Source organism: Dasypus novemcinctus, chromosome 1 (genome assembly GCF_030445035.2).
Source record: "Dasypus novemcinctus isolate mDasNov1 chromosome 1, mDasNov1.1.hap2, whole genome shotgun sequence".
Taxonomy (NCBI): Eukaryota; Metazoa; Chordata; class Mammalia; order Cingulata; family Dasypodidae; genus Dasypus; species Dasypus novemcinctus.
The window spans coordinates 120,995,914-121,068,002 of NC_080673.1; the positions used below are offsets into that span (position 1 = coordinate 120,995,914).

Below are 72,089 nucleotides of genomic sequence, written 5' to 3' on the forward strand. Positions count from 1 at the left end.
CCTTTTCATTTGCCTAGTATTTCTTTGCCTGCCATTTTGTTTCCAGTCTTTCATTATCCTTTGTTTCAACTACAAATCAATATTTTCAATAAACTACTATAATATCTCGGCATTAATGTTTTTCTAACACTTCACAGTTTAGCTTTCTAACACTGACCTCGCTATTTTCTCCCTAAAACACTTTTCCCCTCTTTTTCCATTTCAATTGTGGTGGAAAGCTCATTTCTAGCCAACCTTGTTCTGGGCCTCCCCTCTTCAGCCCAAGACTTCTGGATGATAGTTACTCATCCCTACTTCAGGAACTGTGCCTGTGACATGGTAAGCAACATGCATGTTAGCTATTATTATTTTCCCCTGCTCCAGGGTCTGGGACAAGCCTGGAGCTGTTGGCAGCCCATGTGCCACATAGGGTACATAGCATCTGAGAAGGAATGAGGTCAGCATGATGGCAAGCAGAGCCAAAAGGAGAGACGTGGGACCTGAACACAGAGGAGCCCCTGGAACAAGTTGGTTCTAAGATTGGTTGCAGCAAGGATTTTTCAGTTACATGAGCCAATACATCCCATAGCAATTTGGTATGATTTATGAATTCCAAAAAGAGATATGGATTATGCTTGTAAACAGGTCTGTTCCTCTGGGTATGATCCCCTTTGATTGTATTAGATTCAACTGAGATGTCCTTGGTTAAATTATGTTAAGACTAGGGCTTTGATTCAACCATGGCAGTAGGGTATAAGTCACGGTTGAGTCCCTGCCCTCTTGGTGAACTATATAAATGGACACTCACACACACACACACACACACACACACACACACACAGGAATACATGGAAGAGGAGAGAACATGGTCATTTCAGTCCTGCCATGTGACAGAAAGGAGAAGGCTCAAACAGCTAAAGTCCCTGGAAGAGAAACAAGCTCTATGCCAGCCTACAGCTGAGACTGGAAGAAGCTGGACCCATGGAGCCTTAAGGGGAAGAAGGAAGGAAAAACCAGGTAGATATCACCTGCCATCTTGCTTCAATATGTGGCAACAGACTTTGGTGAGGAACTACAATTGAGTTAGGCTCTTTAGGGTGTTGTAACTGTAAGTTTCTACCCCAAATAAATACCCTTAATAAAAGCCAACAGATTCCTGATACTTTGCATCATCACCCCTACGGCTGACTAATACACATCGCTTTTTTTTTTTTTTTTTTTTTGCTTCAGCCAACTTTAGTTAATTATTCTGTGGAGAGCATTAGAAAGAGTCCTAACTGATACAACTGTCAACCAAAGTTTCCCAGGCTGGAAATTTGGGGACCATCTCCAATTCTTCCCTCTCCCTTTCTGCCCACATCCTTTTTTAACAAGTCTGCACATTCCAGTTCCTTAATTTCTTTTTACTCTGATTTCATTCTCCCCTATCTCGGGGGGTGGGGGAATGAAATCAGTATGTGCTGAGTACTCATCAGGTGCTATGTAGACCATGCTAGGGCCACGATGAATGGCTAGCCTCAGGAGCAACACCTCCAGGGCCCTGTTTCTGTCAGTATCTCTTATGACACGGGTCCACGTGCCTAAGTAGCCCTTTCTGAAAATGGCAATGACCTTAAAACAGTCCAGACAATATCAAGAGTCAACACACACCCATCCTGGCAGTTTTCTTGGGGAATCAGTCATTAACCACCAACCTCTTCTCAATCCCACACCTTGCTGAGCCTGTTGGAAAAGAATGACACAAACTTGTTGTTGCCATGCCACACCCTTTAATGGTTAAAAAAAAAAAGACAAACAAATGGCCTGATGATTATCCCAACACAAATTTACACAGGCACACACACTCACTCCAGTCTGCCCATCTGTCTCCTTCAAAATATAGCTCTCTGGGGAGTCCTTCCGGAAGAGTACCATAGAACTATCCCTGCCATCACTTGTGCACTTCTCTCATTGTCCTTTAGAATACTTTCAGCTTGTCCTTGGGGAAGTGGGTGTCCCCTTTCAGTTCCTCAAAACTTTTGACCTCATGTCTGGGACTTTGCCACTCTCAATGCTTTCCACACCACCAGCACCTACTCTTTGATCTCTGCTTATACCATCTCTTCAGGGAGGCCTTTCCTGCCCACCCTGAATAAGGGCTAAGGTAGACCCCTTCTCCATCCCACCCCCTTATTCCAAATCTCAGTCCCTTGATAGTTTGTGTCAGAGACCTTAGAACAACAAGTGACTGTTTTAGTCATTTGTAGGTTTACTTGGTTTTTGTTTAGTCTTTTTCTTTAGTCTTTTTCCTCCATGAAAATGAAATAGAATAGGTATCTTGAGAGCAGGAACCATGCTTGTTACCATTCCATCCTAGCTGGATGCAATATATATTTGCTGAAGGCATGAAAAAAAGAATCAGCAACTAGAATGTGAGACCTGCAGGGCTGATTTTACCCCAGTCACAGATGACTTTTAAGCTGTTTGATTGGAGTAAATGGATAAAAAGGGTAAAATCCCCCAAACCTGGTACCTTCACCATTTGCCAGAATTCAAGTGATGCCTGAACGACTCTACATTTTTTTTCCTATTCTTGTTGTGACTATCTTAGGTCACAACTCTAAAGATATTTTACGTCATCCCACGGGATGCTTGATTTCTTCTCAGGCCTTTGTATGGCTTGGCCCCAATACCAAAGTCATGCCGAGGACAAAACCCCGTGCCTATCCTTCAAAGGGCTCGGCATGTAGCTGGAGAGGGAAGCAGGTCAATATCCTAGTGTAGAGGACAGGGTTACACAGGGGACAGAAGGACCTCAAAAATAGAGCCCTGTCCTGAGGAGCAGCAGGGATGACAGGGGAGAAGGGAACACCTCACCACAGTCCTGTGACACTGATGTTGTTCCCACCAGTTTTTGAGAATCATTGGAAAGCATGAACTTTTGTGTCACATAGGCCTGCATTCAAATTTTACCCTCACAAATTATCAGCTGTAGGGCCCTTGAGTAAGTTATTTAACTTCTCTGGGCTCAGTTTCCTCTTATCTACCTACCTACCTACCTACCAACCATCGTTCTCAAGAGATGTTTGCCAAAATGAAATGATTTTTGTGCCTGGCACATAGTAGGCACTAAGTAAATTACAACCCTTTTTATTTGCCCAAGATGAATGCAGTAAGCAGCACAGAACTTGATGGCATCTTGCTTTGTAAGATCCTCGGATATTTTCCAGACAGGTTGGATGGTTCGCCTTTCCTCCCAGGTTGTGAGCTCTTCCAGGACAGGGATTCCGTTTCCCACCATATACATAATGTTTGTGATCTACACACTAGTCACCTGAAATAGATAGCATTTATTACGCCGATTTTGAGTTTTTTCATTTGACACTATGTGAGACTATTAATAGATGCAAACAAAGGCCACTCTGAAATAAAACAGTGCTGAGGTATCCACTTTCCACTTATCTTCCACCTGTGGAACAACTCCCTCTATACACATGTTGCAGGGAGAACATTTTGCAATGTGAGTCATTAGAGTATTATGTTCAAACATCATGAAAGAAAGCACAACTCATTAGCGTCACAATTGATAAGGAATGAATGATATTTTAACCCGTGCTAAACTAACACCTTTTTAGTCAGCAATCCCAAAACAACTGGATTTCTCTACAAGATTGTGTATCTACCCACATATGTCATGATTCAAGCGACGCATTCCCTCCCACCCTTCCACCCAATGCCTAAGAACAGCCAATTGTGCCTTATGATTTTCTGTTAAATCCCTCCTCTCCCCTTCCATCCCTGCTCAGGCCCTTTGAATCTTTCACTCTCTATGAAATTGCCCCTGCAGTGGTCTCCAGGCTTGCCCTTCTGGAATCTGCAGCCACCAGACTGATGGCTCCAAAACGCCACTGGCCACATTCTCATTCTGCCCCCAACCCTTCAACATCTCCCCTTGTCAATACATGATACAGCTCTTAGCTTGGAACACAAGCCTCAGTAACTGGCAAGAAGGAGAGTTGCCCATTTCTCTAACATTTTTGAGACCCAAGACTAATTGTCCAATTCTTACTCTTAAATATGTTTCAAGACCCTTCAAGGATTTGGGAAATAAATGAAATATAGGAATCCTAAAATAAATAAACAAACCCTGGACTTTCATATAGTGAGGGATAGTGCATAACCATAAGTACATTGTGCCAAGGGAGCAACACTATCAGGAGAATGTCACATAAATAAATGAAATGAGAGAAAATCTACTGTCCACTTCCCTAAATGGAAAACCATTGACCCAGGGGGGTAAAAACAGCCAATGCAAAATTCTTTTCTTCCAGTCCCACCTCCTAACTTTCCCCACCCCCGTAGCCCCACCCTTGCTGATTACAGCCCTAAGCAGCCTATTTAAATTGCTGGAGCCTGCAGTAGTTCTGAGTTCCTGCCCCTCCACGGGAAGCTTCCCTGGCTGCTCCAGGAGTGAGGCCCTCCGTGGTTAACGTGAGTACGGTAAGTCTTTTGCAATGCAAAATGCTTTCCCATGCTGCAAACCTTTTGTCTTTCTCTCCCCTCTTTCAAAAGAAAAAAAAAATTTTTTTTAAATATGCTATAGAGCCAGTAAATCTTACCATGAAACCAACACGAGCCAAGGAAGAATTGAATGGTAGATTTTAATTTGCCCAGGCGAATCTTTTAAAAACACGCATGTCTGTATCATGAGACTTGTCTTTTAAATTTGCCAGTTGTGATTCTTAAGAGCATGTGCATGTTGTGACTTTTTCCTAAAAATGTGCTTCCAGATTTTTTCCCTAAGAGACACACATTTTTACTAATCGTTGAAGGAATCCTTGTGTCACCATTGAAGTTTGGTGTGCTTATTCTAAACTCCTTCTAGAAAATTTCTGTTTATTATTGGTTTCAAGACTTGTTATTGGTTTTTGTTTTGCTGGTAGTGGGGCATAATTTCTGTTTTAAGCACTTCTGGGTAGTTAACTGTTCCCAGTTTATTATTATTTTACTGTCAGAAGATAATTCTCAGTATCTCTGTTTCTATATGATAAAAATATTTGAAATAATTATGACTGGCCATTTGATTTATAGTCTTGCTATCATTGGTACTATTCTCAAAGCAGCTTAAAGTAATTTACATTGATGAGGGAATGATTAGCCTTTCTTACTTGATGATTTACAGAAAGGCAAAAATAGAAACTCTTTCCCCCACTTACCTCCAAAATCCCTAATACAAACACATCTCCTAAAGATGGTTGATGGAGGTGGGGGCAGGTCTGAATGTCTAGTTCTCTAGAGACTCCAAAATTGTGCATGTGTGTGAAAGACTTGCTGTTCCTGTCTCCATGTATTCATTTTTAAACATTTATTGAGCATCTACTTTGTTCCAAACTTGTTAGGATAAAAAAAATGAATGGCCCATGCTTGAGAAGCTCAGACTCAGGTGCGGGAGAAGGACCTGAAAACAGCAGACCTTAAAATACAACCAGACCAGGCAGTTAGTCATCCTTAGAACTTTTAGAGCTGAAAAAAAAAAAAGTACGGCATGCTACCAGTTCACATCTGTCAAGAATTACATTGATTGGTGGGGGCTAAATATCTTCACAAAGTTTTATTTCATTGTCCCATCTTTGGTAGTGCCCAAAGCACGGGTTCAGTTTCCCTCCTGGGAGCTCCAGCTCCGAGTACAATCCTAACCGCTAGAAAAGGTATAAGCAAAACGCAGAGGAAGACCTGAGCAGAGCAGCTCGTCCTGGCCATCTTTCTTCATCTTCCATTTAACTGAGAAATTAGCTCTGAATTATAGTTTGGAAATTCACTTACATTTTCTTGGGGGAGTGAAAATGGCAACAAATGTTTGTGTGTTTAGAGCCTGACCCTTTTAGAACATTAGCTGAAGAATATTCTTAAAGAATGTTCTTGAAGAATATATCTGTAGGTTTTTAGGAAAAAGAAATCTTTTATAATCAAGTGTTTGCACACGCTGCTGCCCTTTTCCGAATTAATCCTCTGTTGTCATTTATGTCTTTCCTGGGTTTATATGAACACTGCAGGGTGACTTTATTTTAGCTGAAGTTTTGAGACCCATTTACACCAGAGAACGCAATGAAATGTTGTTGTTGTTAAGCTACCTATAAAGTATTGGATGGGACTTGCTCAAGTCATAGATTGCAGTGACCCCCTAAATTCAATGTTCTGTGAGGTTTTACCGTCTCTTTTATAGCTAAGGACTTGCACTATCTTTAACCTCTTTACTTCCATTGCCAGTATAAGAAGTTGGCATTTTTGGGAGGACCCTTTTTTTTTTTCCGTGATGAAACAAAATTTAAAATCATTTAACCAAGCTGATTGTTAACCAAAAAAGTTTAAATATACATATATATCAACCAAATCCCTTTGAGGTATCTTGGGCCATCACATATATAGCCCTTGGCTGGGCTAACTCACCAGGTAAGTAACCTTTTCCTGCCCACAAAACTCCAAGGGTGGATAATTGCAATTCAAATTGGGTTGCAGCAAGATTTAAAAGTGCAGTACCAAAAATAAAAAAACAAAGTAGAGCGCTGAACTTCATAGGTCTTCTGGTTCTTTGAGCCAAGGGTGTTAAATCTGAGAGATCTAATGGGCTGCTACTCTGTTAATGTGACCATACCCTATATGTTAAACAGGAACTAGAGTCAAGCCCTCTATCGGTCCAGGAGCTGGTGGTACCTCTTCTTTGTTTTTCCTTTCTTCTCCAGCACCTATTGGAGACAGATAGTTCCAAGAAAGATGTGAAGAGAGAAATAGATAAAATAAAGGCAAGGCATGAATTTAGAGAAATAAATAGTTGTATATGTAAGGCATGTGATTTTAGCAGAGGACTTTCAGGTTGTCTGCATATGAATTGCGACCTTTAAAGTAACCCAAAGTCTAATTTCACTCAAGAAATAGTATTTCAGCCTTTGATTCTGCAGACAGAAATAAACTGTGGCGTGAGCTATATGGACTCAAATTAGACTTTAATATGCTTACATGGATTCTGCCCTTTGATAATAACTCGAGATGTGGCAAGGGTCTCAAGTAATCAGATTATAATTCTGAGTCATAGCATAATGATTAGATACCACTTCTAAAAGAACAGAATGTTTATAGCCCAGGTGTAGCAAAAAGAAAGAAAAGCAGCCTTCCCTACACTACGGGAAACGTGGTTTTATTTCCACGATTGGGCATATCCTCAATAAAAAGTGGCCTTGTTAACCAATTATGTTTTAAATGGAAGGACATACATCTAAAATATCAATATTGATTAGCTTTGTATGATGCAATTGGTAGTGGCTTCTTTCCTTTGATTTGTGATTTTTAAATTTTCTGCATTGAGAACATAGTTTCATTTTCAAAAAATAAATTACACATTTGCAGTGAAAATGTAGGTGGTAGGGGAAATTTGAAATTAGAGGAGAAACGTGTTATTGTGTGAAAGGCTTGATAGACTACTTCAACGCCCAAAGCATCAGTTCACATAGACTTCCCTTACAGAGTGATTCTCAACCATCACTGCTTATTGGAATAACCTGAAAAGCATTAAAAACACTAGTTCCAGGGTCTCTCATTCCTCCACCCACACCAAATGAATCAGAGTTCTTGATGATAGGGCCAAATTGTTGGGTTTTTTTTTTTTTAAAAGATCAACTCATTATGTTATCTATATTTCCATATTGCAATTCTTCTGTCAGTACAGCTTTGACCAGGAAGTTACATTACTTAAAATTAGACTCCGTGGATGTTCTACTGCCACCTTTTATTGTCTCAGTGGGTGGATTTTGGTAACACCTGAAATACAGCTTTTCCAGGCTCTATCTTTGAGAACTTTGAGGCTCTAATCATCATTACGGTCGCTTGCTGATGCAGAGTCAAAACTGCTTTTTCTAAGGCCAGCGTGGACTTTCCTGCAGGTGCGCCTTTGGCTCACCTCCAAGCTGTGCAAGGGTGGCCCTCTACTCAGCTGTGGGTCATGGCTGCACTCCGTGTTAGTCTGCCAAAGGGGTGCCGACACAAAGTACCAGAACTCTGTTGGCTTTTATGATGGGGATTTATTTGGGGGTAAAAGCTTACAGTTGCAAGGCCACATCAAGGTACCAGCAGAGATGCTTCCTCACCGAAGTCAGCCACTGTTGATCCCTGAGCATTGCCACACGGTGAAGCAAGACGGACGCAGATCTCTGAGGTTTCAGCTCGGCCCCTAGGCTTCCTCTCTCACGCTCAGCGGCTCTGCTTTCTTCCCGATTTTAGCTGCAGGCTGGCCTTGGGCTTGTCTTATAAGGCTCCATCTCTCTCCTGGCCTAGGGCTTCTTTCTTTCAGGCCTTCTATACCAGTCCTCTCAGTTGTTCTGCTCTCTTCCTGATTTCAGCTGTCAGCTGTTCGACAAAACAGCTCATCTCTCGCCAGGACCTTAGCTGTTTGAGCCTTCTTTCTGTCATGTGCCAGGATCAAAAATGATGGCTTTCTCTCTTCCAGTGTGTGTGTGTGTGTGTGTTTATATCAGACCCAGCAAAGGGACAGGGACTCAATCTGAGTCACCCTTACTGACAAAGTTGAATCAAAAAACCCTAAAAGCAGCCTTACCAAGTAATCTCATCAAAGGTCCGGCAACTGAATTTAATGCAATCAAAGGGTATCACCCAGAGGAATCGATTAGTTTACAAATATAATCTTTCTCTTTTGGAGATTCATAAGTAATCTCAAACTGCCACACACGCCTTCATTTTTATAATAATATATTTGCCTTATGTGGCTTTCCTTCTGTGTGTCAATTCTCATATATAAGCAGTCCTAATTGGGAACCTGAGCAAAGGGTCTTGCCAAAGAGTTAGAGTTATAATTAGTCTCACTCCTGTTGCAGTTCTTATCAAGCCTCAGGCAGAGTGGCTATAGTTCAGTAGTTGAGCACCTGCCTTGCATGTAGGAGGTCCTGGGTTCAATCCTCAGTACCTCCTTAAAAAAACAACAAAACACCCTTAGCTGATGAAACACTATTCATGGAAGAATGTCAAAGAATATGCACCCACATGTTCCTCTAAACCAGGGGTTCTTAACCTTTTTATTCCACAGACCCCTTTTTATTCCACTGACCACAGCTGGTCAGGTGAAAACCACGGACCCCTTACTAAGTCTGCACTATACTGTGTATTAGTTAATAAATATGTCACCCCTGCACCAACGCATCCCCACAAGAATGTTTTTTTTGAATTTCAATTCAAGTTCATGGACCCCTTATTAAGAAACCCTGCTCTAAACACTATAAAGAATCTGAGTTTTCATCTTGAATCATCCCAGATCATCAGTGCACTGCGTACTGGGATGGGGTCATTTTAGTTTCTCACAGATTTATACTTGAACATATGCTTATTAAGAAATGCCTGCAGGAAAGTCACTGTTCTATTTATCGTAGAGATGCTCTTAAAGGCTTTCACTACTCTGTGTCATACATCATCTCCTTTTGGAGGGCCTAGCTGAGAAATTTCTCTAGGTTTCAGTCTGTTTATTTTATGGACATGGGTAATGTTCCCTCTTTGCTCTGCTTGGTAGGAAACTAAGAGTCTAATTTGCAACCCATGTCCAGCACTCTGAACCTTAAAGCATGCACTAAACTTGCTCCAGGCTTTATTTTCCCTGTGCCCAATTTCATCATTTTTTAATTTGATGTATTATTGCAGGTGTAAGTTTGTATTCAAATCTTTTTAAGAGCAAGATGAGGGTATTATGAATCACACTTGCTCAGCCTTGACACTATTGGGTTAAAGAATTCTTTCCTGGGATGAGGTAGGGGCTATCCTGTGTATTGTAGGATGTTTAGCACCGTCCCTGGTCTCTATCCACTAGATGCCAGCAGCACTGCTCCCCCAACCCCTGTGCCACCAGTTGTGACAACCAAACAAACACGTGTACTTGGGAGGCAAAATCACCCCTTCCCAGGTGAATTGAGAACCGCCAGTGTAGATGTATAAACAGGTTTTGGCAGGTAAGTATTTTCTAGGCTCAGGGCAAGCCTCTCTCTTTGGGAGACACAAAGATGACTGAAGTCCAGTTACCTGTCTGCAGACCCTCAGAAAGCCTACAAACAAGTTAACAAGGAAAGAAACAGAGAAGTTCTTAGAATGCATGTATCTACATGAAGTGGAATTCTGACCTTATCATCCATTAATATTGGGAGAGTTACGTCACTTCCATGAGCTTCAGTTTGCTCATTTAGGAAAGTATTTCTGTGAACTCACTTAGCACTGTGCATGGCATACAGTAGATAATATTTTTCAGTATCTATCCTCCTTTCCTTTGTTTGCCTTTCTAAACAGACAGAAATTGAGACTCCTTAAAGAAGTTTAGAGTTTATTTTTAAATTTTAATTCTTATTTGACATATTTTATTATAAGCTGATCTTGCCAAAATTAATTTCTCAACTAATGAAATGACCTTTTATCTAGAAAGGGTCCTAGAAATTATTTTTATGTGTTCTCATTTTTTCCACTTTTTAAAAAGATATGTTTTGTTTATCTATACCATTGTTACCAGTTTCTAGGTTTCTAGGTACTTGGTTTATGTCACAGAAAAGAAGTTAAGGACATACCATTGAGAAGGCAAGGGAGTAAAGAGTTTTTTAAAAAACAAGAAAATGAGAAAAGTGCACAGTCCATGAAGAGGCCTGGACGACAGGCCTACCTACTACTAAGTCACCTTGGGAAGAAGGCAGTAAAGATATTACCGTTATAATTTAGAAAAAAGGCAAATGTAGCCAGGGTCATTGCTATGATGATAGCACAGTGCCTGAACTACAAACCCAGTAGGCTCTCCGCCATATCATGGAAGAAGCCAGCAAGTTCACAGGAGAGGTGAATCCAACATGGCGGACCAGGGATAGCTTCGTAGAGGAGGTGGCATTTGAAATGAGATAGGTTCAGGGTTCAGGGGAGACAGAAGACATGTTCAGGGGAGACAGGAGACATGAACTCACAGCAGGAATCGTGCAGAGGGAATGCTTGCAGACTGGTGAGGAATCTGGCCTGTGAGAAAGTGGTTCCTGGAAGAATTGGGTGGAGCCATATTGGGAAGAGCTTCAGATGGCAGATCTAAAGAGTTTGGATATAAAAAACACAGTTGAATCTTCCCCTAGAACTACGTATGCCTGACACTGGTTTAACAAGTTCTAGAAAAACTTAGAGAAGAAATAATAAATTAGGTCAGCAGAGAGATTAGTAATGGTAGAATGAATGACAGTGGAGGCATCGAAGGACCCAATTTATCATCCACTCTATCTGCACCACCCACCCTGTGGTAGTGAGCCAAGTTCCCTTTACTTTCTTGATGAAAGGATGATAAACTGGACTCTGTTGAGAATACAAATACTCTTGAGTGGGTTTCTTTGGAAATTATTGGGTCTGAGCACCTTTTTAAATTTTTTTTAAGAGCATTTTCTTTTTTTTTTTTCCTGGTCAAATTGCACTTTTTTTTTTTTTTTAAGATACTTAGATTATACAAAGGTCACATAAAAAATATAGGGAATTCCCATATGCCACACTCTCCACACCTCCCACATTTCCCCACATTCACATCATCCTTCATTAGTAAGGTACATTCACTGCTATTGAATATGGCTTGGAGCCATGACACTAAGCATGGATTAAAGTTTACATTGTTGTTTACACTCTTTCCCACCCTGTAGGTTATGGCAAGATATATAATGGTCTGTATCTGTCGTTGCAATGTCATTCAGGACAATTCCTAAGTCCCTAAAATGCCCCTATATTATACCTGTTTTTCCTTCTCCCTGCCTTCAGAACCTCCAGTGGCCACTGCCTCCACATCAATGATATAATTTCTTCCATTGCTGGAATCACAATAAGTCTATAGTAGAATACCAGTTAGTCCACTCTTGTGCATAGTTTGTTTCCCAATCCTAAGGGTTCTGTAATGTTGATGTCTACTCACCGATGGATGGGACTTTCTTGCTTGTAGTTAATAGACTCTCTCAGTTCATTGATACGGTAGTTGTCCATCATCACCTCCTTGTATGGGTGAGTCCAATGAACTGGAGAATAGGTGTTGCAACTCTGTTGAGGCTCAGGGCCCACCTGGCACATGGACAGCCCAAAGATTTAAGTCTCTTAGACATATACCTGTCAACTCTAGTAGTAACTATTAGTTCAAATAGAAGGGGCAGCAGAGTCATATGTAGGGAAACCACAACTGAGTCCAACTCTGTCACACTGGGGAGCATAAACTCCAAAGTAAGACTCACTGGCAAGACACCAAACTCCTGAGGTATGTGCCCTGAGTATAGTGTCTGGATGTCTCCAGAGCCCTTAGAAGCCCCGCTATTTGGGGTAGTATATACTTTGGTAGTCAATGAGATTCTGCTGAGACATGTATAAGCATAAACCCTGGAATGACCTCCAGACTCACTTTGAATTCTCTTAGCCATATAAACTCATTTTTCTTTACCTTTTCCCCCTTCTGGTCAGGGTTTTATCCAGCTGAATTGTTAGTTGGTACTTGGTATTAATCTCTTGGTGCCAGGGAGGTTGAGCATCATTTTTAACATGAAGAAAAATGCTTTGGAGTGTCCTTTTGGTTTAAAGAAATTATATAGCTTAAATTAGGACATGCCATACCTACAGCAATACATAATCATTTTTAAATTTCCATATACCTGAGGGTTTTATTTGTTTAGGCTGATGTGCCAGAAACAATATATTTGGTATATTAGGCAGAATCCTATTGTAACACAGAGACTTTGCAAAGTTCTGTCTGAGTCCAGAGGTGCTGGGGGGTGGGGGGTGGGGGGACAGCAAATGGCTCCAGAATGCAGACTCAGGCTCAAACTCAGACCCAGGACAAAAAGGACAGGCTTGTGTGTGTGTGGGGGGGTGGGGGGGGGTGTCACTGGGTGCTGGGGAAACTGGAGGAGGGTGCTGCCCTGAGAGGTACTGGATCAGAATGGATCTCAGGGGAATGAGGCGGCCGGTAGGAGTGGGGGTCTGAAAACCAGATACTGTTACATGATTAAACTTCTTTCTTCACTCTTGACCCGTAAAAGAATGTTTCCCCGATTTGGGGCTAGCGCAAGTAACAAAAAAGGTAGGGCTTTCTCAGTGACATGATTTTACTTCCTTATTCCAGAAACTGAATGCAGGGCACTGGTGAGAAACCAATGGGTTGCTATGATCCATGGGATTATTTCTAGGAGGCTAAAAGCCAGAGAATGTGGACAGAGAAGAAAGGAGGGATGGAAATAGCGGGGTGGGGCACAAGAGCTCTAGGATGTACCAGGAGAGCTCTATTCATCTGTTTCCCCTTCTCCTGTTAGGACTGCTCCCGCAGGTTAAGAGGAGCCATGGCCTGGGGCATGCCATGAGTACGCCTGTTGAGGAGAAAACTCCTTCCACAAGGCAGGGAACCTAGAACAAAATATCTAGAAGACGGAGGTCAGCTTCTGCTAGACCTGGCTTTGGACTGGCCTATTTGCTTAACTTCTTTGAGTATCACGTTTCAAAATCAGAGGAAAAAAAGAGATTGCTATGAGGCTAGAATCTGATAGTATACCCAAAACTGCTTAATATAGAAATTGGCTGAAGAAGCTGTTTTGCTTCCTTAATCTATGAATAAACTATTGTATGTCCACAGAGGAAATGTTCTTTTAAGAATTTAAGATACAAATCAGATAAATCATTGCCATTACCAATAGAAATCCCTGGGAAAGTAAAGACTCAGTGCCCTTCGGCCTTTGACTTTTATGGAAGGAGTGTCTTGTACAGCTGTCAACGGTGTCTCATGAAGAAATGAAAAAGCATGCAGACCGGGGTTCAGGGGATCAGAGCAAATGCTACTGACAAGTTTATTGTACAGAGTCATAGTATTTGTACAATTTCAAACAATGTTCTATTTAGCAAAAAGGCCCTTGCAAAGCTATTATTAAACACTACGCACATTGACCTTAACATGTACCCATAAAATGAGAAACAAGAAGCCACTGTCTCCTTTCACTGACTTCTTTCCGAGCCATTTATTTCCATGCCAAATGGCGCATATTTCTATTTAAAGCAGTCATGTCAGGTATCCCAGCATACTTTATGCTGGCTAATACTCCAACATACAACCTTAGAGAGCCCCACTGTTTATTTTTTTTTACTTTCTTTTTATTATTAAAGAAGTTGTAGGTTTTGAGAAGAGCCATGCATTCAGAACAGAGTTCCCAGGGAAATACCACCATATAATTAATACCTTGCATTAGTGTGGTATATTTTTTACAATTCATGAGAGACCATTTTTATATCTACCCAGGAGAACAATCCACATGTACTTGAGAAGAATTTATATCTTGCTGTTTTGGGGTGCAATGTTCTGTATGTGTCAGTTAGGTCTAGTTCATTTATTATTAAAGATCTGTTTCCTTATCGAGCCTTTATCTATTGATAGGAGTGGTGTATTGAAGTCTCCAACTATTATTATAGAGGTGTCTTTTTCTCCCTTCAGTTTTGCCATTGTTGACCTCATGTATTTTGGGGCTTCCCAGTTAGATAAGTGAATATTTATGATTGTTATTTCTTCTTGGTGGATTGACCCTTTGATTAGTTTATAGTTTCCTTCTTTGTCTTTTGTAGAAGTTTTTTTTAACTTAAAGTCTATTTTGTCTGATATTATAGCTAACATAGCTCTTTTTTTAGTTACTGTGTCCGTGGAATATCTTTTTTTCAATCCTTTCACTTTCAGTCTATTTGTGTCTTTGGATTCAAGGTGAGTCTCATAAACAACATACAGTTAGATCATGCTTTTTATCCATTCTGTCAATCTGTGTCTTTTGATTGGGGAGTTTAATCCATTAACATTTGGCGTTATAACTGTAAAGGCAGTACTTACTTCAGCCATTTTGTCCTTTGGTTTTTTGTATGTCATACTATTTGTTCGTTTCTCTTTTTTTCCTTTATTGCAACCTCCTCTTCTGTATCACTGAATTTTTGTGATGTTTCTGACTGATCCTTCTCATGCTGGTTTCTTTATATATTTAAAATACTTTCTTTGTGGTTACCCTGGAGTTTGTATTACAACCTACATCAATAAACTACTAATTTAAAAAGATACCAAGAACACCAAGGAATATGGGGAACTAGGCAGACACAGGACTCTCTTCTCTCCCAGAAAAATTGCTAGATGACAGGCAGAAGCATCCTGGGAAAAAATCTTTTAGAGTTTGACATATCAGGGTAAGGCTGGACATCACCCAGAAGTTAAAGGGGCAAAGGAAAAGAATAGCGATGGCAAAACTGTAAGTTAAAAGCTGCAGCTGCAGCTGCAACTGCCTGCATCCTCCCCCACACTGTACACACTTTTGAATTCTCAGGACTTGGGACCAGCAAATGCAGACAAAAGGGGACCCAGGAATCACCTTCCTAGGAAAGGGGAGAAAGAGGAACACAGACTAAGGCTGACTCAGCTTTGGATTCACCAGTTTGGTCTGCTGTGTCCCAGGAGCCCTTGCAGACGGCACGGGGCCACGCCATTATTTGCCTTGGGAGCCAGCAAGGGAATAAAGAGATCCAATCTCTCAATCTGCCTTTCTACTGACTGGGGCTAGATGTTGAGGAACAAAAGGGAGTGGAATTATTTCCTACCTGGGGAAAGGGAGGGGACTGCCAGCAAAGGTTGAAGAACTGCCTCTGAAAAAGTTTGAATTTTGAGGCTCTTAGCTTCCAGGCAGGATCCTCCATCTCATTGCTCTGATCCATGTTGCCGAAAACACACACCAACTAGACTTTGAACTGAGGGGCTTTCAAATAGCGCCATCTGCTTGCAGAACAAGGAAGTACATATAAGGAAATTAAAAGTAAATAAGAGAGGCTTTTTCCAGCCTTTCCACCCTCCCTCCTCAAGGCTCTTAGAAGCAGGTCTGCAACCTATTACTGGGCCCAGGGCCCAGATTCAAACAACTAACTGGGGCAATCCTAAACACCCAAAACAGGTTAAACCAAGAATCAAAGAACAACAGTAACACACAGCCTCCTTCCATTAAATCCCTATGAAAGAGAGAAAATTTGAGCATCTGACTAAACTCACCATCCTAATCAGATGCCTAGACATCAGCAAAAAATTACAAGCCAGATTAAGAAAATGGAAGAAATGGCCCAAGAAAAGGAATATATTAAAGCCCCAGAAGAGATAACCAGATTTGAAACAACTAATCAATGAGACACAAACAAATTTCCAAAATCAAATTAATGAATTTAAAGACAATATGGCTAAAGAGATAAAAGACATTAAGAAGACACAGAGAGAGCACAAAAAAAGAATTTGAAAATCTGAATAGAAAAATAACAGAGCTAATGGTAATGAAGACATGATAGATAAAATAAAAAATGTATTAGAGACATACAACAGCAGACTCAAAATGAGAGAAGAAAGAATAAGTGATACTGAAGCCAGAACAGCTGAAATCGGAGAGATAAAAGAACAAAGAGAAAAAAGAATGGAAAAAATTGAGCAATGGTTCAGAGAGTTGAATGATAACACAGAATGTAACAACATATGTTTCATGAGCATTCCAGAAGGAGAAGAGAAGGGAAAAGGGGCAGGAGGAATATTTGAGGAAATAAATGAACTCTCATGAAATAAATGAACTTACATCTCCAAGAAGCAGTGTACCCTAATCAGAATAAATGCAAATAGACCTACTCCAAGACCCATATTACTCGGAATGTCAAATGTCAAAAAGAAAGAGCAAATGCTCAGAGCAACAAGGAAGAAGAAAACCATCCCATAGGAGAGACACCCATTAAGACTTAGTATAGATTCCTCATCAGAAACCATGGAAGTGAGAAGACAGTGATATGATATAATTAGGATCCTGAAAGAGAAAAACTACCAGCCCAAAATTCTTAATCCAGAAAAATACTCCTTCAAATACAAAGGTGAGTTTAAAATATTTACAAACAAACAGAAACTAAGAGAGTTCATAAGAAAGAATCCACCTTTGCAGGAAATATTCCAGGAGTCATATAACCTGAAAGAAAAAGACAGGAGAGAGAGGTTTGGAGGAGAGTATAGAAGACAAGAATAGCAGAAAGTATAACCAAAAGAGAAAAAGACAAAAATAAAAAGAATATGAAAACCAAAGAATAAAATGGTGGAAGTAAATAATACATTTACAGTAATATCATAGAATGTGAATGGACTGAACTCCCCAACCAAAAGACGTAGGCTGACAGAAAGGATAAAACACGTGAGCCTAGACCATAAAACTACTGGAAGAAAATATAGGCAAATATCTTAAAGAACTTGTGGTAGGTGGTGGTTTCTTGGACCTTACACCCAAAGCACAGGCAACCAAAGAAAAAGTATATAAATGGATCTCCTCAAAATTAAGCATTCTTGCACCTCAAGGAATTTTGGCAAAAGGGTGAAAAGGCAGCCAACCTAAAGGGAAAAATATTCAGGAATCACATGTCTGATAAAGATTTAATATCCATGATATAAAAAAAGATGTTACAACTCAATAATAAAAAGACAAATGACCCAAATAAAAAATGGGCAAAAGACTTGGATATTTGTCCAAAGGAGAAATACAAATGGCAAAAACGCATGAAAAAATGTTCAACGTCACTAATGATTAGGGAAATATAAATCAAAACTAAAGTGAGATATCATTTCACACCTATGAGAATGGATGCTTAAAAAGACAGAGAACTATAAGTGTTAGAGAGAATGTGGAGAGATAGGAAAGCTTATTCGTTATTACTGGGAATGAAGAATGGTATAGCCACTGTGGAGGTTAGGCAGTTCCTAAAGAAGTTGAATATAAATTTGTCATGTGACCTGGCAATACTACTACTGGGTATATACCCAGAAGAACTGAGAGCAGTGACACACACAGACGTCTGCACACTGATGTTCACAGCAGCATTATTCACAGATGCCAAAAGATGGAAGCAACCAATGTGTCCATCAACCAATGAATTGATAAACTGTGGTGAATACACTTGATGGAATATTATACAGCTGTAAGAAGAAATGAAATTGTGAAGCATATGACAACATAGATGAACCTGGAGGATATTATGTTGCATGAAGTAAACCAGACACAAAAAGACAAATACTTTATAATTGCACAACTATGAGTTAAATATATTGTGTAATCTCATGGAGTAAGTTGAATATTGTCACCAGAAAATAGAATGAGGTTAGAGAATGGAAAGCTGTGGGTTAACTTGTGCAGAATTGGTTAAAAGGATGTGAGTTAATCTTTGGAAATGAATGGAAAAGGTGAGCACAACATAATGTTTGTTATACCTGTTATATGGGTATGACAGTGGTTTAAAGGGAAAGTCTAAGGTCTTATGTATTAATAAAATGAAAGCTAAAAAATGTAACATGGGACTGTATAACATACATGTGAAATATAAATATGGTTAAAATTTCATATATAAAACCATTTTTATTTGAAACTGAAGTAATGTATGTTAATACTACAAGATGTTAATATCAGACAAAAAAAAGCACATTATGCTAAGTGAAAGAAACCAGAGACAGAGTGCTACATATTGTATGATTCTATTTATGTAAAATTTAAATGTAAATCTATTTTTAAAGATGAAATTAGATTAGTGGTTATGTAAGCCTGGGAAGGGATAGAAGGATTGAGAGGTGACTGCTAAGGGTTGTAGAATTTTTCTTTTTGGACTAATGGAATTGTTTTAAACTTTTTTGTGGTGATGAATGCATGACATTGTGATTATACTAAAAACCATTGATTATACATTTTGGATAGATCATATGATATGTGAATTTATCTCAATAAAACTGCTTAAAAATAAAGTGTGAGGTGGCGGGCTTGGCTCAGTGGTTAGGGCATCTGTCTACCACATGGGAGGTCCGCGGTTCAAACCCCGGGCCTCCTTGACCCGTGTGGAGCTGGCCCATGTGCGGTGCTGATGCGCGCAAGGAGTGCCCTGCCACGCAGGGGTGTCTCCCGCATAGGGGAGCCCCACGCGCAAGGAGTGTGCCCCGTATGGAGAGCTGCCCAGCACGAAAGAAAGAGCAGCCTGCCAAGGAATGGTGCCACCCACACAGAGAACTGACCCAACAAGATGACGCAACAAAAAGCAGCACAGGTTCCCGTGCCGCTGACAACAACAGAGGCGGACAAAGAAGACGCAGCAAATAGACACAGAGAACAGACAACCAGGTGGGGGAGGGGAAGGGGAGAGAAATAAATAAATCTTTATTTTTAAAAAGGCATACTTTAGGAAAAAAAAAATAAAGTGTGAGGTGGTATTCCTCTCTCATTCTTTTGGATATGGCTATCCTATTCTGCAAGCACCATTTGTTGAAGAGACCATTCTCTCCCAGTTGAGAGGGCTTGCTGGCCTTGTTGAATATCAGGTGACTGTGTATGTGGGGATCCATGTCAGAACTCTCAATATGGTTCCATTGGTCATTATGTCTATCCTTGTGCTAATACAATGCAGTTTTGACCACTGTTGCCTTGTAGCATGTTTTAAAGTCAGGTAGTATGATTCCTCTAATTTCATTTTTCTTTTTCAATGTATCTTTGGCTATTTGGAGCCCTTTGCCCTTCCAAATAAATTTCATAGTTCACTTTTCCAATTCATGAAAAATTCTGTGGTAATTTTTATAGGGATTGCATTAAATCTGTAAATTAGTTTGGGTAGGATGACATCTTAATAATATTTCATCTTCCTATCCATGAACAGGGAATATTCTTCCATTTGTTTAGGTCTTCCTTGAGTTCCTTTAACTATGTTTTGCCATTTCTGTGTATAAGTCCTTTACATCTTTAGGCACATTTATTCCCATGTATTTGATTCTTTTATTTGCTATTGTAAATGGGATTTTTCCCTTAATTTCCTCCTCAGATTCCTCATTATTGGTGTTCAGAAATGTTACTGACTTTTGCACATTGATCTTATAAACTGCCACTTTACTGATCTCATTTATAAGCTCTAGAAACTGTATTGTATATTTCTCAGGGATTTCTATGTATAGAATCATGTTATTTGTAAATAGTGAAATTTTTAAATTTTTCCTTTCCAATTTAGCTGCCTTTTCTATCTTTTTCTTGCTTAAGTGCTCAAGCAAGTACTTCTAACACAATGTTAAATAAGAGCAGTGAGAGTGGGCATCCTTGTCTTGTTCCTGATCTTAGAGGGAAAGCTTTTAAGATTTCACCATTGAATATGATGTTAGCTGTGGGTGTTTTATATATACCCTTTATCATGTTGAAGAAATTTCCTTCTATTCCCATCCTTTGCAGTGTTTTTATCAGGAAAGGGTATTGTATTTTGTCAAATGCTTTTTCTGCATCTATAGAGTTGATCATGTGATGTTTTTCTTTCAATTTGTTTATGTGGTGTATTACATTGGTTGCTTTTCTTATGTCAAACCACTCTTACATACCAGTGATGAAATCCACTTGGTCATGGTGTATAATTCATTTGATGTGTTGTTGAATGCAATGAGCAAGTATTTTGTTGAGGATTTTAGCATCTAGGTTCATTAAAGAGATTGTTCTATACTTTTCCTTTCTCATGGCATCTTTGTTTGTTTTGGGTATTAGAGTGATGTTGGCATCATAGAATGAGTTAGGCAATGTTACCACCACTTCTATTTTTTGGAAGATTTTAAGCAGGACAGGTGTTAGTTCTTTATGAAATGTTTGGTAGAATTCACCTGTGAAGCCATCTGGACCTGGACTCTTCTTAGTTGGGAGGTTTTTTTTTTATGATTACTTCTTACTTGTGATTGGTTTATTGAGTTCATCAATTTCTTCTTCTGTCAAAGTAGACAATTTGTGTGTTTTAGGAATTTATCCATTTCCTCTAAGTTATCTATCTTTTTGGCATACAATGTTTCAAAGTTTCCTCTTATGATACCCTATTTCTGTGGGGTTAGTGGTGTTATCCCTTTCCTCATTTCTTATTTTATGTATTTGCATCTTTTTTTTTTTTCTTTGTTAGTCTAGCTAAGGATTTGTCAATTTTATTAATCTTCTCAAAGAACCAGCTTTTGGTTTTATTTTATCACATGCTTTCTTTTTTTAAATTTCATTTAGCTCTGCTCTAATCTTTGTTATTTCCTTCTTTCCACTTTTTTTGGGGGTTAGTTTGTGTTCTTTTTCTAATTCCTCCAGGTGTGCAGTTAGGTCTTTGATTTTAGCTCTTTCTTCTTTTTTAATATAGACATTTATCACTATGAATTTCCCTCTCAGTACAGCTTTTGCTGCATCACCTAGGTTTTGATTTGTTATATTGCCATTTTCATTCATTTCAAGGTAGTTACTGATTTCTTTTGCGATTTCCTCCTTGACACACTGTTTGTCTAAGAGTGTGTTGTTTAACTTCAAAGATATAAATATAAGAGCCAAGACCATAAAACTCCTAGAGGATAATGAAGGGAAGCATCTACAGGTTTTGTATTAGGAAATGGTTTCATGAAATTTACACCCAAAGCAATGAAAGAAAAAGTGGATAAATGGACCCTCCTCAAAATTAAAGACATTTGCACCCCAAAGAAGTTTGTCAAGAAAGTGAATGGGCAGCCTACTCAATGGGAGAAAATATTTTAGTAACCATATATCTGATAGGGGCCTAATATCCAGCATATATAAAGAAATCCTATACCTTGAAAATAAAAAGACAAATAACCCATTTTGAAAATGAGTAAGTAATTTGAATAGACATTTCTTCAAAGAAGAAATACAAATGGCTAAAAAGTACACGGAAAGATGCTCAATATCATTAGCTGTTAGGGAAATGCAAATCAAAACTACAATGAGATATCATCTTATACCCATTATACTGCCAGCTATTTAAAAAACCCCTGAGGACTACAAGTGTTGACAAGGATGTGGAGGAATAGGAACATTTATCACTACTGGTGGGAATATAGAATGGTTCCGGCATTGTGGAGGACAGGTTGGCAGTTCCTCAGGAATATAACTGTAGAACTGCTATATGATCCATCAATCCCACTCCTGGGTATACACCCAGAAGAATTGAAAGCAGGGACACAACCAGGTATATGCACACCAATGTTCATAGTGGCATTATTCACTATTGCCAAAGTTGGAAACAACCCAAATGTCCATCAACAGATGAGTGGATAAACAAATTGTGGTACATACATGCAATGGAATATTACTCGGTTTTAAGAAGGAATGCAGTATTAACACATGGGGTAAAATGGATGAATCTTGAAGACCTTATGTGTGAAGCAAGCCAGGCACTGAAGGACAAATATGAATAAATTAAGCAAATTAGGCAGGCTCACAGAGGTATAGTCTGGAAGATAGGTTTACAGGAGACAGAAAGGGAGAAAACGGTTGTGAGTCAATGCCCATATGGGCAAAATCTATGATAAGGTGGAAGGGTGTAGTTGTGCAGTGTATGGGCCTAATAGTGACGCAGTGATGCTATTGGGCTGGGCAGTGCTGGTCTTTAAGGTGAGGAGGGTGGGAGGGGTGAGGAGGGTGGGAGGGGTGGGGAGGGTAGGTTAGACTGTCCATGGAATTGGGGGGTTGGGTTGAGGGAGGGAACAGGTGAACTATGGGGATTTGCAGGTATGTGATTGAAACTACAATCTTGGGAATGTTCTTTTGGCAAATATGGCAGGGGAGGGTTACTGGTTTAAGGTGTTGGATGTGGGGGCATGAGGAATAGGTTGTACCCAGGACAGGTTTCTAGGAGTATGTAGCGTTCATCTTGTCATAGTGTGCTGTATCAGGGGGTGGAGACTCACAGAATGAGCAGGAAGGTATTGGATCCCATCTTGGGGAATCCAGCTATGATCTCAGATAGAGGGGTAGGAGTCTCTTGAGAGCATAGGCAGTGCCTAATAGGGGAGGACAGGCCAGTACGTCAAGCCTTCAGTGTTGTTGCACGCAACATGTGTAATATGGTGGCATTTTTGGGACTTGGGAATTTTCGTGAGTGACATTGCAGTGACAGATAAGGGCCATTATATATCTTGCCATAACCTACAAAACTATGTGGAAGAGAGTGTAAACTACAATGTAAACTATAATCATCACTTAGTGGTAATGCTCCAAGATGTGTTCATCAATTGAGACAAATGTACCACACTAATGAAGGATGTTGCTAATGTAAGAAACTGTTAGAGGACTAGGGAGTGGGGCATATGGGAATCACGTATATTTTTTGTGTAACATTTATGTAATCTAAGTTTATTATTTTTAAAAAGCATAGTGTAAAAAATTATAAAGAGTGCTTCATGTTGTTTAGCACTAAGTAAATAAATAAGCAAGAATAGCCAGAAAGAGCAGCTGTGTGTGGCAGGGAAAGCATAAAGATACTGAGGGATGAAGAATTTTCTTGTTTCTTTGTTTTTTGCTTATTATTATTATTATTGAAATAATGAAAATGCTCTAATAATGATTGAAGTAATAAATGCACAACTATGTGATTATACCAAATACCATTGATAGATTACTTTGGATGAATTTTATGCTTTATTAATATATATCAATAAAATTGATTTGTTTAAAAAAAAAGATACCAACTAAGCTTCAATAAAGCACACGTTCTCAGGCGGCGGACTTGGCCCAGTGGTTAGGGCATCCGTCTACCACATGGGAGGTCCATGGTTCAAACCCCGGGCCTCCTTGACCTGTATGCAGCTGGCCTATGTGCAGTGCTGATGCGCACAAGGAGTGCCCTGACACGCAGGGGTGTCCCCCGCGTAGGGGAGCCCCACGCACAAGGAGTGCACCCCGTAAGGAGAGCCGCCCAGCGCGAAAGAAAGTGCAGCCTGCCCAGGAATGGTGCCGCACACATAGAGAGATGACACAGCAAGATGACGCAACAAAAAAGAAACACGGATTCCTGTGCCGCTGACAATAGAAGTGGACAAAGAAGACGCAGTAAATAGACACAGGGAACAGACAACTGGGGTGGGGGGTTGGAAGGGGAGAGAAATAAATGAATAAATAAATCTAAAAAAATATATACTTTCTCTGTTCTCATATCCTTCTGTTTCCCCTTTTATGTCATTTTTGATCCACATTACCTGTTTATATTTTGCACATCCATTTTCAGGAAACATGCCTTTTCCTTTTTCAATTGTATTCTGAATCTTACAGGAATTAAAGAATAGAGTTGTATATTAAGAGTACAGTACTATTAGTTTTGCATTTATCCTTTTAGTAATCCTTTACTGAAGGATCTTCATTTCTTCACATTACTTCAAGTCTTTCCCTCCTGTCTTTTCCTTTCAACCTACAGAACTTTCTTTAGTATTTCTTGTAAGGCAGGCCTTTTTTTTACAAACTCTCAGTTTCTGTTTATCTGTGAATGTTTTAAACCCTTCTTCATTTTTGAAGGACAGTTTTGCCTGATAAAGAATTTTGGGCTGGCAGTTCTTCTCTTTCAGTACCTTAAATATATCACACCACTGCCTTTTTGCCTCCATGGTTTCTGACCAGTAATCAGCACTTAGTCTTACTGAGGATCCCTTATATGTGATGAGTCGCTTTTCTCTAGTTCCTTTCAGACTTCTCTATTTATGTTTGGCATCTGACATTCTGATTAGTATGTGTTTCAGAGTAAGTCTATTCTGTTTGGAGTACATTGCACTTTTTGGACATGTATATTTATGTCTTTCAGAAGAATTGGGAAGTTTTGGGTCATTATTTCCTCAAATATTCTTCCTGCAGCCTTTCCCTTCTCTTTTCCTCTGGGACACCCAGGATGTGTGTTTGTGTACTTTGTGCTGTCACTCAAGTCCCTCAGGCTGCTCAGTTTTTTCTATTCTTTTCTCTGTCTGTTCGGACTAAATGATTTCAATTGTTCTGTCCTCTAGTTTGCCAATTCTAAAAACTTCTGCCTGTTCAAATGCCTCTAGTGTATTTCTGATCTCCATTATTTTGTCTTTCATCCCCATAATTTGTTACATTTCTTTTACAACTTTCAAATTCTTTTTTATGCTTACCCATTGTCTTCCTAAAGTCCTTAGTTTTAGCCACCGTTAGTTTTTTCTATCTATATTTTCTGTCATCTCCTTGAATTGTTTTAGGAGGTTTGTTTGAACTTCTTTGATTAGTTTTTGCAAATTCTGTGTCTCCTTTGCAGTTTTAATTGTTCCCCTGACGGAGCCATATCTTTACATTTCTTAGTATGGCTTTTAATTTTTTTGATATCTGGGTGCCTGATTATTTTGATGTGCTAACTCTGAAACTCAGTCTCCCCCTCTTGCCTAGAACTTTATTATATGTTACATGCTGTGTGTTAAAGCTTTCCTGGGATGCTTGGTCCAGCTTATACTGGACCTTTAGAGTAGACTGTGTTTAACTGTTCCGATTTTCTCAGCAATTCTGCACCTGATTCTTGCTCTGATCATGTAGTACAAATTTTAAGATTGCTCTTTTATGTGTAATTGTTTCACTTCCAGGAGAAAGCTTCCTCTGTTCCTTCTCTGAGAATCCTGACCTGTTCTGTTAGTTTTTGTGCACCATTTTCTCCCCAGTTTGTGTGATTTAACTTCTCTCCCTCACTCAGTACCCCCTTTTAAGTACACTTTCCAGTTTGGACACTCATCCTGCTTTACAACAGGTCAGTTTTCCCCTTTTCTATTTTCTGGTTGCTTCCCCATCCCAGTGATCCAAATGGGGTCAATCCAAAAATGTCTGTTTTTTCATTTAGGTGTTCCAGCAATCAGAGACTGGGCTGAGTGTGTGCACCTCTTGACAACAGTTCTGCCATGGTCTATTTTATTGCCTGGGGGCCTTTTCGTCTGCATAAACTGGTCAATCACTTGGGTCTCTATAGACCAGGGCCACTGTCCCTGGATATGTGTGGGGTTCTACCTTGATGCTGTTAATGGCTGTATGATCTGCATCAATGGCAGGGAGTACACAAGCCATGCCACATCTCTGTGAGTTATAAGCTGGGTGGGACCAAGTAAGGGGGTGGGGTCCAGGCTGGTAGGTCCAGGTCATAGATCTGCTATCATTTTTTGTTTTTTTTTTCCTTTTTCTTCAATTCAGCATTTATAGAGTCCTTCTCCAATCTCTATCATCATCCAGACATCCAAGCAAATGGAATTTGTCCTTCTATTATTTGTTTCTGAGAGGAGACTTTTCCAAGGGATGTCTTACATTATCATGTTGATAATGTCACCCACCCCCATTGTTTTTGCTTCTTTCCCATCATTTTTCATTCCCGTAAGCATGTGGTGAGGGCAATTATCCATTGTTGTAGTACTGTCATCAAAATCATACCCCCAACCCTCCCTAAATAGGGTTGCCAGATAAAATACAAGATACCCAGTTAAATTTTAATTTCAAATAAACATTGAAAAATTTGTTAGATAAGTGTAACTCAAATACTGCATGGAACATTGTTTTAGTTTTCTCAGCCTCTCAAATACCATGAAATGGGTCAAGTTAAACAATAGCAATTTATTCTCTCACCATTTGAGACTTGGTAAAAGACCAAATCAGGTATCATCAAGGCAATGTTTTCTTCCCAAAGACCAGCAATCTGGGGCTAGCTACCAGCAATGCTTGGCTCCTCCATCACATGGCAAGGCACATGGCAGCACCCTGGTCTCTCACTTCAGTTCCGAGTTCAGCTTCTTGCCTCCTGTGGCTTTCTCTCACTCTTTCTGAATTTCACTCTCTTATAAAGGGCTCCAGTAATAGGATTAAAATCCATCCTGATTGAGGTGGGTTATGCTGTAACTGAAGTAGCCACATCAAAAGGTCCTTCTTATAATAGATTTACACCCACAGAAATGGATTTGATTTAAGAACATGTTTTCCTAGGGTGTATATAGCTTCAAACTACCACAGATATACTTATTCAAATCTGACTGGGTATCCTATATTTGTTTTCTAAATGTGACAACCCTATTTTTATCATTTAACCATAAGTTCTAAATCATTTAACCGTAAATTCTAATTTCAGTCTTAAACCTAGATCTTTGCTTCTGAGATGCCTTAGGACCTCCTGGGTAAAAGAAAGGTGGTGCTTGTAACAAGTATTAGTAATGATGTGGAGGAACTAGAACTTTTATACATTATTGATGGGAGTCAATTGGTCCAACCACTTTGGAATATTATTTGTCCCTAGCTACTAACACTAGGAGCCAGCAATTCCACTCCTAGATGGATACACAACAGAAATGCATACGTATATCCATAAAAAAATTTGTGCAAGCATGTTCAAACCAGCACTATACTGTCCGTAATAGCCCAAACTACAAACAATACAAATGTCGATCAATGGTAGCATAAATACATTGCAGAATATTCATATAATGGAATATTGTACAGCAATGATAAAATGAATAAATTACTGCTACAAACAACATGGTTGAATCTCATAATCATAATTTTTAGCAAAAGAAGCCAGACATAGAAGAATAAATAATTCATCATCTATAAGATTCAGACATACTCAAAACTAGTTTCCTGCATTAGAATACAGAGCAGAGGACAATGACTGGCAGGGACATTAAGGACAGCTGCTAAAAAAAAAAAAAAAAGGACAGCTTCTAGGGTGTTGGTAGTGCCCTAGTTCTTTTTCTTTTTCTTTTTTTTTTATTATTTGATTTTTTAATGTTACATTCAAAAAAATATGAGGGGTCCCCATATCCTCCCACCCCACTTACCCCACTCCTCCCCCCGTAACAACAACCTCCTCCATCATCATGAGACATTCATTGCATTTGGTGAATACATCTCAGAGCACTGCTGCACCTCATGATCAGTGGTTCACACCACAGCCCACACTCTCCCACAGTCCACCCAGTGGGCCATGGCAGGACATGCAATGTCCAGTAACTGTCCCTGCAGCACCACCCAGGACAACTGCAACCCCCGCAAAATCCCCCACATCACATCTCTTCTTCTCACTCCCTACCCTCAGCAGCCACCATGGCCACTTTCTCCACACCAATGCCACATTTTCTTCGATTACTAATCACAGTAGTTCATGAATAGAATATCAGTAAGTCCACTTTATTCCATACTCTATTCCTCCATCCTGTGGACCTTGGAATGGTTGTGTCCACTCCACATCTATATCAAGAGGGGGCTTAGATTCCACATGGATGCTGGATGCAATTCTCCTGCTTTCAGTTGTAATGCCCTAGTTCTTGGTCATGTTGTAGCAACATGTTGTGGTGGTTCATATAATCACTAACAGGAACCATGAAAGAGCTTTGTGAAAATGCACGAAGCTGTGCATGATTTCTTCATTTTACTCTACATTTTACGCTTCGATCCCTGGTACCTCCTAAAAACAAAACAAATGATAAAACCAGTTCTCACTGGGGAGTGGATATACTTCAGTGATGAGTGCTTCCTTCCCATGCATGAGGCCTGGGTTCAAACCCTGGTACCTCCTTAAAAAAAAAAAAAAGTGGAAAAGTGGTAGAATGGGTAGGTTAAAGTTTTAAGGTAGAACAATAAGCAGAAGGGAGAGAAAAAAGGCAGATGTGTGTATGGGTTGGAGGTGGGGTGGGATGTGTGGAGAGGTGGGCCAGGCAGGAGTTTCCACTGGAAAGAGGAATTTCAGAATAGAGTGAGAACAAATGAATGGGGGTTGGGGAAGTGGGTCGTGTAATGATTCCTGAGTTTCAGAGTTTGTACTTCAAACATTTTCAACTAAGAAACAATGTGCTGGGGTTCATTCTTCACAAGGACTGCTTCTCGGATCTATTACAGACATTATTTAAGCATTTGGTGGAAACTGGATTAGGTGGCCTTTAATAATCCCCTCCAATGCCCCAATGTTCAAGTTCCACGATGCTCTATAAATCGAGGTTTCTCTATCTCGGTACTACTGATAGTTGAAGTTCGCGAATTCTTCGTTTTTTTTAAAGGGGGTGGGTGAGCACTGTCCTGCGCACTGTAGGGTGTTTACAGCATCTCTGGTCTCTAAGCCCGAGATGCTAGAAGTGCTCCCACCTTCCCCAGGTGTGATGACCAAACTGTCTCTCGGTATTGCCAGATGTTCCCTAGCAGGGAAAATTACCCTTGGTTGAGGACCACTAATCCAAATCTATTTTATGGAGTTTTAGGACAGGTTTTTGAGTGACTGGTTTCGAGACATTAAAAAATAATAACTAAGAGAAAGAAAAGCAGAGTCAGTTACAGACTGTTTAGCTTCCTACAGTCCCAAAATTTAACTGAGATAGGACAATCTAGGAAAACGCTTGCCTTTTATTCATGAGTAGGGCTTGCCCTTTTCTTTTTTTTTTTTTTTTTTTTATTGACTTTGTAATAATATTACATCAAAAATATATATGTGAGGTCCCATTCAACCCCGCTCCCCCACCCCCCCCTCTCCCCCCCCCAACAACACTCGTTCCCATCATCATGACACATCCATTGGATTTGGTAAGTACATCTTTGGGCACCTCTGCACCTCATAGCCAATGGTCCACATCATGGCCCATAGGGGTTGCCCTTTTCAGATGGCCAAGATTAACCCTCACTGACAGGCTTCAGGGAAAGAACAGGGCCTTGGAGGACCACTGGCCCTGCCACTCACTCACTCAGGACATGTGACTTATTTTCTGCTTCTTTCCCTTTCTTTCCTACACTTGTAGAAAAACTACCTATACCTGGAAATATCTAGGAGAGAGTAAAGGGGGAGAGGGGGGCTGTAATGTTTCTCCCTCCATTTTTTATACTTAAATACTGCCCTCTATATTCATAAAGTACTTACATTGTGCTGGGCACCATTCCAAGGACTTTTCAAACATTAATTCATTTAATCCTCCTGACAGCCTGGTGAGCTAGGTACTGTTAATATCCCCATTTCACAGATAAGGAAATGAAAGCACAGAGGTGTAAAGTAACTTGCCCAACGTCACACAGCTAGGGAATGGGAAAACTGGAGTATAGAGCCGGAGTCTGTGCTCTGGACTACAGATTAGGCTACTCGGTCCGCTGCCTCATCTTTTGGTTTCTGTAATATTTTCTTTGATGTATTCTCCATATTTCCACCCTATTGAGACTGGAAAGAGGCAGAGGAGCCAACATTCAGTAGAGTCATTTAACTTCGTTAAAAGGACCTCATTTGTGATTTATAAATTTGAGAGATTGGACTATTCATCATGAATTTTTACTTGGCCTTGCCACTTAAATTCTTTGCCTCAGTTTTCTTGTCTGTTATAGAGTATTATCAGACTTAACTCCTTGAGTGGTCTGGTTTATTGTGAATATTGAATAGTGCTTGATATTAAACAGAGATCAAGCATATGAAAGTACTTTGAAAAGCCTAAGTCCCTCTATAAGTGTAAGCTATTGTCATTTTATGGTCAGCATATCACCCTTGGGTTTTCACTATCAACTTTCACTGGCACTTGAGTGATCTCTTATGTATATGATTCTTTGCATCTTTCAAAATGTTCTTACACATATTTTCTTATTTGAGCTGCCCAACTATTGGCAATGCCTAAAATCCAAGCCTTCTAATTCCTAACCCATTGGTCATCCAGCCCCACTACACTGTCATTGTCCTTCTAGGTGCTGTGTCACCAGGTGCTTTTTCGTACACCTAAAGCCAGCATGGACCCTGCTATTTAACAGCTCTAAGTCAGCAACTGAATTGATTGAATTAACAGATACGTGACATATCGTAGGACAAATGTAATTTTTCATATATAGCAATTTCAGTGAAACATTTATCTATACCTGGCAGTTTCAAAAAAGCCTCCTGGAGAGATGTGACCATAAACATTGAGCCTTCTCATCAAGTCGTTTACTCTAGGTTGTACTTGGAAGATGTCTAATTCTTAATATCAATGTTTATGAAGAATTATGTCTCCCTTTGCTACATTTTCTACACAACTGACATGCACTTAAGAGTGGGGCATTTTTTTTAGAAGAGAAGTTTATTAATTGTTTTTTTTTCAAAGATTTTTTTTAACTTTATTTTTCCCTCCTCCCTCCATTGTCCGTTCTCTGGGCCCATTTGCTGTGTGTTCTTCTGCTTGTATTCTCTTTAGGTGGCTCGGGGAACCGATCCTGAGATCTTCCAGAGTGGGAAAGAGGTGATCATTCTCTTGTGCCACCTCAGCTCCCTGGTCCTCTATGTCTCTTTTTGTCTCTCCTCTGTGTCTCTGTTTTGTCATCTTGCTATGCCAGCTCTCTGTGTGAGCCAACACTCCTGTGCAGGGCAGCACTCCGTGTGGGCCAGCACTCCATGTGGGTCAGCTTGACACACAGGCCAGCTTCCCTTAGCCAGGAAGTCCTGGGTATCAAACCCTGGACCTCCTATATGGTAGATGGGAGCCCAATTGCTTGAGCCACATCCACTTCCCAAAAGTGGGGGAATTTTAATGGTTATTTCAACAAATGGCGATAAGTATTCCTAAAAATGTGAGACATTTTTAATAACATACTTTAGTTATACACTTAACAGATAAGGTGAATCTTCTATATTCTATAGCTTTAAGTCAAAAGGTAGATGGAAGTATATCTGAAATTTAATGCTTCCGGATTTTAGCACTCTATAGTTTCTACCACTGTCCTAAGAAGGAAACGAATATAACGGGCTTATTTAGTTAACAAATCAGGCACTAGTTTGAGTTCTTACAGAAAATTCACATTAAGAAATGCCACTGCTTTTTGCCGTGGGACCTTTTAAGAAGTTAGACCACAATTCTAAGTTGTTAAAGATTCATGTGAAGCAGGGGTGTTTTTCTGCATGTAATTGTCTAGAGATAAAAACAAAGCAACAGCAGGTTGGTGCTTTATCAAACTACCTAATGCTGCAGAAAACCTGACTTTGTATACATCCTATTAGGAATCAGGAAGACTGAAAGGTGGTTGAGAGTTGGTTATTTTTAAATGCCCTCATGTTCCGTGCTTTGTGCCAGCTATTACGGCAGGCAACTTTCGGGGGGATTATACTTGGCAGGCAACTTTCAAGGGGATTATACTTGGCAGGCAACTTTCGGGGGGATTATACTTGACAAAGTACACTCAAAGGTCCTCTTAAGGAGATTTCTCCAGTTGAATGGGACCTTCCTATATATAAAAAGTTCACAGGTTCTATTAACCTAAAGAGAAGCCATAATGTCTCTCTGCATGCCTTTAAGTTATTGCCCAAATTGTAAGTTCCTGTTGGGGATAAAAAAAGAGCATTGAAATAACTCAATGGCCTCCTGTATTGGCAACTTAAAATGCAAAGTATTTTATTTTAAACTTCTAAAAATTGAAAACAAGATGCTCTAGGGTTAAATAATATAGTTTCCTAAAGCTGAATGTGCTCATTTGGAGCTCAGTTTTTCTGCATGAAATACAAAAACAACCTCCTAAATCTCCTAGGTGGGAACACTACTATTCTGATGACCTGTGATTAGGTGAACTAATCAATCTCAGTTGGTAATATGCCTTTCTTTCCCCCTTGGTAAGGGTTTTAAAAAATTCTAGAATAGATGCATTTCGCTAGCCTTACACTGACAGTTTCCTTCCAGCTGTCTCCAGAGAGGCACATACCACATGCCCGAAGCCATCTTCATCCTTCTCACATTTAGACACTTGAGAAATCAGTATGGCATGCTCACCAAGCTGAGTCCTTTCACCAGTAAGGAAGAAGGTTGATTAGCATTCAGCTGTAAACATCTTCTAATTATTTTTATTAGTTCACTCGTGTTTACATGATCCAGTACAAGGAACTTTGTTTTATCTGGGACAAGCACCTGCTTCTCACCCTTGTACCTTCCTTTTATCACCAAGATTTTGGTAGGACGTTGCTCTGGGACAGGGGTTCTTAACCAGGGACCGTTAGCTTGAATTGAAATTCAAGAAAACCATTCTTGTGGGGACTTGTTGGTGCAGGTGTGATATATTTATTAAATAATATGCAATATGGGAAGTGGACTTGGCCCAGTGGTTAGGGCATCCGCCTACCACATGGGAAGTCCGCGGTTCAAATTCCGGGCCTCCTTTACCTATGTGGAACTGGCCCATGCGCAGTGCTGATGCGCGCAAGGAGTGCCGTGCCATGCAGGGGTGCTCCCCACGTAGAGGAGCCCCATGTGCAAGGAGTACGCCCCGTAAGGAGAGCAACCCAGTGCGAAAGAAAGTGCAGCCTGCCCAGGAATGGTGCCGCACACACGAAGAGCTAACACAAGAAGATGACGCAACAAAAGAAACACAGATTCCCGTGCCGCTGACAACAACAAAAGCAGACGAAGAACGCACAGCAAATAGACATAGAGAACAGACAACTGTAGGGGGGCGGAGGAAGGGAAGAGAAATAAATAAATAAAATCTTTAAAAAAAAATAACAATAATATGCAATATAGTGTGGACTTAGTAAGGGGTCCGTGGTGTTTGCCTGACTGACAAAGGGATCTGTGGAACAAAAAAAGTTTAAGAACCACTGCTCTGGAGTGGACATAACCATTCCAGGGTCCACAAAATGGAGGAATAGAGACTAGATTAGAGTAGACTGACTGATATTCTATTCATGAATTATTGTGATAAGTAATCGAAGAAAATGTAGCGTTGATATGGAGAAAGTAGTCATGGTGGCTGCTGAGGGTAGGGAGTGGGAAGAAGAGATGTGATGTGGGGGCATTTTCGGGACTTGGAGTTGTCCTGGGTGGTGCTGCAAGGACAGTTACTGGACATTGTATGTCCTCCCAAGGCCTACTGGGTGGACTGGGGGAGAGTGTAAACTATAATGTGGACCATTGAACATGTGGTGCAGCAGTGCTCAGAGATGTATTCACCAAGTGCAATGAATGTCCCATGATGATGGAGGAGGTGGTTGTTATGGGAGAAGTGGGGGGTGGGTATAAGGGAACCTCATTTTTTTTAATGTAACATTTTAAAAAAAGACAAACAAAACAAAACACACACACGAAAGAACCACTGCTCTGGGATAAGTCAGATATCTGATACTTTGTTTGAATGTGTGATAGCTGGAAAATATGATTATTGAAATTTCTTCTCCTGAGCAGCTTTGAAAATTCTAAATCTAATTTTACTGGTTTTCAGTTAATCTAATTTCAGAAGTTTACTCTTGGCACTTAATTCCCTGAAGGATATTAACCAGACCTCAGTTTTGCTTAGAGGAATAAGATCTCACAGCAAAACCAGAGAGAATGGTGTAAACCTATAATTTTTTCCAGAGACAAAAAGTTTGATACTCTTGAGTGGTTGTCCAAGAAAGGAGCCATGAAAGCCTTGTACTTGCACAACTATATCTAAACTATGGTTGCCTAGCCACTGAAATCAGGACAAGTTGGATGTGCGTGAGACAACACAGGACTGAGAATTTACACATACCCTCTTCACAAGACCCCTGGCATCACTTTTTTGTTTGTTTGTTTTTTATTTGTTTTTCTTCTCCACTACCCTCCTTTCCCCCCCCCCCTCCCCCGCCCCCTATTTCCCCTGTAAAAACCCTAGCTCCCATTTTCACTTCGAACTGGTTTTGGGAAGATTCTCCCAGTTCTTTGCTTGTGCACTTGCAATGAATCACCATGTCACTAAAAGACACGTTTGTCCTTGGTAGTGCTGGATGGGTAGGGCCTGTTTATTGGAAATATCTATCCTTACGGTAACAATTTGGTGACCGCGGCAGGACCCATACTGCTCTGTGATGCAGCACCGGGAGCAGCCCGGGTCTGTGTCTTGTAGGCTGCAGGGTTTCCCTGGATCCCTCAGCTCCGCGCCCAGCACCTGCCTGGGGATTTCCCTGCAGCACCGAGGCTGGAGTTTCTGGGCGAGGCTTCTGCGGTGGTTGGAAACTAGGCGCTTCGTGTGACGGTGATTCTGAATCTGGGTCTGTGCAAAATTCTCTCTTCTGTTCTGATCTTTGCTGTCATTCGCTTTGTTGGTCTGCTGGGACTGAGGAGACTGTTGGATTGGCTTTGTTGGTCTGCTCAACGCCAAGGGGGCTGTTGAATTTTGAGTTGATCTGAGTTTGTAAATACAGCCTGTGGGTTGTATTTATCCCATTATCCGAGATCTCAGATTTTGGGTGCTCCTATTGACTTTGCGTATTTGCACTTTGTATTTTGAAATTGGGAAACCTGTTGATTTTGAGGAACTCCTGTTCTTTTGTTCTGTCTTTCTAGCCTCTGTTGGTGTTGCCCACCCATGGGAAACTCTCAGAATCTGCTGGCTATATCTCCTCTAGATTGTGTAATAGAGAATTGGTCTAAATTGAGAGGAGACACCTTAAGAAAAAAAAAAAAAGATTTTCTATTACAACATTACCTGGTCAAAATATAAATTAGATAACAGTGAAAAGTAGCCTAAAAATGAGTCTTTAAATTTCAATACTATCTTGCAATTGAATTTGTTTTGTAAAGAAAATGCAACTGAGATTAGTTTAATTGCTGGAAAAGTGAAAAATCTTTGCAACATTAATGTTTTCTGTTTTGTTTTCATGTTAATTCTAATTAGATCTGGATAGCCACATTAATAAAATTGGTGCTGTTAAAGTTTATTAAGTTTTGAACTGGAAAACTCTATAAAGTAAAAGAAGAAAAAAAAAAAGAAAAAATGCTAGCTGCTTTTGTAAGACTGCAATTCAGTTATGGCTTAGCCTGCCAACTTGCCTGCAGAAAACTGTTTCAGAAATAGCTCTCTGAAATACTGATATAATATTATAGTAAACTAAAGATCCCTATGAGGTATCGATGGTCTAGGATTTCATACTACTAGGTATTCAAAATGAAGAGACGTTGTATTTGCATATAACCAAAATATAACCAAATTAAATCATTATTCTGACAAGTTTGTTTAATTTTGATGTATGTTGTAAGAAGTTTGCTTGAAGACAGATTCCAAAATCATTTGGGTAACCTAAATATGTGAGATATATAGAATATGGTTTTTAAAAAATTATTATTAAGGAAAAAGGAAGTAATTTTGTCCTAAGAAAATGATGGGTTATTAAGAAAAAGGCAAGTGTAGATTAATAGTTTTAAGCCTCTAGCAGCCAAAGGGGGGGACTCCTTAAATGATATTCTGTTCCCTCCTCCACCCCCCCTGCAGGCTTGATGGGGTCTTCTATTGCCCCTCCAGCACCGCCTCATGATCCAGGAGAGGGTGCAGCTGGAGGAGTGGCCTCCCTACCCCACACCTGTAGTGGTACACAGTTTGGTCAGGGAGCAGCCACTTCTGGGGTAGGGCAAGTCCCAGTGTATCAAGTCCCTTTAGGAGTTGATGATCAAGGACAGTCTGGAGGATTCATGCTGGTACATGCCCGGTTCTCAACCCCTGATTTAATAAATTGGAAAAATAGTGCCTCTGGCTATAGAGAAGAACCTGAACAAATGAGAGGTTGTTTGTATCTATCTTTGCCACACACACTTAATTAGGCAGATATTCAGGCATTATTGAATGTTTTACGGACTCCAGGGGAAAGACAGGTGGTTTTGGGTAAGGCTAGACAAGAAACTGAGCACTTGGGATCCCTCAGAATCCTGTTTTTGCTGCCCCAGGAGATGCTGTTCCTGAAACAAATCCCCACTGGGACCCAAACGAGCTGTGGAGGGTGCCTGGTTGAATCATTAACGGGATAGCCTATTCAGAGCTGAATCAGCAATTAGGCACAAAAACAAATAAGCAGATACTGATAATTTGGAGTAATCAGTCAGAGCACACCTAGAGCCCTTTTACAGCCCTTGGATTGCAAAATTGGAAAGGAATATTTTTGTATGTGCCTGAGTGTCCTATACCCCTATTTTATAAGAATTGTCTCACATGTCTGTGGGAATGGGTAAGTCAAAATTCTGTAGTGCAGGCCACAAGCTGGGAACTCTGAGAAGGTTTTTGATGAATTCCCCAGGAAAAGTTGGCTGAAGTAGAGATGGAAAATCTCTCTTCTGGCTGCTGAAATCATCACTTCTTTGAAAGCCTTCAACTGACTGAATGAGACTTCTCTCATCGTTGGAGGCAATCTCCTCAGTTGATTTTGTAGATGCAATCAGCCATAGATGCAATCAACTTACTGATGGTTTAAGTCCATGAAATGTCCTCACAGTAACAATCAGGCCAGTGTTTGCTTGACCTAACAACTGGACACCATCACCTGGCCAAGTTGCCACATGAACTTAACCATCAAAATGGTCACCCTCATCACCATCATTTCTCTCTGAGTTCTAAGGAACAAATGAGGTAATGTCTGTAAAATATCAATAGCTTTGTAAAAAGTAAATATAATCACTATGAACTGTAAACAGACTTCAAATGAAAAATGGACTTTGTTCAGGAGGTTGTCATGAAAACAGCAAAAAAAAAAAATTATCTTGCTGATAAGAAAAAAGGTATTGGCGAAAGGAGCAGAGAGAGAGAGACAAAGAAGAAGCCGCATCCCCCTACTTTCATCTTTTCAGTTCCCAAATATCAGCATTTGTCCAAGAATGCTCTGCTAGGACAACTGACCTGACCATCCCAAATCTGAAATATCTTCTCAGCTGGCTATCTGCCTTATAGCCAATCAATATAGATCATGCTTAATACTTTTGTTTTGTTTTGTTTTCACAGGCAGTGCCCTTCTGAGAGTAACCTTAAAAATGAATCCAGTTGTTACACAGCCAGGATATGGCACAGGGGGTGTGGCAGTTAATGACTGGCAAACCGGCGTGTTTGACTGCTGTGCCAACATAGGGGTTTGTAAGTGCTTGCTCCTTGATTACAGTGATGTAGATTAATGACATTATAAAAGCCACTTATTGTTCCTTTCAATGAGCTCCATGCTGCATTCTCTAACACGGAAGTCACAGACTAGAAGCCTATGTGGGTGTAACCCACAAATGTGGTTTATTTTTTATCTTCTATAGAATGAGCTCTCTTGATGTATTTCTTGTTTTAATTTTTAAATCATAGGAAACATAAAATCAGATTCCATATAAAAAATCTGTATTTCTGGCTTCTCTTGAAAATGTGAAAAATCTGGAAATATGGTCCCTTATTCTCACAAGACACATTTCAGTTGTTGCTGAGTGTTATCTCACTAAAAGGAGCCTTCACTCTCCAGCTTGCCCTACTTACATCTGCCATTCACTATTGTCTACTCTATGTTTCTCCCAACCTATTTCCTTAATGTATTTTATTTGCCTGGACTTGAGTGTTTGATCTTTGTCTAAATCCATCATCTCTTTTTTAAAACTTTTCAACTGTTAATTGTCACCATGTTTTGACATTTTCTTTGTTTATCTTCTGTTTCCCTCTTCCATTTTCTACAGTGATAATTCTATGTTTTCCTGCTTTCAGTGATACTCTTGTGACTTTTATGATTATTCCATTTTGGGAAGTATTGCCTTTTTTTTTTTCCAAGCTTTACTGACTTAAATCTTTTATGCTGCCAAGCATAATTCTGTGGGAGAAAATTTTCTTTGTTTCAGAGTCCATTGTCATCTGAGTTGAAGACACTCTTCTTTTCTTTGCACCTCTTGCTTCCACCAGTTTTGAAAACGTCTCCTTTTTTTTTTTTTTTTTTTTGTACAATGAAAGTTCCAAGTTCATTGAAGATAGCCTTCTGCCTAAAACAATAAATGAAAATCCACGAACCTTCTTATCTAGGGTACAGCCATATCAAAACTCCACTCCAGAGCTTTTCTGAAGAGACTTGTACTCGGAACAGTTTCTTATTCTGTTTTGTACAGATCCTTTAAAGTAAAATCGTAGTGAGCTTTTTAAGCTTTGGATATGAATATCTACTTGCTTTCATCCTCTTAACAATAATAGATCCCCACAGTTTTCCCTGAGACCCTCGAATCTGTTCCTTATTGCTTTTCTTACTTTTGGCCCTAATGATGTCTCCACTCAGCATTGTCAGACCTAAGCACTTTCCCATTGTCATCAGAGGGCTTCTCAGACATCCTGCTGCCTCAAACTTCCTGTGCAAACATGGCTCAAATGTAATCAAATGAGAGAAGGAAAGATCATTTGACTATGCTCAAACCAGAAAGGCAGGGGACTTTGCAATTAAATTTGATCCAGTGTAATAACCTGCAGATTTTCCCCAACTCCTGGACACTAGGCTCTAGAAGCAAGACAAAAAGAGCCAGACGATGCCACTGTTTTCTTGGAGTGTCCATTAAGGCCATTTGCTGAGCAAATATCTTTTTGAAAGCTATGTGATTTAGCCAAGATTATAGTGACTTTGACTAATTTCTCTATGTGGTTTCACCTGTCCCGCACCCAGGCCTCTGTGGGATGTTCTGTCCCCTGTGCCTCTCATGTCAGATTGCCTCCGACATGAACGAATGCTGCCTGTGTGGAGCAAGTGTAGCCATGCGGACCTTGTATCGGACCCGATATGGCATCCAGGTGAGTTCCCAAGTGCCACCGTGTAGCAGGGACACCCTGAGGGGTCTCCGTGACTGCTCTCTTAATCTTGAACCTAGTCTTTTCTCCACTACCACCTGAAATTTTTTAATTGGCTTACAGGGGCCATGCCGCTATCTATGTTTGGGGATATATTCCTAACAAAATGTTTCATTTGAACCAATAGTTGTATCTCTGAAAAAGCTGTTAAAGGTGAGTAGATGAGAGGTAGAGGTCAGCACAGGACCGTTGCTTTACTCACAGTCAGGCATCAGACCCCACAAATCTGCAGGAAGGATGACGGTTTCTTAGAAAGCCCCTGGTATAATATATGTGTGGTGGATTCTTTCAGAGCTGGTATATTTGACAGCTTGGTAAGTCACAAGCCAGTGTTCATTCATTGAATAAGGATTATTTACCAAGAAGGTCCTAAGTACTATTCTAGATGTTAGAGATACATCAGTGAACAAAGCAAAGCAAAGTCCTTGTCTTCTTAGAGCTTGCATTCATTTTTTTAGTAATAATACACTTTATTTTTAAAGTGGATTTAGATTTACATCTACAGAAAAGTTACACTAGAAGTATAGGAAATTCCCATGTAACTCCTCCACACTTACACACATAGTTCCCCTATTATTAACATCTTACATTGGTGTGGTACATTTGTTACAATTGATGAACCAATATTGAAGGATTGTTACTAACCAAAGTTTATAATTTACATTATGGTTTATACTTTGTGCTATACAGTTTTATGCACTTGAACAAATGTCATGTATCTGTCATTGCAGTATCATACAGAACAAGTTCACTGCCCCAAAAATGCCCTGTGTTCCACCTATTCATCCCTCCCCCACTCCTCTGAACCCCTATCTTTATATTAATGTTACAAGTTCTTCCATTAACACAATAATAACTATTAATACAATAACAAAAAATCTACTTTGATCCATGGTTACACTTCCCCTTTATGTTCGTTCATTCCTCAGTCTTGAGGGATTTGAGATGATGTCCACTCTAACTGCATCAGGCTGAGAGGGGACTTAGATATTATGGGGCCAATGGAAGGAATTGTTTTCCTTGTAGTTGTAGATACTCCTTGTTTTTTTGGTTGTCCAGGGCAAGCCTGAAGAACTAGAGAGTAGGATTTGGCTGCAACTCTGCTGGGATTCAGGGTTCAATTGGCATATGAACAATCTGTAGATTTCAGTCTTTGAAAGATTTATTTAACAGGTATATTGCATATTATAGGTTCAAATTAAAGGAGTAGAAGAATCATGAGGAGGGGAATTATAAATGAGCGTAACTATTTTATATTGGGGAAATAGATTATCATAGATACCCAAATAGGGCCCCCCGAAGGGGTGTTGATTTCATGAGACTGTGTACCTTCCCTCTGGTGTCTGGACGTCCCTAGAGCCCTTAGGAGCATTTTTTAAAGGAAGTATCAGGTACTGAACCCAGGACGTCATACATGGGAAGCAGACCCTCAACCACTGAGCTACATCTGCTTCCCAACAAGAGTTAGGTTTTTTTTTTCTTTTTTTTTTTTGAAGAAGTACTAGAGATTGAACCCAGGACTCTATATATGAGAAGCTCAACCACTTGAGCTACATCCACTCCCCAAGAGCACTCTTTTTGGGGCTTTGTTTACTGTGGCAGTTTGTGAAATCTGCCTGAGAGCCACATAAGCATAACCTCCAGAATGACCTTCCAACCCACTATAAAGTCTCTTAGCCATAAAAACTATTTAATGTTTCTCCCTTTTGATCAAGGTCTTTTTCCAAATGCATCACATTATATTTTTATGTGACTTTCTTTAAAAACTCTCTCTCTCTCTCTCTCTCTATATATATATATATTAGAATTGTGAACTTACAAAGCAATCATGTAAAATGTGCAAAATTCCCATATAACACCCTTCCACCAACATCTTACATTGTTGTGGAACATTAATTACAGATTATGAAAGAACATCTTCAGACTATTACCACTAACTATGGTCCATAATGTACACTTGGTATATTTTTTTCATATGCTTCCCCCATTATTAATACCATTACATTCTTTTTTTGAGTAACCTTTATTTTAACATGGTTTAAGACTTAAAGAAAAGTTGCAAAAGTAGTACAGAGAATTCCTGAATACCCTTCACCCAGAATTCCCAAAGGTTAAGCTTTTGCAACATTTGCTTTATTGTTTTCTCTTTCCTCAATCTGTCTATTCTATTTTTGTCTGAATCATTTGAGATTAAATTAAAACCTCTGGATCCTTTTATCCATAACTACGTCAGTGTGTATTTCCTAAAACCAAAGGCATTCTCTTATATAACCACAATAAAATGATCAGAATCAGGAAATTAACACTGATATAATACTATTAGGTGATCTATAGACCTTGTTCAACTATCACTAATTACCTCAGTAATGTTCTTTATGTGATAAGAAAATCAATCTAGGGTCACATATTGCGTTCAGTTATCATGTCTCTTTCATCTCCTACAATCTGGAATAGTTTACAATTTTCCTTTGTCTTCATGATCTTGACAGTTTTTAGGCATACAAGTCAATTATTTTGTAAATGTCCTTTTATTTGGGTTTGTCAAATGTTTCCTGATGATTAGATTTAGGTTGTGCAGTTATGGTAGAAATCCAGGTTTCTATGATACTATGTTCTCGGTGTATTTAATCGGGCACATGAGGTCAATTTGTCCCATTACTGGTGATGTTAACTTTGATCACATGGTTAAGAGTGCCAGGATTCTCCACTCTGAGGTTGCTATTTTCCCCTTTAAATGAGTAAGTATCTGGTAAGGAGATGTGAAAATCCTATCCTTCATCACTAGTTCTAGCATCCATAAGTGATTCTTGCCTGAATCAATTATTTCTATGATGGCTGTTAATAGTATGAATCAATTATTAATATGATGTTCATTAATGGCAAAGCTTACATTCTAATAAGAAGAAAATAGTAACAATATAACTAAGTAAAAGTCTAATATTTAAGATGGTGATAAGTGCTATAGAAACAAATAAGGCTAGGAAGAGGAGCAAAGAGTGTTTAGGGTTCCAAATGCAATTAGTATTATCAAGGAAGACCTCAGTGAGAAAGTAAAGATCTAAAAGGGTCAGAAGACAGTCCATCTGGGGAAAGTCTAGGCAGAAGACAGCACTCAAGCGAAGGCCTTAAAGTAGAGCTTACCATAAAGAGCAAGAGACCTGGAAGGCAGAGGCTCAATTACCAAGAACAAGAATCCAACGTGTCACCTCTTAGCTTGAAACATTTCTGTGGCTTCCCCACTCACACAGAGTGAAAGCTAAGTCCTTACAAAGCTCTGCCATGTCCTAGAGGGTTTCACACTTGTTAATGCTCTGACATCATCTTCTTTTGGTACCCTTCCCCCACCCTGTATATTATTGTTCCATATAACTTGGCCTTTGCCCCCACTCACTGCTCCCAAGTTTTTGAGAGCAAGTTATTAACCTTCCTAAGTTCCCCTTCTCTCACGGATAAAATTGTGATAACAACACCGCCCTAATGGTATTGTAGTAAAGGTCATATGAGATAATGTATAGAAAGGGCTTAGCACGGAATCCAGCAATTAATGTGTACAATAAATAACGAATATTAGTTTTGTTCTATATCTATGCAAACTTTTATATGGCTGCTACAATTCAGCCTCTCTGATTTATGCCTCCTTTCAGGGCACAGCCAAGAGAGCATTCCCTTGGTGCAGCCTTTCCTGGGCAGTAGGAGAAAGAAAGGAAAGAAACACTGGTTGAATTCCTATGTGCTACAATATATTTTTGAACATATAATTTTCTCATTTAACACTCACAAACTCTTTCTGATAGAATTTTCATCTCTACACTACTAGGTATAGAAACTAAGAGTCAGAAAGACTTGAGTACAAAGAACATGTGAATGCTGGGATTTGGGCTTAAGTTTATTCTAACTCCAAAATTCCGATTTTATTCACTTCACCATCTCCCTTTCCTGAGTAGATGTTTATTTAGACATGAACCACAGTTCACTCATTCATTCATTCATTCATTGTGTAAATAGTATTATGAAACAGATTTAGAATCAGGGTGTGTTTTCCACAGGGTCCCCCATGTTTACCAGCAAATAAAAGCTGGATTTTTTCCCCCTAAAAACTATCCTTTTGAGTAATTATAAGTGCAGTGCAAAGGATAGAGAACTGAGAAAACACGAGGTAAAAGACAGGTGTAGACATGCTGGACATAAAAATAAATAGATTCTTATTAAATAGGAATAGTTAGTTCTGTTTCCTTGAGGATTATTATTGATATGCCATAAATGTTGCTTCGCTGAAGGGTTAAAGAACAAAAGGAATAAAATTAAAGACTGAAAAAGCAGTTATTATGAGGAAGGGTTAAAGGATTTTGGATTATTTAATCTGGGGGTGGGAGGAGAAAGCTAAGAGAAGACTGAATTGTCTTCAAGTTGAATAGCCCTTCTCCCATCAGAAGAAGTTTCCAAATTTAGAAGATTTTTAGCATTGATATTTGTTTGTCCACTCTTTATCTCACATGCTTACTCTTTTAAATGAGAAACATAAGCATTGTAGCAACTGGAAAAAAAAATGTAGATGAAAAACAAATTACTTGTGATGCAGTTGACCAAGATGCTGGCATAAGATGCTCCAGAGTGCTGTTCCCCTACTGAGTCTTTGAACAACTAGCAAAAACTAGCAAGGCCATATTTCTCCAAACTCCATAAAACAGTTAAAGAGTTGCAGTCACTGGGCAAGAGCTAATTCAAGAAAACACTGCTGTAAAAATGTTAGAAGCTTGTGGTGCCCTTGCTGACTCATTCCCCACTCTCTCCCCAATACGGTCCAGAGCCAACCTGTGCCCAAATTGCAGCTCTCTTATCCTATTCTGGAGGGAGCAGAGTAACCCCTCAGTACATCCTGGGTGCCTGTATGTTGGTGCCAGTCTATTGGGAAGCAGTCTAAAAGACTGAGCTAGGAACTTATCTCTGGTTTTCTGTTCCACACCTTGCCCTGCAGGCAGAAGAAGCCTACTAAAGCAGTGTGAGAAGCAATTAATTTAAAGTGCCTGGAGCAAATGATTACTGACTTTAAGACATAGAGTAGAGAGCCCCCTGGGGAGAGGGTGGCAAGCCTATTTCAGAGGTAGTAGAGAGGATTTTCAGATTACTCTAAATGGGGAATATTTAAGGGCACCACAAACTTTAGTAAAAAAAAAAAAAAACAACAGCGACAAAAATAAAACAATATCTGCACTTTGCATATGCCTCAGACTGATCTTGATAGGGAGGCCATTCTCTGAAGAGAGCACCAGCCAACATGGAGTAAATTTGCAAAGACTGTGAAAGGTGATTTTTGCATTGGTGTATTTGTATCTGTTAGCTCTTGGCACTGAGGGAAATAACTTAAAAACTTAAGAAACAGACAGGTTAGGAACTGAATCCCAGAGGTAACACATTAAAATATTAAATGAACAGTGTGCAACAAAAGATGACAAGAGCAGGATGAAGAAATGATCACACATCCAAAGGAATGAGATAAAAACTCATACCATCAATGAAGAAGACCACACATTATACATACAAGGCAAAGTTTTTTTAATGCTCTTCAATATGCTCAAGAAAATAAAGAAAATATGAAGAAAGAACTAAATGATACCAGGAAAATGATGAATGAACAATCTAAGAATCTAAATAAAGAGATAGAAATTTTTAAATGGACCAGACAAAAATACCAGAGTTGCAGAGCACAACAACTAAAATAAAAAATTTTCCCAAAGAGCTTCAACAGCAGATTGGAACTGGCAGAAGAAAGAATCAGTGAAACTGAAGATGAGATGATTGAAATGATTCAGGCTGAAAAGCCGGAAGAAAAAAGAATGGGGAAAAAAAGTGAACAGAGCCTAAGAGCTGTAGGACATCATCAAGCGTATCAATATACTCATTGTCGGAGTTACCAAAGAGAAGAAAGGAAGGGGCAGAAGGAATATACAAAGAAATAATGGCAACAAGCTTCCCAAATTTAATAAAAGGCATGATATAGGGAAACGGACTTTGGCCCAGTGGTTAGGGCATCCATCTACCATATGGGAGGTCCGCGGTTCAAACCCCGGGCCTCCTTGACCCGTGTGGAGCTGGCCATGCGCAGTGCTGATGCGCGCAAAGGAGTGCCGTGCCACGCAAGGGTGTCCCCCGCGTGGGGGAGCCCCACGCGCAAGGAGTGCGCCCATGAGGAAAGCCGCCCAGCGTGAAAAGAAAGAGCAGCCTGCCCAGGAATGGCGCCGCCCACACTTCCCATGCCGCTGACGACAACAGAAGCGGACAAAGAAACAAGACACAGCAAATAGACACCAAGAACAGACAACCAGGGGGGGGGGAATTAAATAAATAAATAAATAAATAAATAAAAAAAAAGGCATGATATACACATCAGGAGCCCAGGAAACCCCAAACAGGATGAACTTTAAAAGGAATACACCCAGACACATGTCCTTGGCATTCAACAGATAGACTATGTAGAAAGTTCTGAAAGCTGCAAGAGAAAAGCAATGTGTTATGTACAATGGAGTCCCAATTAGATTAATACCAATTTTCATCAGAAACCTTGGAGGCAAGAATGCAGCAGGTTGAAATATTTAAAGTACTGAGAGAAAACAACTGCCAACCAAGAATTTTATATCTGGTGAAACTGTCTTTCGAAAATGAGAGAGAGATTAAAATATTCCTAGACAAACAAAAGATGAGGAAGTTCATCTCCACTAGACTTGACCTACAAGTAGTGCTGAAGGGCATTCTTCAGACTGAAAGGAAAGAAAACTAGGCAGTGGATCGAAGTGACATAAAGAAATAAAGACTTCCAGTAAAGGTAACCATGTTGGTGATTATAAATGCCAGTCCTGTCGTTTTGCAATTTTTTGGTATGTAACGCCATTTCTTACTGCTTACAGGTTTTTAAATGAAAATGCATAAAGAATAATGATAAATATATGGTTTTGGACATACAATGTATAAAAATGTAATTTGTTAACAGGAGCAACACAAGGGTAGAAGCAGAGCAGGGTATAGGAACAATGTGTATGCTACTGAATTTAAGCTGTTATCAAATCAAATGCAATTGTTATACATTTAGGATGTCATTTAAACCCCATGGTAACAACAAAGAAAATATGGGGAAAAATATATACAGAAAGAAATGGGAAAAGACTCAAGGTGGAACACTACAAAAAAATCAAATAAATACAAAAGTAGGCTCTAATGGAAGAACTGAGGATCAAAAAAAAAAAATAGGATTTTCAAGGACAAAACAGCAAAATGGAAGAAAATAGTCATATATTTTCCAGTAATTACAGTAAATGCAAATGGAATAAACTGTCATCAAATGGCTGGCAAGCAAGAACTTGGCAATATAGATTTAAAAGCATGATACACTGTTTACAAGATACCATAAATTCAAAGATACAAGTAGACTGAAAAGGAAAGGATGGGGATATATATACACATATGTATGTATATATATTATGTAAATAGTAACCGGAAGAGAGCTGTGGTATCTATTATTAATATCTGATAAAATAGACTTCAGAGAAAAACCTGTTACAAGGGACAAAGAAGGTCATTATATGCTGAATAAGAGAATCAATTCAAGAAGAAGATATCACAATTATAAATATATATGCAATTAACAGCACAACCCCAAAATACATGAAAGAAATATTGAAAATATTGAGGAGAGAAATAGACAGTCCTACATTAATAGTAGGAGAGGTTAATATACCATTTTCAATAGTGGATAAAACATCTAGACAGATCAATAAGGAAACAGAGGTGAACAGTAAACAAACTAGACCTAACAAATATATATATATAGAACACATCACCAAGCAGCAGCAAAATACACGTTCTTCTCTAGTGCATATGAGTGATTCTCCAGGAGGGACCACATATTAAGTCATTTAAAGAGCCTCAATAAATTTGAAAATATTGAAATCATATTCTTCTCTGACCACAGTGGGGTGAAGTTAGAAATTAATAATAGAGAACTGGAAAATTCATAAATATGTGGAAATTAAGCAATATACTCTTAAACAACCAATGCTTCAAAGAAGAAATTACGAGGGAAATTAGGAAATATGATGAAGCAAGTGAAAACAAAACCACAACATACCAAAACTTATGGGAGGCAGCAAAGGCAGCAGGGTTGAGAGGGGAGTTTATAGCTCTAAATGCTTATGTTAATTTAAAAAAAAGAAGAAAAGAAATATATCAAATAAGAGACCTAACCTCATAACTGAAGGACCTAGAAAAAGAAGAGCTAACTAAACCCAAAGTGAGCAGAAGGAAGGGAAATAACATTAGAGCAGAAGTAAATGAAACAGAGAATAAAAAGCAATAGAGAGAATCAATGAAATAAAAAGTTGGTACTTGGAAAGGATCAATAGAATTTACAGACCTTAAGCAAGAGTGACAAAAAAAGAGGATACAAATAACTAAAATCAGAAATGAAAGGGTGGGGTGGGTCATTTCTACCAACCCCACTGAAATAAAAAGGATTATAAGAGGATACTATGAACAAATATATACCGACAATTAGATAACCTAGATGAAATGGATAAATTCCAAGAAACACAAAAACTTTCTTCATTGGTTCAAGAAGAAATAGATGATCTCAACAGACCAATAACAACTAAAAGGTTGAACAGTAATCAAAACCCTACAAAGAAAATTCCAGAACCAGATGCCTTCACTAAAGAATTTACCAACATTCCAAGAAGAATCAATGCCAGTACTGTTTGAAATCTTTCAATAAATCGAAGAGGAGGGAACACTTTCTAACTCATTCTACTAGGCCAACATCACCCACATAACAAAGCCAGATAAAGATACAACAAGAAAAAGATATTAGAGACTAATATCATTTATGAATATAGATACAAAAATCCTCAACAAAGTACTAGCAAAATGAATCCACAACACATTAAAAGAAGTATGTATCATGATCAAGTAGGATTTATCCCAGATGTGCACAAGCAGTCCTACATGAGAAAATCAATTTGTATAGTACACCACATTAACAGAATGAAGGGAATAACACACTTTATCATCTCAATTGACTCAGAAAATGCATTTGACAAAACCCAGCCTGTCTTTTTGATAAAAAACACCTAGAAAATTAAGACTAGAAGGAAATTTCCTCAACATGATAAAGGGCACATATGGAAAACTTACAGCAACATCATACTTAATGTTAAAGACTGAAAGTTTTCCTTCTATGATTAGGAACAAGTCAAGGATTTCCACTGTCACCACTGTTATACAACATTATATTGGAAGTGCTAGCCAAAGGAATTAGGCAAGAAAAAGATAAGGTACCCAAATTGGAAAGGAAGAAGTAAACTCTCCCTATTTGCAGATGACATGCTCCTATACAGAAAAAATGCTGAAAAATCCACAGCAAAGCTATCAGAACTAATAAACAAATTCAGCGATGAGGTGAGGTATAAGATCAACACCCCAAAATCAGTAGTGTTTCTGTACACAAATAATGAACAGTTGGGAGAAAAAGATCAAGAAAAATGCCATTTACAATTACTAAAAGAATCAGATATCTAGGAATAAATGTAACAAAGGATATAAAGAAGTTGTACACAGAAACCAAAACATTGCTAAAACAAATCAAAGGAGACTACAATAAATGGAAGGACAGTCTGTGTTCATGAATTGGAAAAATAAATATTGTTAAGATATCATTTTTTCCCAAAACAATTTGCAAATTCAATCCTAATGAAAAGTCCAATAGCCTTCTTTACAAAAATGGGAAAGCCAATCATCACATTTATATGAAAGCACTAAGGGCCCTGAATAGTCAAAGCCATATTGTAAAAGAAGAACAAAGTTGGAGGACTCAAACTTCCTGATCTTAAAATTTACTACAAAGCCACAGTAATCACAACAGCATGGTACTAGCACAAGAACAGACATATAGATCAATGGAATAGAATTGAGAGCTCAAAAATCAAATCTCACATTTATGCCAAATGGTAGTTAACTAGGAGCAAAGACTATACAATCTGGAAAGAAGAGTTTCCTCAACAAATGGTGCTGGGAAAACTGTATCTCCATTTGCAAGAGAATGAATGTGGACCCGTAACTCACACCATATGCAAAAAAAACAACAAAATGGATTAAAGATTTAGCGATAAGAAATTGAACTCCTGGAAAGAGAACATAGGGAAACATGTTCAGCACCTTGTGTTAGGCAATAGTTTCATAGATACTATACCAAAACTATGAGCAACAAAAAGAAACGAATGGGACTTCATCAAAATTAGAAACTTCTCTGCACCAAAGATCTTTATCATAAAAGTAAAAAGATAACCAGAACAGAGTGGATGTGATTCAAGTAGTTGAGCACCTGCCTCCCACATGGGAGGTCCCAGGTTCGGTTTCCATGCCTTCTGAAAAAACAAGCAAAACAAATGAAAAAGCTGACTCAGGGAAGCTGATGTGGTTCTGTGGTTGAGTGCTGGCTTCCTACATGCACAGTCCCGGGTTTAATCCCCAGTGCCCAGCACCTCAAAACAAACAAACAAACAAAAGAAACAATCATTAGAATGGAAGAAAATATATGGAAACCACCTATCTGATAAGGGTTATAATATCCAGAGTATATAAAGAACTCCTGCAACTCAATAACAGCAACAAAAAATTTTAAAACTGGATAAAATATTTGAATAGATATTTCTCCACAGAATATATACAAATGGCCAATAAGCACATGAAAAGATTCTCACCTTTATCAACCAGTAAGGAAATACAAATCAAAACCACAATGAGATACCATTTCATGCACACCAGAATGACTACTATTAAAAAAAAAAAAAAAAAAAAATAACAACTGTTGGAGAGGATGTGGAGAAATAGGAACACTTGTTCATTACTATTGGAAATGTAAAATGATATAGCCACTGTGGAAAAGTTTGGTTTTTCCTGACAAAGTATAGAATTATCAAATGACCCAGCATTCCCACTTCTAGGCAAACACCCCAAAACATTGAAAGCAGGGACTCAGACATTTGTACGTGTATGAGTGGTGATATATGGGAACTCTGTATTTTCTTCATGACTTTTCTGTAAACCTACACTTCTTCAAAACATAAATAAATATTCAATCACTCATAATCTCGCCATTTAGGAGCTCCTTACCCTTTTCAGCTAAAGCTGCTCTAGATCTACCACCCCACCCCAACCTTTCCCTCCCTGCATTATAAATTGGAAATTGTGTTAAATGCAATTTTAAAAAAAAGTACTATCAGAAACTGGAGTTCAAAGTTACTTCAATCACATAGTCATAGAACCTGGTTATTAGACTATACCATCTGGATCATCTAGCATCTCTTGCACAGAGGAGGAACCCTTCTAGGCCATCTCTGCCAAAAGGTCATTCCTCACAAGTTATATGTCCCTCCTTGCTCTGGACTTTCTCCCTTAAAAAGCAAACATGAGAGCTTCCAATGAAAATGGCTACAGTGATACAAGGTGGGGCCTGGTGTGGCACCACTTACAAACTATAGAAAAATCAGTGCATGAAACAACCAACTTTGAAGGGAATCATTCCCAAACAGATGAGAGAGAACCAAGGCTGTAGCTGATCATTTGAAGTGATGCAGTGTTATGAAATGGGCACTGGCTTGAGAAGGGAAAGGCCAAGTTCTGCCACTAATTTGTTGTGTGATCTCAGCAAGTGATTTAACTTCTCTGAGTTATCAGGGGAAAAAATGTAGATAATGCCACAGAATTCTCATGGTAAGCAAATGAAATGAAATGTATACTACAAAGAGGTTTGAAAATCTATGCAAATGCAAGGAATTATTGTAGCTATATTTATAGACTACATGTTGATTGGTTTGTTTTTTTAAACAGGGATCAATCTGCAATGATTTCATGTGCTTGGGATGTTTCCCTCTCTGTACCCTTTGCCAACTTAAACGAGATATTGAAAAAAGAAAAGCAATGAATGCTTTTTAAAAGGCGCTTGGTAAGTTCTTTGCCGATCTCATAGAACAAATTCTCAAACACATCTTTCATTTCCTTGGTGCCTTCTCACAGACATGAGATATTCCTTAGTAAAGAGGTGGCAAATGGTTTTTAACTGGCAGCCTACACGAGTTACTTGATAGCTTTACAGAGCCTGGGTTGAGAGGGCTACAGCCTGCTTGAGTAGGAAATAATTCTGTGATTTATTAGGCTGTCTGCCATATGTGGGGTGACCTTGTGAAGGCCTGATACTTCTCAACCATGCCTATCTTAACTACATCATGATTCCAAGGTAGTAAAGGTCTGTGGATTACAAGACATTCACTTCCCTAAGCCTCGAGTTCAGGTCCACTCCCTTCAACACTAACCGCCTGGGGTGGTATACAAAGTGGCTGTGTAAAGTGCTTAGTTATATCTTCATGCCAGTGCCAAGAGACTAAAATCATAATTCTCTAAGGTAGTGGGAAATTATTTTAGTCTCTATAAATTGTGGACAGTTCACCCAGTTATCCAAAATCCCCAAAGCCCCCACTATGGCACAGAGTTACTGACTTTTTGATGGCTGTCAAAGTTGTACAAGTTGGGCAGCTGCTATTTATCTAGTTTCCTAAGCACTCCAGGTCATGTGTCTCTCAGCCAAGAGGACAATGGCTCACATAGTCCTTGCTTTCAGTCTTTTACTCCCAATTCCCAATGAATTTGTAGTCAAAGTTTAGTTTTTACCTGGAAATGGCTATTCTCTGTAAAAGTGCTATCTTCTAAGAGGTCTTGTAGAGTGTTTAATTAGGATGGTGCTATCATCTGTGTAATTGGTCGACACTGTTACAATCTCTCACTCTAAGCTATTTTGTCACATGTAACATAAAATAACATCCTCTTCATGAGTCTCTACTTTAGTATGTTACATTTTTTACTAGGTATGGTATTCTAGTATTTGTCTTCTAATTGCTTTAAATGGTCTCCCTCAATGACTGAAGTGCTTTACTTACTTTAGGAGAGTCAAGATGGTTGATTTTCATATCAGTCTTTTTCTTCCTTGCTTCATGAGAATTGACTATTTCTCTTTTAAGCAACAGTGTTTCTGTAAGGCCTCTGTTACCAACTTTCTCAGACTTTGATCCAGTGTAGCACTCAGGGAATTAGAATAAGACAGTTTCCACTGGTTTAGACTTTCCATCAATGCAAAAGTTTGTTTTGGGTTCTTTGCCTTTTAGAAACTATTACCTTACCATGTTTTGACGATTCATTGACATTTGGTGACAGAAGTTAACTCTGAGAACCTACAGAGTACTCTCCGGACCATCCTACATCAAGAAACAGTGCCTAATACATAGTAGGCACTGTTTAAATATTGGTGAATGAATAAATGAATGCAAATTTTAAGGAAGGAAGCATAACAATGCCCTAATTTAGGATATTTCTCTGATTCTTGGCTGATGGATGTGATTCTTTCTAACAGATTACATGAATCATGTGCCATATTTGACCCAGATTTTAAAAAAATAATGTAGCAGCATTTGGTGTAGGATAGGGATGAGATGGAAGTTTTGACGTTTGTAACAAGGTAGTGTTCCAATTAGGATAAATCCTAATTTGTTCACTTTTTCTTTTTTGTTTTTAATTCCTACAGGTAAAAGTCACATTTTGGTGGAAAAGCTGGAATGAAATATTGCATCTATTGAATGCTAGCTCACCTCAAATTTCTGAAACTAATCAAAAACTAATCAACTGAACTTAAATGTCCTCAAATCATTTTTTCACTTTCTTCTGAATGAAACACATTTCCAGTGTCCTTCTCCAAGATGACTGCCATTTAAAAATTAACTTCCTTAGCAATTCTTGTGTCTTTAACTACTGCTTCATGGAAAATTACAATATGCTTCTTTAAAAAATGAACCCAAGAGTAGCGAAATGTTGTTAAAGTTGTGTGATGGGTACATGGGGGTTCTTCATACTGCTCTACTTTCCTGCCCTTATGTACATTTGAAAATATCCATAATAAAAAGTTTTTAAAATGTTGCCAAGTAAAAGACTATAATATATGAGGAGTTTTTATTATTTTGGATTTTCTTTCTACCCTTGGCCAGCATTATCCTGTGCTTTCTCTGAGCCGCCTTGTACCAGGAGAGTGCAGTTTACTCCCCTGGGGGTCTGAGGTGGGATTAGACACTTTCTTTCTATCTTCATAAAGTAAATCCAATCAAGGAGGCATTTACTGAATAATGCAGATTTTACGTAGGTTGCATAGAAAGACAAAAGAGAGGACTTATAAGCCACACAGCAAATAACCGAAATTAAAATTCCCATTAGACATTTCTGTCCTTCCCAAAATCCATCTCCTGCAACAAAATCAGCCTAACGGATTCCACTTCCCTTTCATATGCAGAGCAATTTATCTCCATCTTAGCTCTCTAGTCCCAGGAACTGCAGCTTCAAAGGCCTTAGATACCCAGGCTCTAAAGCAGATTTCACATGGGAGCAGAGAGAGGGATAGGAGTGGAATTCTGCAATTAGTAAAGTAAGATGTTTTCTGAAGACCGTATTGGAAAGTTACAACATACTTTCTTTTTACCTGGTTGTACATAAAAACTGCAATAAAAAGGAAGCTTTTTTTAAAACTCTTCCATCTACCTGAAAGTGTTGCTATTTTAGTCTCATTCTCCTCCTCTTGCTTTCAATCTTTATTTTTGGGAGTTCCAAATGCCTGAAGTCTCCCACACACAAGGCTACTTCCCTCTCCTCCTTAAATGCTCCTTCACAATGGAAGACAATTGCTAGAGCCAAGAATCAGCAGCTGCTTGAGGAAGATTTACAAATTTACAAAATAACCACAGAAGAAAATTTGCCCCACCTTTCCAGGGCATGGAAGGATTATCCACAGCATCCCATGTATGTTGTAACAGAGTTACATGTTGTCACTTAACTGGTTAAACAACAATCATTTCTTCTGCTCCAGAATCTACCATTTGGGAAGAACTTGGGGGTGGGGGGGTGGGGGGGGGGGGCTCTGTCACTGCTGAAGCAGTGTGGACTGGGACAGCCTAAGGCAGGGCTGGAGAATCCACTTTCAAGATGGCTCGCGCACATGGCTAGCAAGTTGGTGCTGGCTATTGATTGGGGATCCAGCCAGGACTGTGGGTCAGGGGGCCACAGTTCCAACCACACGGGCCTCTCCACAGGCAGCTTCAACTTCCTTACAATATGGTTGCTGGTCCAAGAGCAGCACCTCAAGAGAACAAGTGGAAGTGCACGACATTTTTATGATCTGCCCTCAGATGTCGTATACCATCATCTCTTCTGCTAAATCTGGTGCTTGAGACAGCTGCAAAGGCCTACCCAGGTTTGGGGGGTGGGGGGTGGGGGTGGAAAATGGGCTCTAACACTTGATGGGGTATAGCAAGATCTTTGGAAAATACAGTCTTCCACAGATGACTTGAGGCTTTCTGTGTCTTCTGGCATCAAAATATAACCCATCTGTTCCCAACAAAATGCCACTTGGAGGGTTGCAGCAGAGTGTGATGGCCAGCTGCTTGGCTCAGGTTGCCAGTTTGGGAGGCATAAATTGTCATACCAGCTGAGTCTTTCTGGTGACTTTGGAAAGGGTTTTAGGACATAAGTGTTGAAATTTTTTACGATAGCAGAACCCCCAGAGATTCTGATTAGGGAGCCAAAGTGGGATTCAGGAGTCTGAATTTTAATAAGGACCGCAGGTATTTCTGATACAGATGGTGCACCTGCTAAGAGACCCATACTATTCCCTGTAGGTGGTAATGAAGGAGCTTTAGTCTAACCCTCAAATATGGACCAGGCTCAAAGTAGATATCCTGAATTATGAGGAAAGAAGTTGAAGTTCTGAGCTGGGTTACCCTGTTTCCTGCCATAACCTCCTTCCTCTCCACATTATTTTTTTCCCCCTTTTCATTTATATTCTGATAAACTGGTGCCCCCTATAAGGACACAACCTCTAGTCTATCTTGGGAGCAGGCTTAACTACTTAGAATAAGTAATTCTTTTCATTTCCAACAATTTCAGATTCCTGTTAATCTCTATATTTTCTCCATCCCCTATAGAATGTCATGGTTTTTATAGACCATTTCTTCTACAGTGGCCACTTTTTGCTCTGGATTAGATCTTCTTCTGAAGAAGATGCCATTGCTGGATAGTTCTGAAATGACTTCTGAAGTAAAGTAACTCTCACAATCATCTTAAAGCCTGATACAATTCTCTTCCCTTTTTCCATCTCAGCCTTCTCTGGCTCTAATCCAGTGGTAGCAGAAATATTCCATTCTGCCAAAAATTTCCGTGCAGTAGCAGGTCCTGACTCTACTTATAGCACTTTATAAATTTATTATTATTTTTATTTGAGAAGTTGTGAATTAACAAAAAATACATACCATAAAGGATTCCCAAACATTGCCCCACCACCACCTTACATTCTTGTGACACATTTGTTACAAATGATGGAAGAACATAATAATATTACTATCTATATATAGTCCATAGCTTATATTTGGTGTGTTTTTCCCACAAACCATCCTATTAGTAGCATTGTATATTTAGTATTGTATATTTGTTATAGTTCATGGGAGAATGCTCCCATATTTGTACAGTTAACCACAGTTCATCACTCACTACAGAGTTCCCTGTGTTATATGGTCCCCTGAGTGTACAGTCCACCTAAAGTGTATACTCGGTGGCTCTCGGTTTCATCACAGAGTTTTGTTGTCATCAGCTCAGTCCATTTCAGAACATTTTCATTACTCCAAAAGGAAAAATCCCATACCCCTTATACCCTCTGTCACTGACCCTTAGAATTTAATAGTACCTTCATTGCGATTGCTGTAAAAATACTACAATATTATTGTTAGCTATAATCTATACATTACATTAGTTATATTTTCCCCATGTATCTCTATATTCTTAACATCTTATAATAGAGGAACATTCTTGTATTTGTATTATTAACCACAATCATCATCCACCACTGAAATCACTACATCATACAGTCCCTAGATTATCCTCCAGCTTTCTTTCAATAGACATTAAACTCCCTAGACAACCCTGTGCAGTTTGAGATTATTTATAGAACCCCCCCAAAAGAGAGATTATATTTGCAAACTAATCTATTTCTCTGCTGTGATACCCTTGATTATATTAGATTCAGCTAAAATGTCTTCGATAAAATTATGTTAAGATTAGGGCTTTGATTCGACCACTTCAATATGGCATGACTGTGGTTGAGTCCCTGCCCCCTTGGTAGACTGATATAAATGGACACTGACTTAAGAAGACACACAGGGGAAGTGGGTGTGGCTCAACTGATAAAGTGTCCACCTACCATATAGGATGTCCAGAGTTCAAACCCAGGGCCTCCTGGCCTGTGTGGTGAGCTGGCCCACGCGCAGTGGTGCCACGTGCAGGGAGTACCATGCCACGTAGAGGTGTCCTCTGTGTAGCGGAGCCCCACGTGCAAGGAGTGTGCCCTGCAAGGAGAGCCACCCTGTGCCAAAAAAGCACAACCTGCCCAGGAGTGGCACCGCACACATGGAAAGCTGACACAGCAAGATGATGCAACAAAAAGAGACACAGATTCCTGGTGCCACCATAAATGCAAGCGGACACAGAAGAACACACAGCAAATGGACACAAGAGAGCAGACAATGGGAAGGGGAGAGAAATAAATCTGTTAAAAAAAAAAGAAAGACCTAATTCCAAAAAAAAATAAAAAAAGAAGAAGAAGACACACAGAAGAAGACATGGGAAGATAGGGTGCTCCATAGACACAACAGAGGAGAGAACTTTGATCCTGGAGCCCTGGGGAGAGATGATGGAAAGAAACAAGCCGTTTGCCAGCCTGTAGCTGAGAGAGAGGAAGGCTGAAGCCTCGCAGAGATTAGCAACCATCTTACTTCAAAATGTGGCATCTGACTTTGTTGAGAAATCAACCTTGAACTGGACTCTTTAGGGCCTTATAACTAAAAGCTTTTACCCCAAATAAAAACCCTTTATAAAAGCCAACAGATTTCTGGTACTTTGCATCAGTACCCCTTTGGCTGATTACTACAACACCTTTCAGCCATAATCACATATATAAATGAGTCATTTTAATTATACCCACTATAATGTGCTTCCATCAACTCTAACCATTTCCCCACAATTACAACCTCCCTTATTAAACATTCTACGTACATTCAGCATCAGTTTCCCCTTCTCAATTCTATCTCCTAGTAACCTATACTATTATAGTTTAACTCCATGAGTTACTCATCATATTTACTTCTTTTCTTTGTCTTTATTTTTTTAATGTTACATTAAAAAAAATATGAGGTCCCCATATACCCCCCACTCCCCTTACCCCACTCATCCCCCCATAACAACAACCTCCTCCATCATCATGAGACATTCATTGCACTTGGTGAATACATCTCTGAGCACTGCTGCACCTCATGGTCAATGGTCCACACCATAGCCCACACTCTCCCACAGTCCACCCAGTGGGCTGTGGGAGGACATACAATGTCCAGGAACTGTCCCCGCAGCACCACCCAGGACAACTCCAAGTCCCAAAAACGCCCCCACATACATCTCTTCCTCCCACTCCCTACCCCCAGCAGCCACCATGGCCACTTTCTCCACACCAATGCCACATTTTCTTCAATTACTAATCACAATAGTTTAGTGAGACCATACAATACTTGTGCTTTTGTGTCTGGCTTGTTTTACTCAACATAATGTCCTCAAGTTTCATCTATGTTGTCTTATACATCGTGACTTCATTTATTCTTACAGCTGAATAGTATTCCATCATACATACATAACACATTTTGGTCATTTGGTCATCCATTCATTGGTTGATGGACACTTGGGTTGTTTCCATCTTTTAGCAATTGTGAATAATGCCACTATGATCATAATGGCATATAATGCAAATTTCTGTTCATATCCTTGCTTTCAGTTCTTCTGAATATATGCCTAGTAGCAGGATTGCTGAATCAAATGGCAGGTTTATTTTTAGCTTCCTGAGGAATTGCAAACTGTCCTCCACAGAAGCTGCATGTTTTACATTCCCACCAACAGTGAAGGAGTGTTCCTACTGCTCCTCATCCTCTGCAGCACTCATAATTTTCTGCCTTTTTAAGACGGTCATTCTGAAGGTACGAAATGATGTCTCATTGTAGTTTTGATCTGCATTTCCCTGATAGCTAGTGAGGTTCAATAGCTTTCCATTACTTTTTTTGCCATTTGTGTTTCTTCTTTGTAAAATGTCTGCTCAAGTCTTTGCCCAGCCCCCCGCCCCTTTTTTTTAAATTGGGTTGCTTGCCTTTTGATACTTGAGTTGTGTTATCTCCTTACATAACTTGGAAATCAAATCCTTATGGAATGTGGTTTCCAAAAATATGCTCCCAATGAATAAGTTGTCTTTTCACTTTAACAAAGTCATTTGAAACACAAAAATGTTTGATTTGGGGGAGGTCCCAATTATCTAATTTTTTCTTTCTTTGCTCATGTTTTGGGTGTAAAGTTTAAGATACCACCACCTATCATAAGATCTTGAAGATGTTTCCCTACATTTTCTTCTTGGAGCTTTATTGTTCTAGCTTTTATATTTAGGTCCTTAATTCATTTTGATTTAATTTTTGTGTATGATGTGAGATAGGGGTTCTCCTTCTTTCTTTTAGCTATGGAAATCCAGTTCTCCCAGCACCATTTGTTGAATAGACTGTTCTGTTCCAGATGGGTGGGTTGGATAGCATTGTCAAAAATCACTTGACCATAAATGTGAGGGTGAGTTCTTGATCAGGTTCCATTGGTCAATATGTCTATCTTTATGCCAGTACCATGTTTTTTGTTTTGTTTTGTTTTACCACCGTAGCCAAATAATATGATTTAAAGTCACAAAGTGAGAGTCCTCCAATTTCTTTCTTCTTCTTAAGACATTTTTGGCCATTTGGGGCCCCTTAGCCTTCCAAATAAAAATTTTTTTTGAGGTTCTGGGGCCTGGGGATTGAACCTGGGGCCTTGTATGTGGGAAGAGAGTGCTCAACAGCTGAGCTACATCAGCTTCCCTGAGTTGGTTTTTTTATTTGTTTCACTTGTTGTTTGTTTTTGTTTTTTCTGTAGGCACTGGGAACCAAACCTGGGACCTCCTATGTGGGAGGTGGGAGTTCAACCACTTGAGCCACATCTCCCCCAAATAAATTTGAGAGTTGGCTCCTCCATTTCTATAAAAAATAAAAAAGGCTGTTGGAATTTTATTGAGATTATGTTGAGTCTGTAAATCAGTTTAGGTAGAATTGACATTTTAATGATATTTAGTCTTCCAAACCATGAACATGGAATGTCCTTCCATTTATTTAGGTCTTGTTTGATTTATTTTAGCAATGTTTTGTAGTTTTCTCAATAAGGTCCATTATGCCCTTGGTTAAGGTTATTCCTAAATATTTTATTCTTTTGATGCTATTGTAAATGGAATTTTTAAAATGACTTCCTCTTCAGATTGTTCATTAATAAAGTACAGAGATGCTACTGATTTTTGCATATTAATCTTGTATCCTGCCACTTTGCTGAACTCTTATTTTAGTTCTATTTTTTATTTTTTTGTCTTTATTTTTTTAAATGTTACATTAAAAAAATATGAGGTCCCTACATACCCTCCAGCCCCTTCACCCCACTCCCCCCACAACAACAACCTCCTCCATCATCATGGGACATTCATTGCATTTGGTGAATACATCTCTGAGCACTGCTGCACCACATGGTCAATGATCCACACTATAGTTTACACTCTCACCCAGTCCACCCAGTGGGCCATGGCAGGACATACAATGTTCAGTAACTGTTCCTACAGTACCACCCAGGATAATTCCAAGTCCTGAAATTGCCCCCACATCACATCTCCTCTTCCCACTCCCTACACTCAGCAGCTACCATGGCCACTTTCTCCACATCAATGCTATGTTTACTTCCATGACTAATCACAATAGTTCCAGACTAGAATATATATTAGTTCTAATAGTTTTGTTGTGTATTTTTACATTTTATTTTCTAAGCATACGATCATAGCAAATAGTGAACATTCTATTTCTTCCTTTGCTATTTGGGTGCTTATTATTTCTTTTTCTTTCCTGATTTCTCTAGCTAGAACTCTAGCACAATATTGAATAACAGTGCTGGCAGCGGGCATCCTCATCTTGTTCCCAATTTCAGTGGGAAAACTTTTCAGTCTTTCACCATTGAGTACAATATTAGCTGTGGAGTTTTTTTTATATATACACTTTACTGTGTTGAGAAAATTTCCTTCTTTTCCTATCTTTCAGAGTTATTATATCAAGAAAGGACGCTGTATTTTGTCAAATGCCTTTTCTGCATCAACTAAGACGATCTTGTGATTTTTCTTCTTCAATTTATTAATGTAATGTATTACACTAATTTGATTTTCTTGTATTGAAGCACCCTTGCATATCTGGGATAAAACTCACTTGACCATGGTGTATAATTCTTTTAATGTGCTTTTGGATTCAGTTAGCAAGTATCTTATTGAGGATTTTTGATATTCATTAGGAAAATTGGTCTGTAATTTTCTTTTTTTATAGTATCTTTGTCTGGCTTTGGTATTAGGATGATGTTAGCATCATAGTTGAGTTGTTTAATCTCCATATATTTATGAATTTTACCTTTTTCTGCCTGTTATTGATTTCCAGCTTCTTTCCATTATGATTAGACAAAGTGTTTTGTATAATTTCAGTCTTTTACATTTATTGAGACCTGTCTTGTGACCCAACATATGGTCTATCCTGGAGAAGGATCCAAGAGCACTTGAGAAGAATGTATATCCTGCTTTTTTAGTTCATTTATCGTATTATTCAAGTTCCCTATTTCCTTATTTATCCTCTGTCCAAATGTTCTATCCAGTGCTGAGAGTGGTGTATTGAAGTCTCCAGCTATTGTTGTAGAGATGTCTATTTCTCCCTTCAGTTCTGCCAGTGTGTGTTTCGTGTATATTGGGACATCCAAGATAGGTGCATAAATATTTATTGTTGTTGTTTCTTCTCAGTGAATTGTCCCTTTTATTAATATATAATGATCTTTATCTCTTATAACAGTTTTTCATTTAAAATCTATTTTGTCCCAAAAGAAAAAATCTATTTTGTTTTATATTAGTATCGCTACTCCAGATCTTTTTATATTACTGTTTTTGTGAAATAGCTTTTTCTAACCTTTGTCCTTCTGCCTAGGGTAAGTCTCTTCTAGACAACATATAGATGACTCATTTTTATGCTTTCTCTCAGTCTATGTCTTTTGATTGGGGAGTTCAATCTATTTACTGCGGTCACCCCTCAGGCTGAAGTGTGGTTTGCTGGCCTGGCAGGGGAGCGGCCGCGGCAGGCCAAGCCGCTGCCCCCATAATAGGGTGGCTGGTCGGACTCACCGCCACCCCTGAAGGAAGCTCGGCATGGGCGCAGAGTGCCCTCGGGTCTCCCCTTCTCGGCAGCCATGCTTCCGCGGCCGCCCCTCCTCCCGGATAGCGCCACACAATGCCTTGTGGGGCAGCACCCTTCTTCTTCTTTCTCCCTGCGCAGGCCCAGGGCGGAAGATTCCAGTCTGCCCTTTTCCCCTCCCCCGACAGCAGCAACAGCCAGGCGTAGGCGGAAAAATCCAGCCCGCCCTTTTCCCTTCCCCCGACAGCAGCAACAGCCAGGCGTGGGCGGGAAACTCAAGTCTGCCCTCCACCCCAGCAACAGCAGCCACCAATCCCTAAACCCTGCCCCTTCCCCCAGCAACAGCGACAGCCAATCTCTAACCACCACCCCTCCCCCGTCCAGTACCGCCCACTGACCTTTCGCCGGCAACCAATCAGAACAGGGCGTGGCTTCGACCAATCAGCCTTCCCCAGCCCCTATAAAACTGTTGCCTCTCCCTCAGTAAAGTGGACTTGCGTGTTTACCTTGTCTCCGCGGTAGTTCTTCTGCCGTGCGCCCTCCAGTCCTGAGAGCCCCCGACAAGGGCCTGGCCTCCCTTGTCCCCAGTTCGTCGCCTGCTTCTCCGGGCGACCCCTTCGTCGCCGGCTTCTCCGGGCGACCCCTTCGTCGCCGGCTTCGCCGGGCGACCCCGTCAGCCGAACCGCGCAACCCCTTATGAGACCGATCCCTCGTCTGCTGCCGGACCGACCCCTCGTCCCAAGTGGGACCGACCCCTCGTCCCAAGCGGGACCGACCCCTCGTCCAGAGCTGGACCGACCCCTCGTCCGCAGCCAGACCCCACCTCTACCGACCGAGCAAGCCGCCGCAGTTGGCGCCCAACGTGGGGCGAGGCAACCCCACCACAGCCTCACTCCATAACCTGGCGGCCCCCCCCTCCTCTCTTCTCACCGTGGGACTTCTCTCGTGCAACATTGCTGCTACCTGAGCCTTGGCTACCTCATATGATCCACGGCGGTCTGGGAGAATCGCTGGATGGCTTTCTCCTTCCATGTCGGGGGCTTATACCGACCCGCTATGATTAAGAGGAGCCTTGGATTTCTCGGGAGCGTGCGCTTGCACGTCTGAAGTAATCCTACCACAGCCCTACGCCCTCCTCTCTTCTCACCTTGGGACTTCTCTCGTGCAACATTGCTGCTACCTGAGCCTTGGCTACCTCATACGATCCACGGCGGTCTGGGAGAATCGCTGGATGGCTTTCTCCTTCCATGTCGGGGGCTTATACCGACCCGCTATGATTAAGAGGAGCCTTGGATTTCTCGGGAGCGTGCGCTTGCACGTCTGAAGTAATCCTACCACAGCCCTACGCCCTCCTCTCTTCTCACCTTGGGACTTCTCTCGTGCAACTTTGCTGCTACCTGAGCCTTGGCTACCTCATATGATCCACGGCGGTCTGGGAGAATCGCTGGATGGCTTTCTCCTTCCATGTCGGGGGTTTATACCGACCCACTATGATTAAGAGGAGCCTTGGATTTCTCGGGAGCACGCGCTTGCACGTCTGAAGTAATCCTACCACAGCCCTACGCCCTCCTCTCTTCTCACCTTGGGACTTCTCTCGTGCAACATTGCTGCTACCTGAGCCTTGGCTACCTCATACGATCCACGGCGGTCTGGGAGAATCGCTGGATGGCTTTCTCCTTCCATGTCGGGGGCTTATACCGACCCGCTATGATTAAGAGGAGCCTTGGATTTCTCGGGAGCACGCGCTTGCACGTCTGAAGTAACCCTACCATAGCCCTACGCTCTCCTCTCTTCTCACCCCTATCTTTTCGCTCTGCATTGCTGCTCCTGAACCTTGGTGACCTCATATGATCCACGGCGGTCTGGGAGAATCGCTGGATGGCTTTCTCCTTCCATGTTGGGGGCTTATACCGACCCGCTATGATTAAGAGGCGCCAATAAAACTCTCAGGAGCACGTGCCTGAGCACCTCCACCCCTGCCTTCACCTCTGCCTCCTCCCCTCTGCGCTTGCTCCCCTTTGCCTTGCTCCACTGCTCGTCATCCCGCCCTCCCCTCGTCGGGGCCTTCTCTTGGCCCGCGACCACCGTCGGAGTCCCATCGGCTCCGACCCCTCGTCTCACCGCGCACCTCGGCTCCCATCGCCGCGCTCTCAAGGTAAGGGCCCCTTTTCTTATCGGCTCCAAAAGGCCATTAGCAATGGGTAACATCCTATCTGCTAAGCAAGCCCCACAAGTTCGGGCCCTCGCCGGTCTCCTAGACACTCACCGGTGTAAGATCTCTTTCAAACAGCTTCAAGTATATCGGGACCTTCTTCTCCCCTTTAATATTATATATTTCTGTTAATGTGTTGTAATTGTTCTGTGTTTGTCTGTCTGTTCGCTCAATGTCAACATATATTGTGATACCTCCGGATGGTAAATATAAATTACTGGAAATCTTTAAAAGAGCTCTATTCAAATGGCCAAAAATTAAATAAGCGCTTATATTAATACTTAAGTTTATTATATTAATACATAAGTTTAAATGTTAATAAGATATCTACAATTAGAAAAATTGTAAGTCTTAATTAACAAAATTAACTGTACGTCTTCATAAAAAGTTGTTCTTGCCTAGATTAAAATGAATAACTTATTTTTCTTCACAGGATAATATAAAGAATGTAAAACTTATATGAATATTAAAAAGGTTAAAAGTTTGTAAAAATGCTAACGGAAATGTAATAAGTTTTGCAAGAAGACGTATTTTGTCCTAAAGTAAGATGGCTAATTTTTCATAAACTCTTGAAATTTAATTTGCATGCGGCAAGTGTAAAAGGTATTGTGATAACTTTACGTAAGGGAATGTGTTCTGTAAAGATAAAATTTATCTTCATTAAGGTATTAAATGGCTAATTCCAAAAGGTCATTCTTAAATATATATATATAAAACTAAGTTGATGATAATAATAATAAAAGGTAATTTTATAACAGCAAAGATTAACAGCAACCAAGCTCCCCTGCCAACTTGCTTTTAGGAAATGGTTTCTAATATTGCATGCTACTAAGTATTTAAAGAAAAGTTATTCTTAAGGAAACAGAAGATGATTTTGTCTTTGCAGCCATTGTCTATTTAGCAACACCCCTCGCTATAGGCCTAGCCACTGTTGCGCCGGATGATTGGAACCTTAAACAAAGACTCCTCCTCACTGTCATCTTCCTATCTATCGTTACTATATTTACTGCCCTCATTCTCCTTCGTTTATAAAGCAGTCTCCTACAAACCACAAAGCTTCTGTCTTAAACATACCATTCCCGCCATCTGTCTAGCCACTACCACCCCAGAAGATTGTAACCACGGCCCCCCATGCCGCCATCGCTCTCAAGCAGCTCCAGCCCCGCGAAACGGCCCGCAACCTGCTTTCCCCGGCCTGCGGCCTGCTTTCTAGCATCTAATAACGTTTCTGCTTTTAACAGCTCCCCATACTTCTGCGGAGCTTCCTCCTGTCTCGACCTCACTCCTCTTCTCAGCCATCCAAAGCGTCCTTTCTCGTCCCCCGCCCCCCTCCTTTTTTCGCTTGAACCCCTACTGCGTTGCAGATTGGGCCGCCCCATGTCGGCCCGCCCCGTTAACATCGGCCTCTCTCGGCCTGTGGAGACCTTGGCCTTCTTGTCCTCGCCTACGTCTCCACCACTCCCGACGCTGCTGCCACCACCGTCGCTGGTGCCCTGACGCAACTTGTCCTCACCACTGCGATCCTCCAGACCATCACACAGTCTGCCTCTGCCGCTCTTCGCCACCAAGAAGAGATCAACCACCTGTAATGCGCTATCATCCTGGACTTTTAACAACAGATAGACCTTATCGCCACCGAGGTCAACGGGAATTGGACATTGGCCACCCTTGCTTGCAACGGCAAGATACCGCCCCCCAAATTGTACATTTGTATCCCCGTCATACTCACCTCCCTCTTCAGCCCCGCTTCCCTCATTGCTTACTGCCTCTTGGGCCTCAGCTACTTGTTGCTGCTGCCATCCTGGTGCTTATTTGAAAAGAAGGGGGAAATGCGGTCACCCCTCAGGCTGAAGTGTGGTTTGCTGGCCTGGCAGGGGAGCGGCCGCGGCAGGCCAAGCCGCTGCCCCCATAATAGGGTGGCTGGTCGGACTCACCGCCACCCCTGAAGGAAGCTCGGCATGGGCGCAGAGTGCCCTCGGGTCTCCCCTTCTCGGCAGCCATGCTTCCGCGGCCGCCCCTCCTCCCGGATAGCGCCACACAATGCCTTGTGGGGCAGCACCCTTCTTCTTCTTTCTCCCTGCGCAGGCCCAGGGCGGAAGATTCCAGTCTGCCCTTTTCCCCTCCCCCGACAGCAGCAACAGCCAGGCGTAGGCGGAAAAATCCAGTCTGCCCTTTTCCCCTCCCCCGACAGCAGCAACAGCCAGGTGTGGGCGGAAAAATCCAGCCCGCCCTTTTCCCTTCCCCCGACAGCAGCAACAGCCAGGCGTGGGCGGGAAACTCAAGTCTGCCCTCCACCCCAGCAACAGCAGCCACCAATCCCTAAACCCTGCCCCTTCCCCCAGCAACAGCGACAGCCAATCTCTAACCACCACCCCTCCCCCGTCCAGTACCGCCCACTGACCTTTCGCCGACAACCAATCAGAACAGGGCGTGGCTTCGACCAATCAGCCTTCCCCAGCCCCTATAAAACTGTTGCCTCTCCCTCAGTAAAGTGGACTTGCGTGTTTACCTTGTCTCCGCGGTAGTTCTTCTGCCGTGCGCCCTCCAGTCCTGAGAGCCCCCGACAAGGGCCTGGCCTCCCTTGTCCCCAGTTCGTCGCCTGCTTCTCCGGGCGACCCCTTCGTCGCCGGCTTCTCCGGGCGACCCCTTCGTCGCCGGCTTCGCCGGGCGACCCCGTCAGCCGAACCGCGCAACCCCTTATGAGACCGATCCCTCGTCTGCTGCCAGACCGACCCCTCGTCCCAAGTGGGACCGACCCCTCGTCCCAAGCGGGACCGACCCCTCATCCAGAGCTGGACCGACCCCTCGTCCGCAGCCAGACCCCACCTCTACCGACCGAGCAAGCCGCCGCAATTTGCGTTCAATGTTATTACTGTAGAGACATTACTAACTTCATCCATTTTATTCTTTGGTTTTCCATTGTCATATTTTACTATTGTCTGTTTTTTTTACACTTTTGTTACTCTTACTAATAACCTTCATTTCTACACCCTACTCCAAGTCTTTCACTCTTGTCTTTTCCTTTCAGGCTGCTGAATTCCCTTTAGTATCTCTTGTATATCTGGTCTTTTGGTAAACAAACTCTCTGTTTTTATTTGTCCATAAAGACTTTCTTTTTGTCTTTTTTTTTTTTAATATTACGTTCAAAAAATATGAGGTCCCCATATACTCCCAACCCCCCTCACCCCACTCCTCCCCCCATAACAACAATCTCCTCCATCATCATGAGACATTCATCGCATTTGGTGAATACATCTCTGAGCACCGCTGCACCTCATGGTCAATGGACTTTAAACCCATCCTCATATTTTAAGGACAGTTTTGCCGATACAGAATTCTTGGCTGGCACTTTTTTCTCTTTCAGAATCTTAAATACATCATACCATTGCCTTCATACCTCCAAGGTTTCAGATGAGTGATTGGCATTTAGTCTTACTGAGCTTCTTTTGTATGCAATGCATTGCTTTTCTCTTGCTGCTTTCAGAATACTCGCTTTATCTCTGGCATTTGACACTCTGAATAGCAAGCATCTTGGAGTAGATCTATTCAGATTTATTCTGTTTGGGGTGTGTTGTGCTTCTTGGATATTGATATTTATGTCTTTATAAGGGTTGGGAAGTTTTCAGTCACTATTTCCTAAAATATTCTTTCTGCCCCCTTTCTGTTCTTTTCTCCTTCTGGACACCTATAATGTATATGTTTGAATGTTTTTTGTAGTCTTTCAGTTCCCTGAGACCCTTTTCCATTCTTTCCATTCTTTTCTCTTGTCTTTTCAAGTTCAGATGCTCTGTCCTCCAGTTCACTAATTCTTTCCTCCAGCAATTCAAATCTGCTGTTATATGCCACTAATGTATTTTCAATCTCATCCATTGTGTCTTTCATTCCCATAAGGCATTTTACTTTACTTTTGTATGCTTTCAAATTTTTCCTTATGTTCACCCAATATCTTCTTAATATCCTGTATCTCTTTAATCATATTTTCCTTTATTTCTTTAAAATGATTTAGGAGATTTCTCTGATTATCATTGATAAGTTGTCATTGATAAATACTGTATCTCATGATGAGTTTTTATTTGATTCTTTGGCTGGACCATCTCTTCCTGTTTCCTTTTATGCCTTGTAATTTTTTTACTGAAACACAATATATTCCCTCATATTCTTTATTTTTTCTATAATGCATATGTTTTCTGCAAGGTCAAAACCTGTTATTATAAATCTGAAAAACCAAACCCTTTTCTACATTATTTTTTGTTTCCTAAGAAATCATTTTGGGTTTTGAAGACATAAACAGTATTTGAGTTTGGTAATTTATGACTGTAGTTGGCTTAGGATGCCTAAAAAGGCCAAAGTAGGTAAAATAAAGAAAATAATTTCCTACACAACTGTAGGGAAATCTCTCAAGTATCAACAAGGGACATAAAATTCTTTGTGGTATATTGCTACCTAATTATTCAAAATGTGAAGAGATTTTTAATGTAAACATAGCCAGGGCTTTTTTGTTTGGTTGAATGGCTTTGGCTCTTGGAAAATGGGTCACAAAATATTCTAATATCAATCACCTTACTTTTGAATCTTTGATTGGGCTTAATTTTGAAAGTCATCCTATCTTTTCTGACCCTTTTAGTAGAGATAGAGACTTCTAAGCATAGACTTTTAAAATTTCTTTCTTAGTCCATAGGTCTGTGATATTTCCATTAAGTTTACCTTCACCACAACTCAGAAGATGACACATTCCTTATACAGTGGAGAGTCCCCATTGCTCTCTCTTTCTCTGTTTATAATCAAACTCTAGACAGGAACTCCATACTTTACTTCCCCCAAATATACAACCATCAGGGAATGTTTGTAAGAATACAAGTTCAATAAATACAAAGGAACCAACAAATGCCCAACACAACTCTCGTACCCAACCTTAAACACAGAATCCTTGGGAAGTGGATGTGGGTCAAGTGATTGGGCTCCCATCTACTATATGGAAGGTCCCGGATTTGATTCCTAGGGCCTGCTGGTGAAAAGGGCTAGCCCATGCAGCACAGAGAGCTGGTTGACCTGCACTGCATGGAGAGCTGGCGCAACAAGATGATGCAACAAAAAGAGACATGGAGGAGAGACAGTGAGAGATACAACAAAACAGGGAGCTGGAGTGGCTCAGGCAATTGAGAGCCTCTCCCACATCAGAAGGTCCCAGGATCAGTTGCCGGTGGCTCCTAAAGAGATGAGAAGACAAGCAGACACAGAAGAACATGCAATGAATGGTCACAGAGCAGACAGGAAGTGCAAGCACTGGTGGGGGCAGGTGGGGTGGGGAGAAATAAATAAATAAATAAATAAATAAATAAATAAATAAATTGTTTAAAAAAAAAAAAGAAGACGGGTAACATAGAAATGAAAACTCAGACAGAACAAAAATCCTTCTGAAAAGAGGACAATTCTTTTCCATGGAGTTCAGAGTCTAGGACATGTCTACAAAGGACACACATACATTTTGAAATGCTGTATATACATTTTGTCATTTCCCCATGGTTTATATGGATAAATATTTTATATTCAAATGCCAACGTTAGTAATTTCATGGTCAATTAACTTTTTGTTAAATTTTTCAGAGTTTCAAACTGTTATGGTCTTTATAGTTCTGATTGTTTTATTTTCTCCTCAAATGTATGTTTCTACTTTCTAACATTCTTAAATGGAAATTACATATTTTCTCATGTATTAAAGTCCAAAAAGTGAAACCAAGAAGACTAAACAGGCAGAAAAACCTGAATTCTCAAAAAAGAAAGGGAAGGAAGGATGCAATGAAGGAAAGGAGGGAGAAAGAAAAAGAAAAAAAAAAAACATAAAGAAAATGCAGGAATAGGAGAAAGCTTGAGAGAGATAAATGACACCAAGCTTGGTTGGGTATATATTGAGTAGGAGGTGCCCATGAGACACCCAAGTGGAAATATTAGCTGGTATTTGAGCATATGAGTTCAAAAGAGTGGTCCAGGATGGAGATGATTTGGAAATCATCAGCGCACAACTGAGAGGCTGAGATTGCCCAGGCAGCATGGAGAGTGTGTCAAGGAGGAACCAAGGGGAAAGCCCAGGGTGCCATCAATACTTAGGGGCTGGCAAAGGAAGAGTAGCCCCCAGAGTAATCCAGACCCCAACAATACCTTTGCCAGCTGTGTGACTTTAATCAGATCATTTGGCCTTTCTGAGCTTCAGATTCTTCACCTCTAGAATGGAGATAATGACCTTCCTGCTGTTCACTAGATTTTAAGGTTTAAAAGAGACAAGATACTGGTGTAGGAATAGGATGTGTCAACTATAACATGAAATGTATATAGGTACTAATAAAAACTCTTAGGTCCAAAAGCACACCTGAATCTGGTCACGTACACTGTCTGGCAAAAATGAAAAACAAAGAAAACCAACTATGCTCCATAACATATACTCTTCAGCATTACAAAAAGCCTCTATGAGCATTGACTGTATTCATATGCCCGGAGAGGGAAGAAGATAATAATAATACAGCCACATATCTAACCAGAAATCTATTTATCATTTGGAATAAAAATATGTAGCAAGCGATATCTTTGGGAAGCAGAGTAGCCTGGCAGTGTGATGGACTTTGCATGTAAAATAATTTGTTGGGTTGTGTTCTCTTGCAGTTTTCAAGAATTTGGGGTTTGTAATAGGGAAGAAAGTTAAATTCTGGAAAATGTCAGAATGAGGGCTGAATGTCTGCCTCTGTTAGAGAAGCCAGGCTGCTTCTTTTCTCACAAAGTCACAACCCACAGAAAGGGCCAGACAGCAGAATGACATGCCCTGGGACCTGGGGTTTTAGGCAGATGGTGGCCACATGATTTTCAGCAGAAACATCAAGCCATGAGGCCCTTCCTCCCGTGGCCACACAGCACACAGTGTGAGCCTGAGAATGAGCAAGGACACTTTGGAAAAAGTTACTCAGTGACATGTCATTGCTTTCAGAAATGTCTCAATACAAGACTGTTTAATTGGAGAAAAAGAAAAGCAGGCACCCAGCCATCCTGTGCTTCCCTCAGAGCTTTTTCTCTCATCTTCTATCCCCTCCACTCCCCAGGCCTACACATATCCAAAATCCGTCTTCCTCAGCTAGAGGGAACTAAGGCACCTCATGAAAAACAGATCCCTGGCATACTCCCTCCCCTGTCCACCACGTATCCCAAACCTCCACGAGGGGACAAATTTTTAGATTGTTAAACAGTATATTTACTATCCTAATCTGCCAAAGTTGCCATTGAACAACTTTGTGAAAGTTCAGGAGTTCCCAAAGGCATTGTGTGGGGGAGATCAAGGGGGATCAGTCCTATATTTGCATGACCAAGAATGTTTCCCTCATTGTTTTCATTGATTGAAATAAAAGTAGAAATGTTCATCTGAGATGCTGATGCTGATGAATCTCTAGTATTAAATTTGAAAATCAGAAGCCAATATGCTTTCCCCTAAATGATTATTTATTTATGTTCTTTTAGCCTCCATTTCAGCATTATCCCAATCTCACTTTCAAAATAAAGTGCCTATCAAGTCTTCTCCATCTTGTCTATAGCTGGCGGTGGAAAGAGCTTCCTGTTTTGGATTCTCAGGTTCACATATGATTATTTGTTCACTTATATTTAAAAGCAAGTTAGGGGGCAAGATGGTGTCCAAGTGAGTGCACCCTCGTCATCTCTCCTGCAAAAAACCGGCTGAGTGGGGAGAGAATCCTGCCTGAGCAGGCAGTTTTGGGAAACTACAAAGCAGGAGGTGTCTGGACGTCAATCTGGAGAGACTGCAATAAAGGTAGTGCTTGCTCAAGGTAAAACCATGGGCTTCTGAACACTGAAGCCGGAAGCCGTGGGAAGGCAAAACCCTTCCCCAAGGGCTGAAAGCCATGGCATTCCCTGAACACCACCAGCTGCACGGCGGCGTTCCCGAGCCCCGTGTTCCCCAAATGTGTGATCCCCAAACCCATGTTCCCTGAACCTCGCATTCCCCAAACGTTGCATTCCCTTTAACCCACATTCTCCAAACATATGTACCCTGCGCCCGCATTCTTCCAGACCCATGTTCCCCAAACCCAGCACTCCGCGAACGCCAGCATTCCCCTAGCCCTCCAGT

At 40.3% G+C, this 72,089-nt stretch overlaps 1 protein-coding gene across 2 annotated transcripts; it reads left to right on the plus strand.

Moving 5' to 3' along the window:
• Positions 1-4,349: 4,349 nt before the first annotated feature.
• Positions 4,350-53,336, plus strand: LOC101443186 (placenta-specific gene 8 protein). Of its 2 annotated transcripts, none has more exons than XM_004472674.5 (5): positions 4,350-4,458; positions 37,485-37,613; positions 39,148-39,272; positions 51,204-51,318; positions 52,948-53,336. In XM_004472674.5, exons 2-4 carry the CDS (start codon positions 37,514-37,516, stop codon positions 51,306-51,308), a joined length of 330 nt encoding a protein of 109 aa, XP_004472731.1. In that variant the 5' UTR covers positions 4,350-4,458; positions 37,485-37,513; the 3' UTR covers positions 51,309-51,318; positions 52,948-53,336. The 2 variants fall into 2 exon arrangements, with proteins under 2 accessions (XP_004472731.1, XP_071071818.1); XM_071215717.1 differs by lacking the exon at positions 4,350-4,458 and adding an exon at positions 34,660-34,770.
• The last annotated feature ends 18,753 nt before the right edge of the window (positions 53,337-72,089 follow it).

Bases quoted from the DNA above. Each gene is read 5' to 3' on its own strand.
- LOC101443186 (XM_004472674.5), top strand. From the start codon at position 37,514: ATGAATCCAGTTGTTACACAGCCAGGATATGGCACAGGGGGTGTGGCA. The intron at 37,614-39,147 runs GTAAGTGCTTGC...TCCCGCACCCAG, and splicing joins CTGTGCCAACATAGGGGTTT to GCCTCTGTGGGATGTTCTGT. The intron at 39,273-51,203 runs GTGAGTTCCCAA...TTTTTTAAACAG, and splicing joins GGACCCGATATGGCATCCAG to GGATCAATCTGCAATGATTT.